At 34.5% G+C, this 72089-nt stretch overlaps 4 protein-coding genes across 8 annotated transcripts; 3 read left to right on the top strand and 1 right to left on the bottom strand.

Annotated features, from left to right (window-relative positions):
- Positions 1-39876: 39876 nt before the first annotated feature.
- On the top strand, positions 39877-60617 carry LOC141672608 (uncharacterized). Of its 5 annotated transcripts, none has more exons than XM_074479256.1 (20): positions 39877-40170; positions 44609-45163; positions 45660-45742; positions 45863-45937; positions 46032-46193; positions 46280-46358; positions 46492-46646; positions 47041-47104; positions 49360-49439; positions 51255-51326; positions 52480-52530; positions 52635-52786; positions 52952-53042; positions 54388-54468; positions 56813-56890; positions 56992-57027; positions 57121-57164; positions 57672-57750; positions 57849-57939; positions 59272-60617. In XM_074479256.1, exons 2-20 carry the CDS (start codon positions 44629-44631, stop codon positions 60384-60386), a joined length of 3123 nt encoding a protein of 1040 aa, XP_074335357.1. In that variant the 5' UTR covers positions 39877-40170; positions 44609-44628; the 3' UTR covers positions 60387-60617. The 5 variants fall into 5 exon arrangements, with proteins under 5 accessions (XP_074335357.1, XP_074335354.1, XP_074335352.1 ...); XM_074479253.1 differs by lacking the exon at positions 39877-40170 and adding an exon at positions 41297-41701 and having other exon boundaries at positions 51258-51326; XM_074479251.1 differs by lacking the exon at positions 39877-40170 and adding an exon at positions 41297-41701.
- Positions 60618-64737: 4120 nt separating this feature from the next.
- Positions 64738-66674, top strand: LOC141674246 (protein FAR1-RELATED SEQUENCE 5-like). Its single transcript, XM_074480964.1, has 2 exons — positions 64738-64949; positions 64997-66674. Exons 1-2 carry the CDS (start codon positions 64738-64740, stop codon positions 66672-66674), a joined length of 1890 nt encoding a protein of 629 aa, XP_074337065.1.
- Positions 66675-66749: 75 nt separating this feature from the next.
- On the top strand, positions 66750-67520 carry LOC141674245 (protein FAR1-RELATED SEQUENCE 3-like). The gene has a single exon (XM_074480963.1). It carries the CDS (start codon positions 66750-66752, stop codon positions 67518-67520), a length of 771 nt encoding a protein of 256 aa, XP_074337064.1.
- Positions 67521-70594: 3074 nt separating this feature from the next.
- Positions 70595-71936, bottom strand: LOC141670904 (uncharacterized). Its single transcript, XM_074476958.1, has 5 exons — positions 71610-71936; positions 71283-71501; positions 71135-71194; positions 70814-70896; positions 70595-70677 (listed from the first exon to the last, which is right to left on the bottom strand). The coding sequence occupies exons 1-2, from the start codon at positions 71931-71933 to the stop codon at positions 71445-71447; spliced, it is 381 nt and encodes a 126-aa protein (XP_074333059.1). The 5' UTR covers positions 71934-71936; the 3' UTR covers positions 70595-70677; positions 70814-70896; positions 71135-71194; positions 71283-71444.
- Between the last annotated feature and the right edge of the window lie 153 nt (positions 71937-72089).

Genomic DNA, 72089 nt, shown 5'->3' with positions numbered 1-72089 from the left:
GTCGGTCATAGCCTTCCAACATGGTAGAAAGTAGTTCTTATTTTTGAATCATTGTCGTTTCGTGCCACAGCCGAGGGCTTTGATTTCGAAATAAGAAATACTTGTCTATTACATAGAGATGTGTACATTGAATAAGAATTTAAAGGTCGTTACGTGCCACAGCCCTGGGCCTTTGGGGACTGATTCAATTGTACGGAATGTTGGGTTAGACTTGACTTAGAATATTGAGTTTGTCGTGCCACAGCCGTGACTCAATTATTCATGAGGCTAAAGTTTGATTAGGAAATAACATTAGATGTAATTGACAAGAGTTGTCTGCCTATTGAACATTACATGGCGTTTCGTGCCACAGCCGGGGTTGTGTAATGGAATATAGGATCCCTATTCCCACTAGCATTATGAATGCTTAATTTTTCATGTAGGGGGTTGAATAAATTAGGAAAACTAGTGGGAGCCACTTATGAATAAAGACCTGATTCATATAGTGTTTTGAAATGAAATCGAATATTTGCTAAGTGTTGTTATGTGTTTATCATTTACAGATTTACTTTGTACGTTATGTCTTCTGCACTATCACTTAGGAGCATACTGGATGCTCACAAATTGACTGGTCCTAATTATGCTGACTGGCTTCGAAACTTGAGAATTGTTCTCAAGATTGAGAAGCTGGAATACGTGATTGACTCACCTAAGCCTACTGAACCTACTAGTGATGCACATAATGATGAACATGTTGTGTATCGTAGGTGGATAGATGATGCAAATGTTGCTCAATGCATCATGCTAGCTTCCATGAACATTGAGCTACAGAAGCAACATGAGCATATGGATGCTCACACTGTCCTCATGCATCTACAAGAGTTGTATGATGTGGCGGGGAGGACAGCTCGATATGAGATATCGAAGGAGTTGTTCGGTTGTAGGATGTCTGAGGGATCATCTGTGAATGACCATGTACTTAAGATGACCAATTTGATTGAACGTCTTGGACAACTTGGTTTTGCCATGGATGGGGAGCTGAGCCAAGACTTGGTCTTGCAATCGCTTCCGAGTTCGTTCTCGCAGTTTGTTATGAACTTTCACATGAATAAGTTGGATGTCAGCCTGGCTGAACTCCACAACATGTTGAAGACTGCGGAATCAAATTTCCCCCCTAAGAAGAGTTCTGTTCTTCTAATTGGTGAAGGTTCCAATCCTAAGAAAAGGAAGAGGAACTCTTCCAAGAAGAAGAAAGTAGGTGAAGAAAAGCCGGTTCCACCAAAAGTTGAAGACCCCAAGAGCAAAGTTGTTTGCTTTCACTGTAACAAGGTGGGGCACTGGAAGAGGAACTGCAAGGTTTACCTTGCAGAATTGAAGAAGAAGAAGGGTAGTGAGACTACCGCTTCTGATTCAGGTATGTTCATGATAGAAGTGAATATGTCATTAAATCAAATTTCTACTTGGGTATTAGATACCGCCTGTGGTTCTCATATCTGCAATTGTTGCAGGGACCAAGGAGAAGTAGGACTCTTGAGGAAGAGGAGGTGGTTCTACTGATGGGAAATGGAGCAAGAGTTGCTGCTGAAGATGTAAAATCATTTCATTTACATAGGCCTACGGGCAAGACTATTGTTTGAAATAATTATTATTTTGTTCCCTCGATTGTGAGGAATATTATTCCCATGTTAGACTTGGCTGGATTTTCATTTATTATTGAGAATAATGAATGTTCTATTCTTAGAGATAATATTCTTTATGGACGTGGTGCTTTAAATAATGGTCTGTATGTATGTGACATAATTTATTTCAGATTGAACAAACTAATAAAAGAAAAGGGATGATGAAAATCTCACTTTATAGTGGCATTGCAGTCTTCATTTAGTAGACATGGAGAGAGGGCTGCAAATTTGCTAGGAATGGTACACACAGATGTATGTGGACCAATGTCTACGCAAGCCATGGGTGGATTTTCATACTTCATTACTTTCATAGATGATAGATCTGGATTCGGATATGTGTTTGATGAAACACAAGTCTGAGGCCTTTGAAAAGTTCAAAGAATATAAGTATGAAGTGGAGAAACAACCAAACATAGTATTATAACTCTTCGATTAGATCGAGGTGGTGAATACTTGAACGGAGAGTTTCTGGATTATCTCAAAGTAAATGGTATAGTCTCCCAGTGGACTCCTCCAGATTAGTATCTGAAAGGAGAAATCGAACTTTGTTAGACATAGTTCGGTCCATGATGAGCTATGCAAATCTTCCAGTATTCCTATGGGGTTATGCATTGGAAACCTCAGCATATTTACTGAATAAGGTGCCTTCCAAATCTGTTCCTCAAACTCCGTATGAGATATTGAAAGAAAGGAAACCGAGTCTTAAACACATTAAGATTTGGGGATGTCCAGCTTATGTCAAGTAAGTTGACCCAGATAAGCTGAAATATTGATCCGTAAAATGTAGTTTTGTGGGATATCCTAAAGAGACTTTAGGGTATTACTTTTGCACCGATCATCGGGTGTTTGTCTCCAGATATGCTACCTTCTTGGAAAAGGAGTTTATCCTTGAAGGAAACAGTGGGAGCAAAATTGAACTTGATGAAGTTCAAGAAGCACAAACTACTACAGATCGAGTGGAAACACCTGTTCTGACTAAACAACCTTTTGTGGAATAGCCCATTCATAGATCAGGGAGAGTGTCTCGCCAACCTGAGAGGTAATATGGCCTTGTCATTGAGAATGACAATGAGTTGTCGATCATTGATGATGACGACCCTGTAACCTATAATGAGGCTATGAGTAGTGTTGACTCAGAGAAATGGCATAGTGCCATGAAATCCAGAATGGAATCTATGTATACGTTATACAAAAGATAGATTATAGCAGATGGCCAGGTGGAGACCTATAAGGCCCGGCTTGTGGCAAAAGGATTCAAACAAAGGCAATGAATTGACTTTGATGAAACCTTTTACCTGTAGCCCTGTTAAAATCAGTTCGGATTTTGCTAGCGATTGCTGCTTACTACGACTATGAGATCTGGCAATTAGCCAGATGGTTTTCTTTCCAAGAGAAATGAAAACCTAGTGTGTAAGCTACTGCGAACCATAAGTGGTTTAAAGCAAGCTTCTCGTTGATGGAACATACGTTTTGATGAGATAATCAAAGAGTTTGATTTTATCAAAAACGAAGATGAACCATGCATCTACAAAAGGGTTAGTGGGAGCGCGATAACATTTCTTGTATTGTATAGAATTAGAGTTGACACACATAACAACATAGCAGACCCACTCATAAAGCTACTTTATGAAAGTCACTTTGATCGTCATAAAGACAAGATGGGTATTAGATACCAGAGTGATTGGCTTTAGTACAAGTGGGAGATTGAAAGGAATATGTCCTAAGTCCAATCATGTATGAGGATTTAGGAATAACTTTTATGTAATCTGTTTTGATTTCATTGATATTAATAAAAGACTTGTTTTGTTTTTATTACGGGCTTTATCTATTTAAGTGTTTAAATAAGATATACCATAGTTTAGAGTAAAGCTTTTTATGGATTACGATGAGATCATAATAGTGAGACCTAAAAGATGATAACTCTAAACTTAAATAGTTCCTGGTCATAGGATTACTAACTGGTAATTAATAATCCGCAGAGATCGGTACATACTATGCTTGCTTCATTATGAAGGATGTCTGTTCTCATAAACATTTGTGTGGTGACACTATAGCTAGTATGTAGGTGCTTATTATGGAATAAGTTCACTGAACATGACTCGCACAGCTGAACAACTGATGGAGTTCACTCACGTGTCAGCAGTTGTTCACATAGTGATAGTTGTACAAGTATCCTTAGACTTGAGGTCATTATAGTCATCTTGTGTACACTGAACTATGCTTTGGTTTAGTTCTTAGTCTCCAGGGACAATTATTATGGCTCTTCTGGGTATAGGAATTTGTACACGAAGATAGTGTATGATCAATAAAGGATCTACCCCTTCTAGTGAAGGAAGCGAATGTTCAAGGCTGATCCACTTATGCTAGTTCAGGAATCTCTGGCCAGAGTAAATGAAATTAGAAAGGAGTTTCTAATTTGCATAGAACTACGCATAGTAAATGGTAAGCAAGTGATTAAATTAGATAGGCTTGACACGAGATCCATGCCTTATATTTAATCGGGACATTGTAGGGTAGAAGGAGTTTATTGTACGGTAACTATTCACTGAATATGTTCTTGGTATTCTAAGCAGTGAATTCATATTATCCGGATAGTCGCGATATGCTGAGAAGTATCCCTCACGATGTAGAATAAATGTGATTGATTAATTAATCATATTTAATAAATTAGAGAATTTATATAAATAATGATAAAATAGTTTTATTATTATTTATTTCTACTACCGGCTTAATATTGAACCTACAGGGTCACACCATAAAAAGAGAATGATTTAATGGTGGAGGAATTAATTAATAATGGCTAATAATTATTTATTTGTGAAATAAATAATTAATTGGCAAATTTAATAATTGATTAAACGAGATTTAATTGATTATAAATTAATTAAGAAAAGTTCTTAATATTATTAATTAAAGGATTTAATTTTTGGAAATTAAATCAAGAGAGAGAATTATTTCTAAAGTGTTTAGAAAAAGGATTAATAATTAAAAGGTGTTTTAATTATTAATAAGAATAATAAATGGGATAATAATAATAATATTTATGGGAAAATTTCAGCTGAAAATTTTGCCTATAAATACACTATTATAGACCCTATTTTATTCTAACCCCATCGAACCCGAAAACCCAAAAAGTTTGGAAAACCCAATTCTCTCCACCTCCTTCCTCCTCCTTAACATCGTTTTCTTGGTGGATACCGGTGGAGTGCTTCACACTTGAGGAGCAACTGCTAAGGATCTCTGATCGTTGTCTCCGAATTATTTTAAAGGTTAGAATCGATCCCTCGAATTTTTATTCACGATTTATATGCTTTTATTTGGATTTTGTATGTGTAAAAGTGTTTTGCCATGCCCCGCTGCGTTTAAAAATCCAACAAGTAGGTTCACTGCATATTATTATTATCTTTATAATTGTTATAAGCAGGTTATAAATAAGGTGTGTGTGTGGACCCCAAACTTCTGACCCGGGTTTTGAGGGCGCCACAGGTTTGGTATCAGAGCTACAGGTTATAAGTCACTGACACAAGCCTAGGTTAACAGGAATGGGTAGAGGGTTAGGATTATAAGTAAGGAATAGAAAGATAGAACGTCGAGAGGTTGAGTGTTTTGGTATAACAGGTATTAGTATAATTCGCGTTATGGTTTAAGATTCTTATATTGCGATATGATTTCAGATGGCAGCGATGGCCGACTCTTTTATTCCCGTATCAGCTGATCACTCAGAGCCTTCAGTTGGAGTGCCGTCTTCGGATCCACGTCCTGTTGTTCCACCAGTGTTGGTTATACTACCTCCACCTGTGTTGCAGCCCGTACCACTACAGGCTATTCCACCTCCAGGCATGAGGCCACCTGTCAGAGGACCCCCACCTGCTGATTCAGGCTTTACTAGTCATTCAGTTACAGGAGTACCTTTCCAGTTCTCTTCCTATCCTGTCCCATATCATCAGTTTGAGGCTTGCCTTATGGAGCAGCGATTCCTGCAGGGTCAGATCCAGGAGTTATTGCATATCATGCGTACCAGAGAGGTTGGGAGTGGTGAGAGGCGACTTAGAGAGAGGCTCCAGGCGTTTCGTAGAGCAGCTGCTGTGAGGATTGTTGAGGCTACACATGAGGACATCACTCCTAATTTCCTAGTGGAGTGGGCTAAGTGGGTTCTAGGGAAGCTTGAGGAGATTGGAGGTCCAGACTTGCCATGAGCCAGAGATTCAGAGATGGAGATACTGAGCAGTGTTATTATGGTTGTTAGTATGTGCAGTAGTGTGTAGTGTGTATCAGTAGACTTTTGAGTTGTATTTATAGACTAGCTATGCTGACTAGTGAGTAGGTTGTTGTACCCTTTTGCTTTTACTTCCGAAGCGTCTTTACGCTTGTACTACCTAAAACTTTTGATCTATATATATCAGTACCTTTTTCCTTTCCAGCACTGTCATTTACTTTATTGCACCTATTTTACCTTACCTTATTTATTGCACCAGTTATACCCCTGTGATACCATGTACCCTATTTTTCATAAATGTTTATATTCTATAAAGAAGCATGCAATTTACTTAGTTATAACTGTTTTCAAAAAGGAGATATTTTTGTTTTACAAAACTTTTCTTTTCTACAAAGAATTTGGTTTAAAAGCTAAATAAGTTGTTTGATTCTTTACAGAAAAATGCCTCCTAGAAGAAATACCCGCACCGACACCTAGAATGAAGAAACCAACAACAATAACAACCAAGATGATACAAATCCAAATGTGAACCCAGGACCCATGGACCCAGCAATAGCCCAGATTCTTCAAATCTTGGCCCAACAAACAGTTCACCTGGCACAACAACAACAAAGACAGACCAATCCCCAGGTAACTTTCAAAACTTTTCAGGCAATAAACCCACCAGAATTCAAGGGATCCCTAGAGCCGATTGAAGCAAATGTTTGGTTAAAGGAAATAGAGAAGGAATTTGCCTTACTGAAAGTAAAGGAAGAACAGAAGGTTGAGTTTGCAAGTTACTATTTGAAGAACAAGGCCACCTATTGGTGGGAGATGGTGAAGACATTGGAAGGTACAGATGTTATTACTTGGGAGAGGTTTAAGGAATTGTTTTTAGAAAAGTATTTTCCTCAGTTTGTCCAAGATCAAATGGAGCTGAAGTTTTTAGAATTAAAGCAAGGGAACATGTCGGTAACGGATTATGAGGGTAAGTTTGAGGAATTGTCAAGGTATGTGCCGTCGTATGTGGATACTGACAGGAAGAAGGCTAAAAGATTCCAGCAAGGTTTGAAACCATGGATCAGAGGGAAGGTAGCCATTTTTGAATTGGATACCTATGTAGGAGTGGTACAGAAGGCTATGATCGCAGAGACAGGGAGTGAGATGTTCCAGAAGGAAAAGGAAAGCAAGAAAAGGAAATTTGAAGGGAATGAGGGCCAGTCACAACCAGGGAAGTTTCCAAATTTTAAGAAGGGCAAGTTTCAGCCAGGGAGGAATTTTAATTTCAGGAGACAAAATACAAGCGACGGAGGCTAGGGCAACCGTCCAGTTAATGCGAATCAGCCGAATCAGTTGAGATTAACTTTTCCAGAATATCAAGTATGTGGGAAGAAGCATGGGGGAGTTTGTAATAAGTTGAATGTAATTTGTTTCAAGTGCAACCAGAAAGGGCACTATTCAAGGGAGTGCCGAAATCAGCCAGCAAGAGAACTAGCAAATAAGGATCAGCCTATCTGGAATCTAGCAGTGAAGGTTCCAGCCATTGGATTTACGTGCTTTAAATGTGGGAAACCAGGACATATAGCCAGGGATTGCAAGACACCAGCCCCGGTCAGTAATGCATTGAGGATTATGGGATCTACCCCAGCAGTGAATGAGACTTCAAGGGCTAGAGTTTTTGACATGTCTGTAAAGGATGCTATCCAGGATACGAATGTCATGGCAGGTACGCTTAATGTGAATTCTTTATATGCCAAAGTGTTAATAGATTCGGGAGCAACTCGATCGTTTGTTCCACAAAATTTTGTTAGTAAGTTAAATTGTCCAGTTGAGTATTTAAATGAAATAATGACTGTGGAATTGGAAAATCAAGAACGAATATCTGTTAATCAAGTTTGTGGGAGTTGTGAGATTGAGATTTCTGGTAGTAAATTTTGCGTAGATTTGATACCATTTAAGTTAGGGGAGTTTGACGTTATATTAGGGATGGATTGGTTATCTAAGCACGATGCCCAGATAGATTGTCGAAATAAGAAGGTAATGGTGAAGACGCCAGATGAAAGAATAGTAACGTTCAAGGGCCAGAAGCAAGTAAAGAAGTTCTTAACAATGATTCAAGCCAAGAAGTTATTACGGCAAGGATGCGAGCATTTCATAGCATATGTGATCGATAGAAGTCAGGAGCCAGCAAAACTTGAAGATATTCCAGTAGTGAATGAATTTCCAGACGTGTTTCCCGATGAGTTACCAGGACTTCCTCCAGATAGAGAAATTGAATTTACAATCGACTTAGCACCTGGAACAGAACCAGTATCCAAGGCCCCGTACAGAATGGCGCCTGTTGAGATGAAAGAGCTAGCGAAGCAATTGCAGGAGTTGTTAGAGAAAGGAGTAATCAGACCCAGCGTATCCCCGTGGGGAGCCCCGGTATTATTTTTCAAGAAGAAAGATGGAAGCATGAGACTGTGCATCGACTATAGAGAACTCAATAAGCTTACAATCAAGAATAAGTATCTGTTACCTAGGATTGACGATTTGTTTGACCAATTGAAGGGAGCCAAGTACTTCTCCAAAATTGATTTAAGATCAGGATATCATCAACTGAAGATCAATCCAGAAGATATACCAAAGTCAGCTTTCAGAACGAGGTATGGACATTATGAATTTCTAGTAATGTCTTTTTGATTGACTAATGCCCCGACAGCGTTTATGGATTTAATGTACAGAATTTTTAAGGAGTATTTGGACAAGTTCCTTATTATGTTTATAGATGATATTTTAATTTATTCAAAGACGGAAGAGGATCACGCGGAACATTTAAGGACAGCTTTGGAGATTTTAAGGAAAAAGAAGTTATATGCTAAATTCTTGAAGTGTGAGTTTTGGTTACAGGAGGTTCAGTTCTTAGGACACATAGTCAGTAACAAAGGGATCAAAGTGGACCCGTCAAAGATCGAAGCAATTACGAATTGGGAGAGACCGAGAACACCCACCGAGGTAAGAAGTTTCTTGGGATTGGCGGGATATTATCGTCGATTCGTCCAGAATTTCTCAAGGATTGCAACACCACTGACAAAGCTTACACGAAAGAATGAAAAGTTTATATGGAATGACAAGTGCGAAGGAAGTTTTCAGGAATTGAAGCAAAGATTAATCACGACACCTATTTTGTCACTTCCAGACGATCAAGGGAATTTCGTAATTTATAGCGATGCTTCTCACAAAGGACTAGGATGTGTTTTAATGCAGCACGAAAAGGTGATTGCATATGCGTCAAGGCAATTGAAACCACACGAACAAAAGTATCCTACTCATGATTTGGAGCTAGCAGCCATAGTTTTCGCTTTGAAGATTTGGAGACATTATCTGTATGGAGAAAAGTGCGAGATTTTCACGGATCACAAAAGCTTAAAGTGCATATTCACACAGAAGGAACTTAATATGAGGCAAAGGAGATGGTTAGAATTGATCAAGGATTACGACTGCTCGATTAATTATCATCCTGGTAAAGCGAACGTTGTAGCAGATGCGTTAAGTCAGAAGGAACGGTTAAATGAGTTATCAGTACCTGAAGAGATATATAAGGAATTTCAGAAATTGGAATTGGAGATTAGAGTTTGCAAGCCTGAGGAAGCGAAAGTGTACAGTATGACTTTCCAACCGGAGTTATTGGAGAAAATAAAGAAATGTCAGGAAGATGTAATGGATCAAGATCTAAATCGTTTGGTAGGTGAAGAATTATGTACGCAAAAGGATGATCAATGTATTCTGAGATTTTCATCTAGAATTTGGATTTCACCAGTGACGAAGTTAAAGAATGAAATTTTACAAGAGGCACATAGTTCAAGATATTCCATCCACCCAGGGAGTACCAAAATGTACAGGGATTTAAAGGAGAATTATTGGTGGCCAGATATGAAGAGGGAAATTGCGGAATGGGTTAGCAAATGTTATACCTGTCAGAGAGTTAAAGCAGAGCATCAGAGACCAAGTGGATTGTTACAGCCATTAGAGATTCCAGAATGGAAGTGGGAACATATTACCATGGATTTCATAGTTGGATTACCAAGGACAATGGCTAATCATGATGCCATTTGGGTTATAGTGGATAGACTTACCAAGTCAGCTCATTTTCTGCCTATAAATGAAAGATTTTTGCTCGACAAGTTAGTCCATATGTACCTGAAGGAAATTGTAGTTCGTCATGGAATTCCAGTGTCTATTGTATCTGATCGAGATCCAAGGTTTAATTCAAGATTTTGGAAGAGTTTTCAAGAATGTTTGGGAACAAGACTGAATATGAGTACGGCCCTTCACCCCCAGACGGATGGCCAAAGTGAAAAAACGATCCAGACAATCGAGGACATGTTGCGTGTTTGTGCTATTGATTTTAAAGGAAGTTGGGACGAGCATTTACCTCTGGTAGAGTTTGCTTATAACAACAGTTATCATGCTAGTATTGGGATGCCACCCTATGAAGCCCTTTATGGACGTAAATGTAGATCTCCAGTGCATTGGGACGAAGTAGGAGAATGCAAAATACTTGGACCTGAATTGGTGTAGCAGACAAAAGAAGTTGTTGAAGTAATCCAGAAAAGATTGATAGCAGCACAAGACCGTCAAAGGAAATATGCAGACCAGTCAAGGAAAGACATGGAATTTGAAGAAGGAAACTTAATACTACTGAAAGTATCACCATGGAAAGGACTAACGAGATTTGGAAAGAAAGGAAAGCTGAGCCCAAGATATATTGGGCCTTTTGAGATTCTAAAGCGCATTGGCAAAGTAGCTTACGAGTTGGCGTTACCTCCGCACATGGAGCACATTCACAATGTTTTTCACGTATCAATGCTTAAGAAATATAATCCAGACTCCAGGCATGTAATAGAATATGAGCCAACAGAGCTTCAGGCAGATTTGTCATATGTAGAGAGTCCGATAGAAATTCTAGAGGAAAGAGAGAAAGTATTGAGGAACAAAGTGGTAAAGCTAGTAAGAGTATTGTGGAGAAACCCAAAGGTTGAAGAGACAACCTGGGAGTTGGAAAGTGATATGAGAGAAAAATATCCTCATTTGTTTTCTTAGGAGATTCTGAGGACAGAATCCTTTTAAGGGGGGAAGGATGTAATATTCGGGATATATCGTGTAATTATGTTGTTAATAAATGATTAATATATGTGTTCAGTATCCATTATGTGAATTAATTTTTAAGTGTTATCTGTGTTTGGATATTTAAAAATAATATTAATTGAGTATTTTAATTTTTATATGTCTAAAATAAAATATAGATAATTGTCATATCTTCCTAATCATTTTTATGTTGATTTATGAATTTATAAGAATCATATGAAATTTATAAAATCTTTTTCCGAGTATTTAAAATCTATTTTATAAAAACGGGAACCAACCGACGTCATCTGTTGTTACGTTTTTGGAACCCGAAACTCTTCCGAGAACTCCTTCCTAACCCAATTGTAATATTCCGAGCATATTCCATGTTTCGACTTTTTCGATCCGGCGTACGGTTTGTTCTGTGCGGGTCCCGGCGCAACATTTTCGATACAATATTCGTTTCGGTAAATCAATAAAACTCGTATTTTCGATAAACGGGAGCTTTTTATTAAACTATCCCAATTATCACCTCGTAGTACGTGTAACCAGACGCTGAGACCAAGACCGCAGTACAAATTGTACTGGTTTGGATAATTATCCCGAAAACCGATACCGTTTGGATCAATTTTTATAAATAAACGTAGCGTTTTATATCCGGAATGATCCAACGGGATACTAATTTTCCGTAATTATAAATAGTCTTTTTTCCGTATTTTATTTCGTATCAAAATCATTTGCAGATAGTTAATTTTTATAATTTTCAGAGAAAAACCCTAATTTCATAAACTGTTCTAAGAATCAAACAGCAAAACGAAGGCGTTACCGATCTCTGTTTTCAAAGCTTGAGTACTCAATCCAAAGGTTTTGAAGTGTTCTACCAGATTCTGAGCTTCGTTTTACTGCAGAAATCAAGGGTATTTTTCTATATTTTTATTTATTTTCGAATTAATTTTATTAAAAATATGAATTTTTGTTCGGATGATTGTTTTATGATTTGATGATTGCATGTTGTAGAGCTTGTTTTCCTGATGATTTTGATATATTATACGTCTGATTTGGAGTTCAATAACATGTTCAAATTTGAGTTTGATTTTCGAATTTTAAATTAGGGTTTATAACCCGTATGAATGTTCTTAATTGAAATTTGGGGGTTTCTTACTTTGGAATAGATTGATGTTGTGGTATAGTGGGTTGTGTTCTCTGTGAAATTTGCAATCCAGTCGTACAAGTTTCATGAATCAACGAGGTCTGTAGAGAAGGGAGTTGTGATTTTAAAGTTACGTCGAGTTTGCCGGAAACCGGCGAACTTCCCGGCCATTTTCCGGCCAACTCAGGGATTATTAGGATGAATTGATTGCATGGTTGTGTTCCTGGTGTTGTGTAGATGTGATCTGGAGGTGGTGGTGGCCTGAGCATCCCTGGATCGTGTTCTCCGGCGAGACAGGGTGTTTTCCGGCGACCCCCCTGGAAAATTACAGTTTGGTACCTGAACTTTTGGGGACGATGCAGTTTGGTCCCTAAAGTTTTCAGAGTTTGCAAATTTAGGATTTCTGTTTACAAATTATTTAAAAATCATATTTCCTATTTATTTTTATTATAAAAATTTGTTTTTAATTTCTGAAAATTCCAAAAATTATTATTTTAATTCCGAAAATTATTTTTAATTCAAAAATAAATCTGAATTAATTAGTTAATTAATTTTAGTTAATTTTTAATTGATTAATTGGTCAATTAATTCGAAATATAATTGATTAATTGATTTAATAAATTATTAATTAATTTTAATTAATTATTTAATTAGATTTAATTATTTAAAAATGATTTAAAAATTCCGAAAAATAGTTTCGAGCTTTAAAATATTATTTTAAATTATTTCCAAGGCTCGATAATTATTATAAAATTGTTTCGGAGCCAGAATTGGCCAACCGAACTCTGTTTATTACCCCGAAATTGATCCAACGACCCGTTTTAATTCCGAAAAATGTTTTAAAAATCATTTTAAATACCTGAAAGCCTGTTTATGACCCGAGACTTATTTATAAATGATATATCATTGATTATATGACGTGTTATGTGTTATATGTGACTTGTTGGTTGACTGTCGGTCTGTATATTCGATGTTTACTAGTTCATTGCGTAACTTTCAATCCGATAATCGGATTTGGGTGAAACGAAGGGTAGATAGAAGTATGTGTTGAATAGAATCCTATGAGTTAAATATTGATAGATGTTTATGATATGTGAGCAGAAGAAGCAAGACGTAGGAAAGGGAAACAGGTAGTTGATGAGTAAGACGATTGTGATTGGAAGCGAGTGCAGTGTAGTAAGCTAATACCAGGCAAGTGTTCTGAACTTTCTCGAGATATTGTCGTGATTGATATTCCTGTTTTATATTGCAAGTGCTTTGAAGCACTGAACCCTAACCATGAATCTAGCCATTGATCTTGAGTCGTAAACCTGATTCTTTCTAGACCATTGATTGTTGTATACTCAGATATGAACCACAGATATACGATACTACTCCACAAATACATACAAACTAAATACCATACACTGAATCGAGTTACCTACATACTCAAACCATTGTATTTTATGCTTTGAAAGACCAAATCCTTGAAACCCTGAAACATTGATTCATTGTTATCCAATTCTTTCATTACCTAGCATCCAAACTTTGAAAATGCTCTTTTGATCCTTATGCAGATTAAAACCATTTCATTATGGAACGTCAAATGTTGTTAATGATTCTGGTTATTGTTTATTATTGCTTATTCTGTTATTATGTTAGAATTGGATTGTTTTTATAAAATTGTGGACCAGATTCGTGGTCAGACCATATAATGGTCAAGTTAGGCCAATGTGTGTCTTGGATCCAGTAGTTAGAGCAGTGTTGTGTGCTTTGCTCGGGGTTAGTGCGTGACTGATCAACAGCCTAACCTTGGTTTTTAACATGAAAATATAATATCCAATTCTAAATCATAATCCATTGTTCACTTGATATCATAACCATGTTCACCTGATGATCATTATTCTCAGTTTTGTCATTGTGACTTGTTGAGCTAGTTAGCTCATTTGTGCGATATTATTTCTGTTCTTTTCCAGTTAAGAAGGAACCGGTTGGTACCGAGGATCCACAGTCCAGCGCGAGAGCTAGGGGTTCTGGTTGATTGAGCTGAGCTAGTAGGCTTCTTTTGGGATAATTTAAGTCTGTAAAAGTTTGTAATAATGTTTAATACTCAGTTTTTAGTTTGGAATAGTTGGGATTTGAACGTTTGTAATATAATAGTGTGTTTGGATTGTGTGCATACTTTAACCTGTTGCGGTCTGTAGTGGTTGGTAAGTAGGGTCACTGCATATTATTATTATCTTTATTATTGTTATAAGCAGGTTATAAATAAGGTGTGTGTGTGGACCCCAAACTTCTGACCAGGGTTTTGAGGGCGCCACATAAAATGACTGATGTGACTCTTCAACGGATGAGGTAAATGGTTATCCGTTGAAGATTAACATAGTTTTATCCGTTGAAGTATAAAACTACCAGAAATGTATTTGTCTTTCAACGGATAATGAACATCCGTTGATAGAACAATTTTGGCTTTCAACGGACAGGGAATATCCATTGATGAAATAAACTATATGCAAAGCCAACTTTGTTCTTGCAACAAATTCATTTCAGGCTACAAAACAGATTATAATGAGGACATGAATTTATGAATAATTAAGCATACCTAGCTCACTTACTAATCTTGTGAATGTTGATTCATCAAGTGGCTTGGTAAATATATCTGCAATCTGCTTTTCACTTGGAACAAAATGAAGTTCCACTGTACCATTCATCACATGTTCCCTTATGAAGTGGTATTTGATGTCAATATGCTTGGTTCTTGAGTGCTGCATTGGATTTTCAGTAATGGCAATGGCGCTTGTGTTTTCATAAAATATAGGAATTTTGTCAACAGTTAGCCCATAGTCATATAGTTGATTCCTCATCCACAATATATGTGCACATCAACTACCAGCAGCAATATACTCAGCTTCAGCTGTTGATGTAGAAACAGAATTTTGCTTCTTGCTGAACCATGACACAAGCTTATTCCCTAGAAATTGACAGGTGCCAGTTGTGCTTTTCCTGTCTATTTTGCAACCTGCATAATCTGCATCTGAGTAGCCAATTAGATTAAAACCAGACTCTCTAGGGTACCAAATTCCTAGATTTAGAGTCCCTTTGAGATATCTGAAAATTCTTTTAATAGCCACTAAGTGAGATTCTTTAGGGTCAGCTTGAAATCTAGCACAGAGACATGTAGAAAACATTATATCAGGTCTACTAGCAGTTAAATATAAAAGTGAGCCAACCATGCCTCTATAACTTGTAATATCCACAGACTTTTCAACCTTGTTTAATTCAAGTTTGGTGGCAGTGGTCATGGGAGTTTTTGCAGATGAACAATCCATTAAGTCAAACTTCTTTAAAAGATCATAAATATATTTAGTTTGACTAATGAAAATTCCACCACTAACTTGTTTAACTTGTAAACCAAGAAAATAAGTTAGCTTTCCCATCATGCTCATTTCATATTTACTTTGCATTAACTTAGCAAACTTTTTACAAAGCTTACCATCTGTAGAACCAAATATAATATCATCTACATAAATTTGAACAAGTATTGTAGAGCCATTAACATTTCTAAAGAAAAGAATTTTGTCAACAGTACCTCTTGTGAAGTAATTATCTAGCAGAAATTTTGACAAAGTCTCATACCAGGCTCTAGGTGCTTGCTTTAGTCCATAGAGTGCTTTCAACAGATAATAAACATGATCTGGAAAATTTGGATCTTCAAATCCAGGAGGTTGGCTTACATAAACTTCTTCCTACAATTCTCCATTCAGAAATGCACTCTTGACATCCATTTGATAGACTTTGAAATTGGCATGGGCTGCATGGGCTGGAAAGATTCTGATGGCTTCAAGTCTGGCAACTGGAGCAAATGTTTCATCAAAATCTATTCCCTCTTATGACAATGCCATTTTCATCCATCTTGTTTCTGAATACCCATTTTGTGTCAATAGAATCTTGTTCTTTGGCTTGGGTACCAGCTTTCATACTTTGTTCCTCTCAAATTGGTTTAGCTCTTCTTGCATTGCTAAAATCCAATCTGGATCCAATAGGGCTTTTTCCACTCTCTTAGGTTCCTCCTGTGATAGAAAACTACTATATAGACATTCATCTTGAGTAGCCCTTCTAGTTTGTACTTTAGATGTAGCATCACCAATGATCAATTCAAAAGGGTGATTCTTGGTCCATTTCCTTTGAGGTGGTAGATTAGCTCTAGATGAGGTTGCCTCGGTATTGTCATGATGTGATATAGAATGTTGATTGGTTGAAACTCCCCCTGAGTTGCTGATCCTTTGAAAGGAATTGGGAGTTCTATTACTTGATGAAGTGAAATGATTATCCGTTGACAGACTGTGATCAACGGATGCTTCATTATGAACTTCAACGGATGATGCACTTTGTCTTTCAACGGATGCTGCATTGCTTCTATCAACGGAAGCTGAATTATGACTTTCAATGGATGCAGCATTCTGTGCATTGTCCAAAGGCAGATTTTGAATTCTTTTCGAGGTGCCTTCTCCATCATTCTCATCTTCACTATCATCACAATATATCGCAATGTTGTCAAATTTGAGTCCTTCATGATGTCCCTCATCTGTTAGTCCATCAATCTTTTTATCATCAAACACAACATGCACAGATTCCATGACAATGTTGGTTCTTAGATTGTAGACCCTATATGATTTTCCAGCAGAATAACCAACAAATATTCCTACATCAGCTTTTGCATCAAACTTTCCTTTGTGATCTGGTTGATTCCTTAGAATGTAGCATTTGCAACCAAAGACATGAAGAAAGTTTAAGGTTGGTTTTCTTCTCTTGAATAATTGATAGGGAGTCATGCCTTTTGCTTGATTGATTAGAGAAATATTCTGAGTGTAACATGCACAGTTAACAACCTCAGCCCAAAAGTATGTTGGGAGTTTTGACTCTTCAAGCATTGTTCTTACAGCTTCAATTAGTGACCTGTTCTTCCTTTCCACCACACCATTCTGTTGTGGAGTCCTTGGAGCTGAGAACTCATTCATGATCCCATTTTCTTCACTGAACAACTTCATGGTTGAATTCTTGAACTCAGTTCCATTGTCACTCCTGATATTCCTTACTTTGAAATCTGGATGATTGTTGACTTGCTTGATATGATTGATAATGATTTCACTAGCTTCATCCTTTGATCCAAGAAAATAAGTCCATGAAAACTTTAAGAAATCATCTACGATCACTAGCCAATGTCTTTTCCTTGAAATTGACAATACATTGACTGGTCCAAAAAGATCCATATGTAGCAGTTGTAATGGTTCATCAATTACTGATTCAAGCTTCTTGCTGAATGATACTTTCTTTTGCTTTCCTTTCTGACAAGCATCACACAGTCCATCCCTTGTGAATTCCACTAGAGGCATTCCTCTAACTAAGTCCTTTTTGACTAGATCATTCATTGTCTTGAAATTCAAATAGGACAGCTTCTTGTGCCATAGCCAACTTTCAACTGGACTTGCTTTGCTGAAAAGACAAGTAATTGATTCTGCATCTGTAGAGTTGAAGTCATCCAAGTACACATTCCCTTTTCTAACTCCAGTTAGAACCACTTTGTTGTCCTTCTTATTTGTGACAACACAGGCTTCAGAATTGAAGGAAACAGTATTCCCTCTGTCACATAGTTGACTGATGCTCAATAGATTGTGTTTGAGACCATCAACTAATGCAACTTCATCAATGATGACATTTTCCTTTAAAATCAAGCCATATCCCATAGTGAACCCTTTGTTGTCATCTCCAAAGGTTATGTTAGGGCCAGCTCTCTCCTTGAACTTTGTGAGCAGGGTGAAATCTCCTGTCATGTGCCTTGAACAACCACTGTCCAAGTACCATAAATTCCTTCTTTTTTCCTGCATACAACAAAATCAATCAAGTTGATTTTGGTACCCAAGTTTCCTTGGGTCCAGCCTTGTTAGTCTTTTTCCTAGACTTCATTCCTCCTGCATCTTTTGACTTAGGCAACTTTGGGTCAACCTTGATCTCAGATGCAGTTGGTTGAAGTGTAGGGTTAGTCACAGAATCATTTAGCACATTTGGTTGAATTTGATAAGGCATAGATTGTGCAAACATATTATTCCACATAGGCATATTGTATGGCATTTGAGGCATACTGAATTCAGTAAAATAGGGATTATTAGCATATGGCATGTTTGCAAAATGTGCATGAGGATTCTGATGAGACATAACAGGCATAGCATGCAGAGATGACATAGACATGTTAGGCATGGAGGGAGTTAAAGGCATGGGAGCATTCTTAACATATTTGAAGTTATCAGATAGATGATTAACACTTTTACAATGCACACATCTTTTTCTAGGAGCATACTTATCAGGTGTGTAATTGTTGTGTTTGTTAATCCCTACCTTCCCATTTCTATTAGATTTTCTTTTAGTTTCCTTTTTATCCTCAACCAACTTAAGCCTATTTTTCAACCGATCTAAGGTCATGTGTCCCATATTCACCTTACTAGCATCTTTGGATGTGCTAGCTTCTTCCTTGACAAAGTTCTTGGAAGTTGAACCAAACTTCTTATTGAGATTTTTCAAATTGTTCTTTTTAAAATCACTTGCCTATTTTAATTTATGAGCCTTCAACAGATGCTCTTTTTCTTCCTTCAATGGATAACTTTCATCATCCGTTGATTCCACATCCGTTGACAATCCATCAATTAATTCAACTTCCTTTTTGGTTTTCTTCCAGGCATTCTCACAGAGTGATTCAATTCCCTGAACCTTGACAATTTGAGCACTAACATCCCTAGATGTTTTCCAGGCCTTGATTACCTCTTGCTCATGTTCGAATTGTTTAGAAAGAATTTCTACTTTCTTAACAGATTCTTCTAGTTCACTCTCAACAGTCAAGCATTTGATTTTAATCTTTTCAAGCTCAATTACCTTACCCTCTAACACAGCATTCCTATCATTTAAAAACATATTATTCTCTTTGATTCTTGTGATTTCTTTAGCTAGTGATTTAAGGGAAACATGCAAATGATATAATTCATTGGACATATCATTTATGGCTTTATTGCATTCAATATTAGAAAGCTGAGAGAGGTCAGTAGTAATTACCTGGTTGCTTGATGAACTAGTTTCATTTTCATCAGAATTAGCCATCAGGGCTAGGTTGAAATATTCCATATCATCATCTTCATTGGCTCCATCTACTGCCCAATCATCTTGAGTCAGAAAAGCTCTTTCCTTTTGTTTGAGAAAATTGAAATATTTCTTTTTGTAATCAACTTGCTCAAATTTCTTCTTATCAGAGGATGGCTTTCTGTACTCATTTGCAAAGTATCCACTTATGCCACAGTTATAACATTTGAACTTAGATTTGTCCACCATGTTCTTGTTTGACTTAGTGAATTTTGCATTTTTCTTGAATTTCATCTTTGCAAACCTCCTGGACAGAAAAGCCAGATGTTCATCAACATCATCAGAGTCATCTTGACTGGAATTGTCTTCAACCTCAGCTACTTGCTCCTTTTCCTTGCTTGATTCTGATTTGCTTGTGCCAATTTTAAGACTTGGCATTGTCTTTTCTTCATTCCTGGCTTCAATCTAGTCATTGTCAGCTACAAGTGCAACTGATCCACCTTTTCTTTTTCCCTTTTTCAACAGCTCATCTTGCTCCATCTCAAGTTCATAGGTCTTCAAAATTCCATATAATCTTTCAAGTGTGAAGTCCTTATAATCTTGAGAATTTCTTAAAGAAACAGTCATAGGCTTCCATTTCTTTGGTAGAGACCTCAGAAATTTTAAATTGGAGTCCTTGACTTGGTACACTCTGCCATACAGCTTCAATCCATTCAATAGTTTCTGAAATCTGTTGAAGGTATCATTCAATGATTCTCCTTCTTCAAAATGAAAATATTCATACTGTTGAATGAGAAGCTGCATTTTATTTTCTCTAACTTGCTCAGTACCTTCACAGATAAGTTGCACAGTATCCCAAATTTCCTTAGCAGTTTGGTTGTTAATGACATTGTCAAACATATCTAGATCAAGGCCATTAAACAAAATATTCATGGCTTTCTTGTCCTTGTGAACCTCTTCAATATCTTCAACAGCCCATTCTACTTTTGGCTTGGGAATAGACTGTCCAACAACAACTGTTGCAGTAGCAGCTGTGGCCACCTTGTGAGGGATGTGAGGACCATTTTCGATGCAGTTGATGTAGCTTTCATCTTGAGAGAGAAGATGTAAATGCATCTTCACTTTCCAGTGATGATAGTTATCTCTTTCCAGGATTGGAATCTTTACACCAATATCCTTCTTACTCATGATGTTAGCAGAATAGATCTTTAGACTCTTTGTATGTTAAGAGCTTGCTCTGATACCAATTGTTATTCCCAGTGGACTAACAATGAGATTTACAGAAGGGGGTTTAATGTAAATCTCAAAACTTTTTCAAGTTTTGAGCAGTTTCTAAGACTAAGTGTTTTGATGAACAAATGTGCGTGAATTGCTTTAAGCTAATACAGACAGATATATATTCAAGCACAAATGTAAAGAACACAAAGAACTTAAAAACTTTTCTGGTGGATATGTTGTTCCACCAGAGATGTGTTATTTCAGAAAATCTGTGAATCAAAGAATTGATCACAGCCGCGTCCTAGTACAAACCAGATGATTTTCTCTCTGGATTTTTCTAAACGGCTCTGGAAAATTCACCATCTAATTACTAGCTGCTACTTGGTTTATATAACACCAAGTTTACAAATGAAGACAAAACTGTAGAATAAAATTAAAAGATTCTTCACATGTTTCTTCTTCATTTCTCTATCCAATGCAATTTAGGTTTAGCTGTGAATCTTTGAATACTTCCTTGTTTGCACCTGAATGGAAATGCTGCTTTTTCTTGATTCCTCCTAGAGGCTGTCACGTTCCAGTTTGTCTCTGTCAACCCATGTGCCTCTGTCAGCTTATGAATTGTCACTATCAACTGCTATTGAACTTAGCATCCGTTGAAGCTTTTATCCGTTGATGGCTTTATCCGTTGAAGCATTAGCAGTTGAAGCTTTATCCGTTGATGCACTCATCCGTTGATGGATGTTATCCGTTGAAGCTTTAGAGACATTCGTTGAAGCTTTGTTTCTCATCCGTTGAAGGCCTTTAATATCAGTTGATACTACTTCACTTATACAAAATTACAAGGCATGAAACATTTACAGTTAGCCCTCCTATTTGCATATCCACTAGTAGTCAACATGACTTATAATTTCCCACAACATCTAAGAATTACAACTTAAATACAGAGAATGAAATGTGCTACAATACTAAACTTATTTCTAAGTAAAGCTACTCCTTCAACGGATAGCCAGAATGGTTTTATCCGTTAAGGCTACAAACACCAGATTTCTACTTAAGTGTTTTGTTGAACTTATCATCAAACTAATACACATATTCCTAACAATACGCATCTCTCTTCTTCTTCTTTTTTCTGTCCGGTTCTGACCCGTACTTTGGATTTTAACGAACCATATTGCACATAAAATAAACTTGGAAAATTAATAAAATAGTCTTAAAATTTTCTAAAAATCCCGAAACTAATCAAATAAAATTTCCATAACTTTTAAAGCATTTTTGAAACGCAACTTGTACCCGCATTTCACAATTAACGAACCGAGTTGCACTTAAAGCAATTTCAGAAAATCATGAGAATAGTTTTAAAATGTTATAAATATCCCAAAGTTAATTGAAACATAAATTTCAAAGTTTTAAAATAATTTTTAAAACACAATTTATACCCGCTTTTTAACAATTAACGAAACAACGCGCGGGTGAAATTAATCCCAAAAATTTCCGAAATAATTTTAAAATTCTCAAAATAATACGAACTTCATAAAATATAAGTTTCATGATTTTTGAAGATTTCCATAATTAAATATGGATTTTACCATTAAACACACTCAGAAAATCATTTATAAATAAATAATTAATGAAATATTGATTTCTCAATTTTATAAAATCCTAAAAATAATTAATGTAATTATAAAATCATAAAAACAATTTTAGAGACACTTCAAATATTTATACAAATAAATTTGCATTAAATTCACTTTAAAAGTGAAACAATTCAATATAATTCCTTAATTAATCACGCGGACAACCCGATACATCATAAATCACACATAGATAATAATCAAACAACACATAGCGGTCAAAACCAATACACATATTTTATTTAATAATTTCCATAATAATCACATATATTAATAATTCAAAAATACACGAGTCGTTATATCCTTCCCCCTTAAAAAGATTCTGTCCTCAGAATCTGGTCTAACTAAACAAGTGAGGATATTTGTCAAGCATATCTGACTCTAATTCCCAAGTAGACTCTTCTACTCGAGGATTTCCAACGTACTTATTATAGATATACACTCATTTCCAATGACTCGCCTTTAACGATCAAGAATTTGGATTGATCACTATATGCAAAACAAACTTGGACAAGAGCCCCATTGGCTTCTGATCAATCACTTAATTCAAATCAAATACTTATCGCATTAACTTTAACAGGCCAAACACATTATATGTACACACTGTTGTGACGGTAACATCAACGCATGAACAACTTTATCTATATTTATCAATACCTCGAATGGTTCACTAATTTTAGGACTTAACCTGTCCCTTCTACTTAGACTTATCCAGTCTCTTTCAAGACGAAACTTGTACTAACACTTTTGGTCCTATTTCTATACTCATATTCTCTCTCGATACAATTTCGCCTTCTTTCTTTGTCTACTCCAAGCTGCTTCAATCAATATCACTACGCTCTTGGTGTGCTGAATTAACTTAGAATTTAACAACTTCCTTTCTCCCACTTTATCTCAATAAAAATGGTGACTTACACTTGCGTTCACATGAAGCTTGATAAAATGGCATTCCAAAGCTGACATCGATGATAAATGATCATTCCAGTGTTTCCTTAAAACGCAACCTCTCAACATCTTACATTTCCTGAATCACTTCCGTACTTTGACTCTCCGTTTAAGGATGAAAGGCGGTGCACATTTTCAACTTGGTTTCTAAATATTTAAACATCTCTTACTCTTTTCCATCAGTTAAGGCTGAAAAGTAATCTCATATATTCATATATTATCACCTTTAAGTATTTGAAATTTCAGATTCCACTCTTTCCAATTCGTTTATTAACTCCTCGGTGGTCTTAATTATATCCATTCCTTTCTGTCGGCATAAGGCATCTGTTACCATACGACTTTGCTCAGGTAGTTGTTAACGGATTAATCAGAGTCTTTTGTTAACCTTAGTCAAAATTTCATTCTTGAAGACTCAACGCATAGTTGCTTTCCTTCTGATCCTTGGAGAAAAATCCATGGGCATTCCACGCAGACTTTCTTATTCTTTGAGTAGCTGAGGATGCTATCAATAAAAACAGTTTGTTTATCTAAGTACTCCTTCTACACCATAATCCTTAATTCCTTATAGTCACCTGATACACTTGTTATTTCACATAATATTACCAGAGCTTGCAATGCTCTTAACTCACTTTAATTATAATCTCTGATATGTTCTCAGGTCGGATCTTAAGTTAATCCCCGAGATATAACATACTTCTTGAATTAGGTCTCGTAAGTAATCAATTCTTTATAGGGTCTCACTTCTCCTTATTCGTTGTTTTGTTAAACTCCCGATAATCCGTACATACTCTTATACTTTCATCCCTTTTTCTCCCTTAACATCACTGGTACACTTCACGATTCGCTTCTTGTAAAACCACTTCCCGGGTCTGCCTTATCTACTAGGCCTCCAATATTTCACCTTAATTCTTTGACATGTCCACACTTCCTAATCCATCTTGAGATTTCCTTCTTATACCTGGTTATCAATATTTTTCTTTAAATTTCCGTATATCTTGGCATTTCTTCAGTAAATTAAATACTTTATATTGTGAATTCCCTGTGGAATCTCATTTCTTAATCCTTCTACTTATAGCATCCAAGTGCTGGAAGAAAATCTAGGAATATCGTGATTGTTCTTCTGGGTGCATAATCTTCCTCTTACTAACTGTTAACATCGTGATCTATTATCTACCCTTGACATCTCCTTATCTTTTCTTAGTAATTCTGACTGAAAGGTCATACCACCCATCCTTATTTCCTTGGAACTATATGTCTGACTTCCAACTCCAACTTCTAAAATTCTATAGATAATTCTTCTGGTACAGTTTCTACGTTCATTCCCTCCTTTTTGCTTATCGCCTGCCTCTACATTTGCTTTTCCTCGTGAGTAAATACTTCAAACTTTTATGGTCCGCATAGATCTTACACTTTTCTCCATACATATCCTGTTTCCCAATCTTTCAAAACAAATATTACTACTGTTAGTCCCAATTGTGAGTAGGATACTTCTGCTCATAAGGTTTCGGTTGTCTGGGTGCATATACAATAACTTCATTGTGCTGCATCAACACACACCCTACTCCCTTATAAGAAGCATCACTATAAATTACCAAATCTCCCTGATACCTTCAAAGTGATAAAGCAGGTGTTGTAACCATTCTTTCATTTATCTTCGTAAAATTTTCTTCACCCTTCTCCATTTCATATAAACTTCTTTCTTTTCCAACGTCCCAATTATCATTAAATGCTTTGCATGGTCCTCCGTTGACTTTAAGTGTTACACTACAGCTTATCCAGATATTCCTTAAGGATTCTGTCCATCAAGTTCAAATATTACTGGTATATTGGTTAATCCAAATGACAATACGAGAACAGTACTTAGTTCTAAAAATTATCTTTGATATATCCATAGGTTTAATCTTCAATTGGTGAAATACCAAGTCTTAAATCAGTCTTATAAAAGTACTTTGCTTCTTTCGTTTGATCAAACAAATCATTGGGTCGAGGTAACAGATACTTGCTCTTGATAGTAAACTTGTTGAGCTTTCGCTAGTCGACGCATAATCTCATACTTCCATCTTTCTTATTAATAATTAATATCGGTGCACCTTATGGGATACACTGGGTCTAATCGCTTCTTCTTCTAACATCTCTTGCATCTGCTTTGCTAACTTCCTCATTTTAACTGGTGCCATTTTGTGTAAGGACTTGGTCCCTGGCTTTGTCTCAGGTGCTAAGTCAATCGCGAGCTTCATTTCCCTATCTGGAGGAAATGTTGATAACTCATCTGGATACATATCTTGAAACTCCTTAATTGCTATAAAATCTTCAAATTTTGTTTGCTTCTGACTTTTATGTATCCCATAATCACCATAATGCTCATATCTTGATCACCATAATCATCATTAGCAAATTCTTTACCTTATTTCATCTTCTGAACCTGATCACCTTCTCATTTGGCGTCCTCGGAATTATCTTTTCATCACAATGGTCTGTTTGGACATCACGCTTTAATAGTTAATCCATTCCTTAGAATAACGTCAAATCCTCTTATCTTCCATGATATCAATTCTTCACAACTTATTGCCAGAAATCTCAATTCCACTATTGGTACTTACTTATTTAACAACTACACGTCCTTGACTTGCTAGTCCTTTAATCATTATCTTATCAATTCAACAGGGTAATTCATCTTATCAACAAAACCTTGGGAGCTAAACAATCAAGTTGCTCTCACATCTTTCAATACTTTAACGCATAAAGTATCCACGATAATCATTCACATCACCACATCTGTATTCTGAATAACATATTTCACAGGAAAATCGCAATTTCTCGTTCTCGGAGATGTATTCCTCATTTGGAGTAGATTCCCTTGACTCTTAGTGCATCCCTGACTGGGGCTAGTGATTTGCAATTCTCGTCATATGCCCTTGTTTGCTTTCCATGCGTGAGAGGTAGATGGAACTTTGCCCGCTTAGTCCATAATATGTTGATTTCTGTTGGAACAACTCTTACAAACAACGACAGTACAACGAAACAACTAGAATAATTCACAATTCAACAAAAATTAGAGTTGAAAAGAAAGAAGAAACAAGAATTTGAATATGAATGAGACAACCACATTGGTACTTAAGATGACCAGTCTTTCATACCATATGGCATACAGCACATGATTAGGTGGCGTCTCACCCGACTCTTCATCATTATGACAAAATGTCTCACCATAACACTGTTTGTCCCAATCAAAAAGCAAAACTTGAGGGAAACAATTAAATTTGAAAGGAATGCAATATCCTCCTTTTCGATGTCATAGCGAAAAGTTTATTTAAGAAAAGAAGTTCATACTTATTTAAGAATCAAAAGGGAATATACGTTGTAATATTGAAGACAAGAACGATACCATTGGTCACCATCCATATTTCATTTGTAATCATCTTTCGAACTTGTTCGATCATATCCCAATTGCGTCATATAACAACTTTAGAAGGTACACTGAAATGCCTTCGCAAATTAAGCATTATGGTAGATTCTTACTTGCTAAGTCTTGCGTTTTTAACATAGCACATATACGTATACTACTTTAACAATTCGATCATAATGGCGTTCCTACCAGATAACTTCGAGTTTCCTCATTTTAATTTAGAATAACCACGGATCATTCAACATAATGATCCTTTTATTAATAATATTCTTCTTTTAGAAAAGTCTGGAAATCTTCCCAATCTCCTTCGATCACGCCCAGGCTCTTTTTAAATCAATGAATTCTTTAAACTTTAATGGTCTCTACAACTAGATGAATAATTACTCCGTACGCGGATTCTGTTATTAGCCTTGTCAAACAACATTTACACCTTACCGTTAGGAATAATCAGCTTCTTCATAATCACGGGTTACTTAGTTCTCTTAATTAACAATACTAAGTTTAAAATAAGTATCCTTCCAGGCAATCCGGGTTTTTTTTTGTTTTTTTTTTAATTTTTAACAAACAAGAAACTCAAGTAGTAACTTGACAACCAAGGTTTAAAACTTATTTTATTCTAAAAGGCTTTTAGAAATTTTGAAAGGAAAAATCTTTTTCGAAAACTTGTTAAAAATTTTGAAAATCACAATTCTGGTTGTCCATACTATATGAGTTGGTTGTTGTCCTTCCGACCTATAACAAGGTACCAAATTAAAGAAACAATCACATAAAGGTCCGTTCACTTCAATCTACCTTTTCTCCTTCATCGTGTCCATTTACCTCCTTAATCGACGAAACTTCAATTGTCGTTGCACGTTATCTTATTCGTAGCTTCACATCAAGGCTCCCATACTGGTAATACTCCCGTTAACAACTTTACAATCGCTAAGTGGAACAGACTATCCAATAGTCAACAAGTCTATTTCATAGAACCAAAATTTGCTCATATCACATCACATCACTGCTTTACATATCGCATTTATCATAGCACCATCATTTAATTCTATAAATATTCCAGATTTATACTTTTCTCTCTAACTTTTTCAAAATTCATCTAATCCATCCCACAACTAATCACGGGTGGCCTGGTCACTAATGGCTTCTTTTAATCTAGTAGAAGCTATCCTCCGGAACACCTGAATCTTCTTTCTAAACTTCTTCTCACCTTTATTAATACCTCATGCATTAACCATTTACTGTAGCTATCGAATCCATCTTCGTAAATACTGTTGCTCCATAAAATAGGTTTTAAACTGAGGGCATAGAATAAGATGTAGGGTAAACTGAAGAGATACACTCACAGCCGAATGTCCAGTAAAACAAGAATTAACAGATTGAGGTTCTTAAATAGGTAGTCTCGTATCAAGAGGTGGTAAAATAGCGTTGAATAACTTGTAAAGGTGCAACTGTCATAACAGAAGATAGTACCTTTAATACTGATGGAGGAACAAAGTGCAAATTAAATCTGGGAGAAGATAACGATCCTTGAACGGAAAGCTCCAAACGATCAGATTATGTAGGGAAATCAGGATCTGCCATTGTCGTTGTCTGGAAATCACGTCGCAATGTTAAGAATCCCAAATCGTAATACGAATCGTGCCGGAGACCTACTATGCAATCGCACTCAACCTCACAACGTCTTATCTTTCTATTTTCTATTCCTAATCCTAATCCTCTACCCAATCCTGACAATCTAGGCTTGTTTTAGTGACTTATAACCTGTAGCTCTGATACCAACCTGTGGCGCCCTCCAAACCCGGATCAGAAGTTTGGGGTCCATAACACATACACAATATATAAACCTGTATACGAAATATTCTTTGCAATGACCCTGTTTTACATATCCACGGATCGCAACAGGTTAAAGTATGAAAATAAGCCACAACCTTAACTTTTATTACAACGTACCAAATCCCAACTAATTTAACTTACAACTGATAATAAAATTATTTTTACAATCTTATTATGTCACTACCATATGAAGCTTCTGCTAGCTCGATCCAACTCAAACTGGAATCCTAGCTCGCACTTTGGACTGAGGAACTTCACTATCATCCATATCCTATTTAACTGTAAAATATATAAAAGATTCGCAAGAGTGAGCTAACTAGCTCAGCAAGTCACAATAACAATAACTGAGGCTAAACAATGATCAAACGAGATGATTCAAAGGAATCAAGTTTCTTGTTAAACAATCAATAGAATTGGATATTCATTTTAAGTTTTTAATACCAAGGTTAGGCTGCTGATCAGTCACACACTAACCCCGAGCAAAGCACACAACACTGCTCTAACTACTGGATCCAAGGCACACATTGGCCTAACTTGACCATTGATATGGTCTAACCATGAATCTGGTCCACATAAAGAAAACTATCCAATTCTAAAGCAGTTCAATATGATAAATAATATAATTCAATAAAACTGGATCATAATCAATAACAATAAAACATTTGTATAAGAGCATGGTGAAAATTTATGAGTACCAAAAGGGTATGTCAAAGTATATAAAAGAAATGGCCTCCAGCCTGTAGGATAATTGGGTATTAGATGAACAATGTTTTTACAAAGTTTTAGTACTTTGATGTCACAGGGTATGGTTGAGTATAAAAGTTTCTGTATGTTTTAACAGTTCTGTTCCAGTGTTGGGTATATGATGGATATATATTTGTGGAGCAGTATCGTGTTTGTGTGGTTTAGTATCTGGTAAATCAACAAGAAATGGTTCACAAAGAATAAGGCTTACGGCTCAAAGGTCAAATGATGTGGCTCAGGTTCAAGGCTGAAGGATTCAAAGTACTTTCAACATAAAACAGAGCTATTTTGAATATTTAACAATATGTCACAAGAGAATTTAGAAATATTTGCATTATATCTCGAAAAAGGTTTAGATGTACTTGCCTTACAGGGCTTTACAACTATTACTGATCAACTCCGAGCCGACTCTGCCGCTCAGGCTTCATTGTCTATCCACTAGATCACTCTGGATTTGACCTCAACACTTAAGTCCTTTGATTAGAACCTTACTGAGCTTTTCGACTGACCACCAACTATCTTTCATCCAATGCCAATTCTCGGGCATTCCGACTAGAACCTACAAGGTCGAAATATCCTAACTTAGACATTCGATTATGCTGGATATATCCTCGCTAACAATCTACCCGTGCTTTAACAACACCGGACTTATAACACATATATTATTGCAATACAGGCATCAGTTAGGGTTCACGTTCTCGAAAATCGATTTGGTGTTCATTTTCAGAAAATATGTATACTCGTCATTGTATGAAATTAGGGTTATTGGTTTTGGCAAAATGTTTCACTACAACATACAATCAGGTTTGGTATAAACATACGTATATATATTTACTTATACTTGCTCGACGTCCCGATAATTACTGGATACACTCCCGTGTTTCCGTAGTTCGATTTCCCGGAAATCGGGCAGCGTCTCCTTTGTTTATCGGACTACCCGTCGAAATACAACGACGTCAAACCAACAACAATCAATCAACATTCACAATTTCCCAAACGCCAATTCACTGCTATTATTAATTATTATTCGCATTTTACATTTATTTATTAAATTAGGACTCAGATAATAATCATCACGGTCCACCGTTGACTCACCGAAGTTCATCGTTAACGGCGGTAAAATCTACGGGTACCCGATAAATTTCGGGTTTCCAACACAAATTCTACCGATTAATTACAATTACTCCAGCACGAAATATAATTTATTTCACAAATTTCTTAATCAAATATTTTTCTGCAAAAATATAAAATAAAATTAAATCAGTAAATTGAAATAAGTATTCGAATGAACACTGCACAATACATACGCTTCACGTGCCCACAACACAGATGAGCTCACAGCCAGAAAAACAATTCGGCGGCACATGTAGCAATTCAGGCAACACCACAATTAACACACACAGACGAAACCACACACACACTCGAACACACACACTTACACCCACGAACACAAACACTTTACACACACTGCACACATATATACGCACACAATATATACGACCACACACAGCAAAAGCCAACAGAAACCGGCAATTACCGGAGACTGACCAGACACAGAATCGCGTCGGCAAAGCCAAAAACAGGAGAAAACAGTCGTGGACAAGAAGGAAACAGGGGAACAGGAAAAGGACGAAGAAGCCCGCGAATAGCAGCGTGAAGGAGAGGCACAAAAGAGATTGATAATTGAGAGATTAATCCCGAAAGATAAGAAAGAGTGAGACTGTGGGATTTTTGTGAGGAAGAGAACAGGGAGATGGGTATGTGTGTGTGTATTTGTATTTATTTTATTTTTACTTAATTAAGCAATAGCAGCACAACACCTGTCCAACAAATTCCTGAGAAATTGACACGTAGCTGATTCAGGATACGCATCTCTCTTCTTCTTCTTTTTTCTGCCCTGTTCTGACCCGTACTTTGGATTTTAACGAACCATATTGCACATAAAATAAACTCGGAAAATTAATAAAATAGTCTTAAAATTTTCTAAAAATCCCGAAACTAATCAAATAAAATTTCCATAACTTTTAAAGCAATTTTGAAACGCAACTTGTACCCGCATTTCACAATTAACGAACCGAGTTGCACTTAAAGCAATTTCAGAAAATCATGAGAATAGTTTTAAAATGTTATAAATATCCCAAAGTTAATTGAAACATAAATTTCAAAGTTTTAAAATAATTTTTAAAACACAATTTATACCCGCTTTTTAACAATTAACGAAACAACGCGCGGGTGAAATTAATCCCAAAAATTTCCGAAATAATTTTAAAATTCTCAAAATAATACGAACTTAATAAAATATAAGTTTCATGATTTTTGAAGATTTCCATAATTAAATATGGATTTTACCATTAAACACACTCAGAAAATCATTTATAAATAAATAATTAATGAAATATTGATTTCTCAATTTTATAAAATCCTAAAAATAATTAATGTAATTATAAAATCATAAAAACAATTTTAGAGACACTTCAAATATTTATACAAATAAATTTGCATTAAATTCACTTTAAAAGTAAAACAATTCAATATAATTCCTTAATTAATCACGCGGACAACCCGATACATCATAAATCACACATAGATAATAATCAAACAACACATAGCGGTCAAAACTAATATACATATTTTATTTAATAATTTCCATAATAATCACATATTTAAATAATTCAAAAATACACGAGTCGTTATACCTGGTGTATCATCATAGTTCTCTTGGGATGTAAATGACCGCAGTAATGACGATAGATCGGATGCTATTCAGGGATTCTTTTCAGTAGTTAAATGCTTCTTCTTCAAACCGTTATCTGACAAAATTTATAATGATGTGCCTATTCTTGTATCATAAACTGAATGAAGTATGTTATTAGGATTATAGAAACTAAATATACCCGCTCTGTTAAATGTCGCAGCCTTGGTATTTAAAGAGGTAGAAAGGGGTATAGAAGTAATCAGCACAGATAGATTGTTATTTGGTTGCTTCTTTGGAATGGAAGAAGATGGATTAAGAATAGAAGAAGTTCCACTAAATGGAGACTGGCAATAGAAATTTTCATTATTTCCGAGAGAAGGTGTATAAATTGGCTTTTCCTTGCGATTTGATACATTCCATTTTTCTGAGACATCTAAAACAGGTGATTCAACGTCCCTACTGTATTCAAGTTGATTGATGGAGTTTAGTGACTTCGGCACTGAATTTTATATAATATACCTGACACATTTAATGAATATATAACCAACAATCAAATAATAACAAATGGAAAGACACTAATAAAATATGACAAATGTCTAACAACATTCAGAAAAGAAAAAATCATGTGCTACAAACAATTAAGAAAATTGCTAGAAACAGTTAATTATGGCAAACGTTTCATAGTAAATTCAAAGCTGTTAATGAAAATACGATAGAAGAGGTACATGTCGTGTGAGTACTTGGATAATTAACACGATTGTTGTTGTCATTGTTAACAGCTAGACCACCAATATTGCGAATTTCACTCGGTGTTTCTCTGAAACTTCTTTTCTATTGTAGTGGACATGTGGAAGTAGATGAATAAAGCTGCGCAGAGCTATGTACTACATCTAAAAAAATAACATTATACAATATGTGGACTATTAAAGATCTAAAAAAGACAAATCTGGACTAACATAGATCTAGCAAAAATAAAGTTCCACTAAATTGGGGCACATGGGCTTACCTCCATTAAAACCAAAATTGAACTCATTCTCTTTGTTACTAACATCGGTCTTCAGCATTTTCTTCCTGCTAGTTCCTTCAAAAAAAATTATTAGAAAATTTAAGGATGTAAGGCTAATTAATTCAGAGAAAAGGAATTTATGAAAATAAGGGTATAAAACTTATCAAGATCGGAAATGAAGGAAGTGAAGTTATCCAGTTTCAAGTGATTATAATTACGCACATCTTTCATAACTTATAATCTGGAGATGAAATTGAAGAATGATGGTTTTCCCAATTACTATGCTTTGAATTTTGAAACTAAAATTTGAATTAAGAGAATACTCAGATGGGTGATATGACATTACCAAATAACAATTCAAGTTTTAAACTTTATGTATATAAAAGTAAAAAGCATCCAGATTTTAAGGCATTAACTTGAAACACGTGTGTGCCTTGTCCAATTTGGTTGAAGGGTACCGGGAAAATTTTAAATATTTATGTATGATAAATTATTTTTTAATGGCATTAACTGTAAATTAGGTAAAAGAGTTGGGGTATGGGGTGTAAAAAATGGGATTTTGGATTCAGGATTTATATTATAGATAGATAATGAAAAATAGTGTCTTTTATTTTATGTAATACGTGAGTACATAAAGTATGACAAAGGAAAAGATGGTATAGAAAGTTAACGAGAGTTAAGTTAGTCAAGTTTCGTAAGTTACGAAACGCGAGGACGCTCGAGTTAGGAAAGTAAAGGTTACCTTATCTTAAGTGACAATTGTAATTTCTTGGTCAGGAAGGAAAGTTTTTTGAGGAAAGTAACTCTGTCATCTCTTATTGTGATCATGATTATGAAATTGGTAGATGTTACGATTTTGATATAAAGAAAATAATGATGTCGATACCATTACCCTAATATCTTGTTACCTTTGCTATTAGCCTAACCTTTCTCAAATATTATTTATTTTGATTGATTTTAATATCCTCTTTCGCTTTGTTAACATCATTGCGTTGATAATAGCTTTGTCTTATATATATTGTTAATACTTATGTTGACTCTTTGATTGCACTTTAACTTACGTTCTTTCCTTATACCTTCGTTCTCCTTACTTGAATTCCTGAAATGAAACTAAGAATGATTTTCGACTTGAAAGAGTTCAAATAATTTTAAAGGTCGGTAATTTTTTTAAAATGGAAATAAGTTTTAGAAATATAATTTATTTTCCAATATAAGGTTTTCACTGAAATCCTAAATATTGGATACTGGCGTAAGAGGCTAGCAGGGTTAGTCCAGCTATATAAGAGGCTAGCGGCGCTACTCCAATATTATAGGCCAATATAGTTCCCCAGGTATCTTATGATCGGAATGGAGGTCAGTACGGGCTGATTACCCGTATTATGTTTGAAGGATGGACAATCCAATCAAACTTAGTGATTGTATAAAAATAAAATTTAAGATTATATTCGTGCCTTAAGCACTATTCATATAAAGTATTACGAGTTGTTTTTTTCATAAGTGGGCGTAAAATTTTACTTTCTTTGACGAAAACTTCCTTATGAATGTCTTATGAAACTAAACCACTTGATCCTTTCAAAATATGATCTTAAACCCTTAAAATCCTATACCAATGATTCAACCTTGTCACTGTTATGTTATTGTCAAGTTTGTTAGATAAAAATTATTAGTATAGTTATTTGCCGAGCCTTTTTGCTCATATTGTTTTGTGTTGATCTAACCTTGGCAGGTAAGTAAGAAGATGGCGAGATTTAGGCGTTTAGCTCCGGTAGAAGCTTTGTGAGAGGATCGGTTGTAATCTTTTGGAGTTTCAGATACATTTGGGTTATTTGGCAATTCCAAGTCAGAATTTTAGCTTAATATTTAAAAAAGGTTGTAATAATTTTATATTACTGGTTGATAGTTGTGTCTTGTTTCATATCTTATCCTATAACGGTCATTGTAGCTTTTCGGGGTGATTATATTATTAATTATGTATAGTTTAATTATTATAAAGCTGTCGTGGGTCCTCATTCTTAACCCTGAGTTTGAGGGCGTCACAGCAACAATCAAAATGGATGTAATCAAGTGTGTTGCTTTAGGAAACTTGTTGTGATGTAGCTTTCCAGAAACAAAATATTCACAAAACTCATGTGACCTTATGATCACAAGTAAGATCAGCTTTTGACAGAATTTGCATCCCCTTTTCATTCATGTGACTGAGCCTCATGTGTCACAATCTGGTCATATTTTCCTTTTTAATCTCAGAGAACATAACATAAATAGAACATGTTAACGTAGAACCTTGAAGAAGATACAAGGTACCATGTTTAATACCTTTCAGAATCACATTAGAACCCTTGCTGGCCAGAATCGAAAGGATATGGTGTTCAAACCCGGAGACAAAGTGTTGATAAAGATATCTCCATGAAAAGGCTTATCTAGATTTGGAAAGAAAGGAAGTTGAGTCACATATATATTGGACCATTCGAAGTGTTAAAACAAGTCGAAAAAGTGGCATACAAGTTAGCGTTACCTCTGTAGATGCAAAATCTTCATAATGTGTTCCATGTATCACTTTTAAAGAAGTATAATGTAGATGCTAGCCACGTAATCGAGTTGGAACCCATGGAAATTCAGCAAGATCTATCCTATGTGGAACAACCCGTTCAAATTTTACATCGTAAGAAAAAACGTTTCGAAATAAGGTTGTACCTTTAGTTAGAGTTTTAAAAAAAATTCTACGGTCGAGGAATCAACTTGGGAATTCGAAAACGAAATGCGAGAAAAGTATCCCCATATGTTTGCTTAGACTAGATTCTGAGGACAGAATCCTTTTAAGGGGGGTAGATTGTAACGACTGGGATTTTTGCGATTTATATGAATAAAATACAGTTTTTTGTTATAATTGTGGATTAGGAGGATTTATGAGTATAAATTTTAAGTTATATAATTTTGTGGCTTATGCGAAATTTCTGTGAAATAGTAATAAGGAAGGGGCAAACCTTCGTTCCAATTTGATGAGTTGGCGAAAAGGTTTAAGTTATGATTTTCGGGCGTCAGGTCAAACGGGACCCCTTATTCAAAGGATGGATTAAATGAGAAGGATTAAGAATAATAAAATTTAGGATTATAATAAGTTATGATAAATGTTGAGTTCTCTGTGTATTTCTGTGGTTTGAATTCGTAACTTGAAAGTTATATCGTTATTTGAATTATCAGGTAATTGTTACTCGCGTACTCGGCTATTAAAAGGGGAATAATGTGTTTAAGTGTACAAATGTGAAATACGTTTGATGTTATTGTGTGAATTTATGTTATTTTAAAGTTACGAGTATGAATTTGTGATTCACGAGTTTTTAAAATATTTTCCAGAAGATTTATTCGATTAAAATAAGGATTAATTGATCCTTATACATTTTTATAAAATTATTAGAATATGATCAAGGGGTAAAACTTATTTTACTATCTCTAGAATAGTCCTAGGGACTTTTCAAAAATGATAGTTGAATTTAATTCGATTTTTTGATATTTTAAAATCATGTTTCAGAGTTTTTCTATTATTGGGGATTTATTCTTTTTGTGAGAATATTACAACAAACCAAAGTGGTTACTAGTGAATCCCTTCCTAAACAGAGTTCGCTCAATAATTATTCTGAAAATACGGGAAGAGAGCTAATTTTATATTCTAGTTATTAAAAATAATATTTGTGGTATTTTCAGAAATTACAAAATAGTTCTATATTATTAAATATTTTTAATTATTTAAAAGCATTAAAAATTAGAAAAAGGAAAAAAATTAAGAAGTTAAATTTGCTAATTACTAATTTTCCCTTGGCAAATATATACTCCCTCCCCTCCCTCCTTCTTTCCCCGTGCTTCTTCTTCTCTCTCTCTCTCTCTGCTCCCTTCTCTCTCTTGTTCTCTCGGTAATTCTCTCTCTCTCTCTCTCTCTCTCTCTCTCTCTCTCTCTCTCTCTCTCTCGGTAACTCTCTCCCTCGGTAACTCTCTCTCTCTCTCTCATTTCTCAACCAACTCTCAATCCGAGACTCGCGTGATACTCATCTTTGCTTCCTGATTGTGTTGTCGTGTATGCATGCCAGTTGTGTTTGGTGTATGTATCGATATGGATTGAAACCCACTTCGAGATTTTGAGATTTAATTCGGATTTAAGCTCAAAATTGAAGTGGATGACTTTAATTGATGCTAGCTTGTTGATTCTCTGATCCTTTTGCTCCCTCTTTTCTTACATGTACGTGTATATGTGATTTGATGAAAGATTTGAAACCCTTCTTCCAATTTCGGTTCGATTCTTTTTAAAATTGAGTTTGATTGATGATTTTTGAATGAATCCTTGATGAAACTGTGATTGAGGTTCGTTTTGTTGATTATTTGGTTGTCCCATGATTGGAAACCCTTGAAGGGCACCTCTGAGATGTGTCATCAGTGAGCCGACGGGGCAATGATGCTCTTAAGTCTGAAATTTATACAAAATAATTCATTTTTAATTTAAACTTGACATGCATGCGTATGTTATTAAATATTTAGGATTTGATTTTCTTGAGTTTTGGATCGAATTAGTGGATTAAGTTCGGTTATGATTTGAATTAGTGATAGAGTTATGTGGGTAACATTATAAGTCGAGTTACATGTTATCATCGTGATTTGGTGTGTTAAATTGTTAAAGATGTTAACCCTGTAAAATAACGATTTCATGTTATATGTTATTAAGTATAAGCGATTAGAGATTTTAGTAGGGTGTCATTGATTGTGACTGTGATTATGATATACGGGTAGGCGTAGTTACAAATACGTCATGCCCGATTTTCAAAAAGAAAGTATAAAGATATGTATAAGAAGCATAGTCGATATGATTTAATAAGATTTGGTGTCGGTTATGAGATTATGTGATTACTTGCAATGTGTGAAGTAACGAGTTATTCGGTGATATAAAGTGTATAAAAGTGTAACCTATTATGTGATACGTGTTATATAAATATATAAGATAAGCAGATATTGTGATTGGGGTAGAAAGTTAGACGTTCTGAGAAACGTCGAGAATCGATCAAGTTTCTAATTAAGATTTTATTTTATATTATAAATTTGGAAAGCTAAGGCATTCAGACTAGGAAGGCAAAAAATGTCTTAGGTGGCAGTAGCTCGAACTCCGTAAAATATGATAGCTTTTGAGGCAAGTAACTATGTCTTCTATTGTGAATTGATTATAGAGAGATTATTGATGCTATGCACTGATAGAGTAAAGAATCTTCGTAATACTGTTATTGATCCTTGTGTTAAACCTGTTATTGATCCTTGTGATAAACCCTGATAGTAACCCCTTGTTTCAACCACTTATATCATGTTTTCATATTTTTCTATCTTTGTGATCATTGACCCTAGCGACGAAATGAACCTTTCATATTGCATACCTTGTTAACTTATATTTTTTTGATATTAAACTTGTGCCTTGTTCATGCGTCGATCTTTGAAACTATCTTGATAACAGCCTTGTTATACCCTGTTTAATGTTTGATCATTTCCTTAACTTACAATCCCTGTTTATTTCCAATTTGATCATTTTCTTTGGATTCTCGAATTGAACCTAAGAATGAATTTTGACTTGAATGAGTCCAAACGATTTCACATATCGGTAAATGTTCAAATGTATTTAGCCAAAGTTCCTTGTATTCCAATATAAAGGTTTTCCAAAATGAATTCCTAAAGGATTGGATAGAGACGTAAGAGGCTAATGAGACTAGTCCAGTCACGTAAGAGACTAGCGGGGCTAGTCCAATATAAGGCTGAAATAATGCCATAGGTACCTTAATGACCGGATGGAGGTTAGTTGGGCTTATCACCCATATTATATTTAAAAGATGGATATTCCAATCTAGGGTTCTTTATTGCTAAAGAATAAAAAGTAAAAGTTTTATAAATATTGCAACAAGCGTTGTGCTTTTCTTTTGATTTGAAGTTGAATAATTTGAATTGAATCTTCTTTAAAGTCCTGAGAATCTTGTCCGAGAATCCTGTCACTTTACTTTTATATTAATGCTCATAGCTTAGAGAGATTTATCTCTCAAAGTATGAAACTCTCTGGGAACCCTATCGATTGATCTTGAGAATCATTGATTATACGAATTTGAATTTTAAAAGCTTTGAAACCTTCTTTTAAAACCCTTTCCCAGAAAGTTAATCGAATGTTGCCACCTAGTTACTGGTTATAGAATTCCTTAGTCATTGTGTTATGCTGATATTTAAAACTGCTTATATAGTTATTTGATGAGCTTTTTTGCTCATTTATTTGTGTGATCTAACAATGGCAGTTAAGCAAGAAGATGGTCTGACTTAGGCGCACCGCTCGCAAGAGCGTTCCTGGTGATCCCTATCGTGTCGTGGGATTCCAGATGCCAGATCAGGTAGCTGCTATGTGTGAGAAAGCGACAAGAGTTGGTGGGAAGTGTAATAGCTGAATTAGATACTTTTAGGTTATCTGTCGATTCCAAGTCGGAATCGAATAATTAGGTTTCATTTATATTATGGGTTGTTATAATAATATTATTCTGGTTGGTAGTTGTAATCTTGTCTCATACTTTATCATGTCCAGATCATGTTAGCTTCAGGGTTTATTATAATTTGTTGTTATTACATTAGTTTATCGGTGTTGTGGGTCCTCATTCATAACCCCAAGTTTGAGGGTATCATATCTTTTTCACTTCATCTTCTTCATGTCTTCTTCCCCAACCCCATTTTCACCATTAACATATATTTGAGAAATTAAAACATGAATATCTTATTCGTTTCTTTAAAAAAATCATGCATTATGGTAATCAAATTGAATTTTAGATCATCCTCTATATATTTATATCATCAAAATCATCGAAGGGTGGTGTTTTAAATTTCTCAATTTCTTATAAATTTTCATCAAATTTGGGGGGTTTATTTTCAATCGTTTTTTATGAAAGATGATGTTATGAATAGTTTTATCTCGTTGTTTACTATCCATTTATGTATATATATGTGTTGTTGGGTTGCGGAATCGATAATCGAGGTCGAAAATTTTCTTCGAGATATGTTTTGATTTTTTTAATCGATTGGTTTGACCTATGTTACTAATAATGGGTTTAATAGATTGGTAAGAATTATAGCTTTATTTTATGACATGAATCATAAATATTTTGTTGTATTTTGATTAATTCATGTTTTGACCGGAAAATTGTTTGGTTTTAATCGGGGATTGAACATGATTGATTTAACGTTCATTCATAGTTATCGTAGTGGTTTCATCTAAATTGTAAAGTGTATTTTGATTATGTGTGGTGTGAAAAACGTGATGAACCATACTATTTTGGTTGGATTGAAGGTCGTTGGTGGTGGCCGGAATCTGGGCTTCTCATATTCCAGTGAACCTGTTCTTCAAATGAAGAAGATGAAGTGCAAATGTCTGTTTTACCCCTGCAAATATTAACAGAGTTTGACGGAAGGGACGGGAAGCCACACTTTGTAAGTAAACGATAAGTATAGTATAACAAGTGCTAGTTTATGAATTGTAGTATCCCAATTGGTCTGACACGTAAAGTTTACGTACACAAAATGCTTTTTACTTATAATTATATACTTTCTTTCACTTTTAATAATAGTGGGTGACAAATACCAGATGTATAGCAAGCAAGGTATTGTTATTAATAGTTAAAAAAAATGAACTTATCAGAATTAGTGATTCCCCCTCTATTTATGGCTCTCCGATATCATTAATTATTATCCCCACTCAATGAAAATATATCATGAAGAAATATATAACGTGGATTAGAATATTCCCACTAAGGAAAACAATAAAAGTTCACTCCAACACAACTCTATTCATATAAATTTATAGTTGGTGTAGATGAAAGTATGTTGGACATTATTTGCTTACAATCTTACATATTATGCACACAATTTACAATTTCTTAAACTATCAAATAAGTATACTCTACACTCCATTTTCCTAACTCACAATAAAACACATAAACTAATATACTTTACAATTTTACTATGGTACAATATCTTTCAATGACTAAACCCAGTCACTTTACACAGACATTACTAAAAAGAAATCCAATCTACAGAACAACTAATTTCTTTGCTAATTACCTAACGAAAACCTTTTTATAATAAAAATAATAAAATAGTACAACCAACATTACTTCATTACTCTTTAAACTTGCACATACATCAAAATTTATTGTCCAACCTTTTCGTGCATATCAAAATCACAAAAAGATGGAGATTAATTGTGTTTTTACTAAATTGACTTTAAATTAAAGCTTACAAACTAAGAAAGGAAAATAACAACTTTCGCACAAATTAATTACTCACTAAATTCAACTAAAATAAATACACCTCCTTCATATTAAATTTTTCTAGATCAACAAATATCAAAAGATGGGGTATTACTATTATTTCACAAATACAACCATAAATGCAACTAATAATATTATTATTCATTCATACTACTACTTGGAAACCATTTATGATTATTTACCAAATTACAATACTTGTCACCCAGAAATATAGAGCGGGCAAATAAACACTAGTGTTTTATAGAATTAAAAATATTATTATAACTTTAAATTAATATATCTATAAATGATAAAGTGTGTCATCAGAAATATATTTGAAAATTAAAACGGAAATCCGTTGCAAAAAATAAAAGAAATTAGTGGGGCCCAATCCTTCAACGTCAAAACCCGTTGTCGTATATGGGCGCGTACAATCACTATAGATAACCCCCTGCCTCAAAAGTCATACCAACTCTCAATCGGGGCACGCCTCATTTTACACCTAACACTCTTTAAACGACGTCGTTCTAAAGTTCAGTACATTAAGGAGATGAAGAGGGGCTTCCTGTTAATCAAATTAGGGTGTGTCCCTATACATTTTCCCCAAACAGTCTGCAACACATTTTACACACACACATAAACAACAATTATACATATACCCATGCAAGGACACCCGCCACAGACCAGCTTATTAACTGATAGTTCATCGAAAGGTAAATTTCTCTCTGTTGATTATTATTGTTGATCTTCTGAGTTTCTGTGTGTGTATGTATGTATGTAAAATGCATGTGATTATGGCTGTTGAGCCTGATAGATGAATGTGAATTTGGTTTATATGTATTTAGTATTTACTTATTACTATGTGCAGAGAGAGTCTCGGGGAGAGGGGGAGAGAGGGAATTTGGCTTATTTATATTATTTACTATATGCATAGGGAGGGAGGGAGGGAGGGAGGGAGAGAGAGAGAGAGAGAGAGAGAGAGAGAGAGAGGAGAGGGAGAGCGAGGGAGAGAAGGAGAGAGAGGGGGAGAGAGAGAGGGAGAGAGATTATGCATACACATATATGCAGAGGGAGGGAGGGAGAGGGGGGGGAGATTATGCATACACATATATACACATACCAGAGGACTCGCTAGACAGTGGATTACTGTTAATTTATTAAAAGGTAGATTTCTCTGTCGTTTATGATTGTTAATTGTCTAGTGTTCTGTATATATTTGTGTATTATATGTCTATATGAGATGAATGTGAATTTAGCTGATATGTATATGAATTGAATATGAAATTAGCTGATACGTGTACGAATGAGATGAAAATGAAATTAGCTGGTATCTATATGAGTTGGATTTGAATGTAGGCATTTAATTAGCCGAAAAAGTGATATTTTCATTTACGTATATGAGTTGAATAGAAAGCTAGCTGATAAGACTATGTACAGTTGTACACTACACATATATGCATTATGTATATAATGTAGCAGTACACTCGCCATAGAGCTGATTAACTAACTTTAATTCTTTAAATAAAATAGACTTTTCAATTGTTTTGTGGATGTTCTCAGTCTGTACATGTATATAGTGAGATGAATGTGAATTTAGCTGATATGTTTAAGTTTCCGCAAGGTAATGCTAATCAGTTTCTTATAAAAGTAGCGCTAACGGATGAATTTAGATATGTTCTTTTTATTTGGTTTGTTGACCCTGATTGGTTGATTGGTTATGCTGAAACAGTACATCCGTACAGGTTAAAATTACAAAAATCGTAATATGTATTGAAGAGACGAAAGCTGATAACTTAAATTAATTTATTATTTTACAATGTGAAGTCAGAATCAATCCAGACATTGTTTTTGTAATTTTGTTTCTTACCACGAAGACATCTGTATGTATATATATGTAAAGTAATTTTTTGTATGTTTTCGATGTTGTCATGTCTAATTTGTTATCAACATTCTTAAATGATACTTAATTTTTCTTCCTGTTGTAGCTTAGAGCTGATTTTATTCTTTTCCTTTTGATATGGATATTCCCCTCTCTTTTTTTTTTTGCTAAATAGATATTCCCCTTTAATGTGCTTACATTACAGTCCATGGTTGTTAGAATTCCAATCTTTTTTACCATGTTCTCTTTTTTACATCATTAAACCGTTAGCTGACAAGGTCTTAGATTTTCCAACCCCCCCCCTTCAAAATCTAAGTTTGCAATTCAATATTATAAATGTCTTATACCGGTTTTAAGTTATCTGCATTACTTGGGATCTAAAATGCTTGAAAGTTTGTTAAGTTATTGCAAATTAGAACCAAAATATATACTGGAGCGGTAGATTTTGTAGGTCTTGTCGTCACTATATCTGTTCTTCACGCACTTAAAAATTACATTTTCGATAATCTGATACGTTATTATTTCAATGACCTAATTTGTTCTCTTATTAAATTTACAATGGATTCTAATCACCATATGGTTTTAGGAAGTCTGAGGATCTTAATCTTTATATATTTTAGTTCTTTAATTTTTTTCAATCTCTGGGGGCTTCTGGATAGAGAGTTGTTCTGAATTTTCTTGACATAGTTGCATTTGAATCTACTGCAGGAGAAGCTTCTTTTTGCTAGTTGAATTTTTCATCTTGTTGAGCTTCATGTGGGTTTTATATGTGATTTTAATCTACTTGCAAGATATTTTGTCTTCTGGTATTTACAGTGTCTCCTATATATAAAAATAAATTATCCTTTGTTAAAAATAAGACATTAAACAGGAGCTGTCAGTACAGCTTGGATATTACCAGGTTTATTAAACTGCTGATTAAGCTGGTACATGTGAAGGAGGAAAGATGTGAAAAAGTTCGGGGTATAATTCCTCCATGTTTGTAACTTGTAAGTAGATAAAGAAGTGATTGCAAGAAATGAACATTAGAAAACCAAGGTTAATGATATACATGGTGTAAATGATTAACCAGCAACTGGATATTCACTTTTACAGCCTGAGATATTTTGGATGATTGGCAATTTGAGTAAAGGGTTGGAAACCTTATTATATTTAGTAGGAGTTTATTGTTGAGGTATTTCAAATACATACTAAACAAGACTAATCAGGTTTATCTAGAAAATGAATTATTCTATCAGTTCCTAAAAACTTTAAGTAGCCCAGAAAGAAAAACTTTTACTTTGCTTGACATGCTTGTTGATCGACCTGGAAATTTACTTGGGTACCTTTTATCACTAAAAATGTTTATTTACTTATAAACTACTTGAGAAATATATTTGTGACTGATGGGAATCAAGTGACGAGATAAGGCAGCATAACTACAAATAAATTAGCCAACTCAGGAATCAAGCATGGATGAGTTGAGCTCATCTCCTTGTTCCAACCATTGCAATCTATACTTATCTCACTAGTGCAGGAAGTGGAGAGAGGCCTACCTCTATGATTTCACCATTATCACGTTAATCCAGTGATTTATTTTGTGGTACTATTCTCTAATTAGTGATACATATATTACACTGTTTTGAAATTTTCTGAACCTATTCATGTCTCTGTGTGTCTATGATTTTGAAAAACATGTAAACTATTTGCAAGATTGTTTACAGGTAATGAATTTGTTCTATTTGAATTTTTCTTACTTTAGGTTTGAAAGTGCCGATTTTAATGGAAACGGAGAATTTTACCGAGGAGGCCGCGGATAAATTAATGCTTCCACCAACACCAGGAACATTTGGAAATCGTGACGAACTTATTTCCTATGTTCGTGAATTCGGTGCCAGCCAAGGATATGTGGTAACTATTAAAAAGTCTAAGAGAGACAGAAGAGTTATACTTGGTTGTGATAGAGGAGGTGTTTATCGCAACAGGCATAAGGTTGAGGAGAAGAAGCGTAAACGAAAAGCATCTTCTCGTCTTATCAATTGCCCTTTTGAAGCTATAGGAAAAAAAGATGACGACTTGTGGGTGCTAACAGTAAAACATGGTGAGCATAACCATGAAGCATTGAGGGACATGTCCGAGCATCCTTATAGTCGTCGTTTTACTGAGGAAGAGGTCACACAAATTAAGTTAATGACTGAAGCTGGTATAAAACCAAGACAGGTTCTCAAGGCTCTTAAGCAAAACAATCCTGAGCTACAGTCAACGCCAAGGCATCTGTACAATGTAAAGGCTAAAATTCGTCAGGGAAATTTTACAGGTCAGAAATTTCAAATTCCAATACATAAAGTTGCTCATTGACTGGTCCAGACTAATAACTCTAGAATGTCTTTGTTTTAGTTGGATATGTTAGTGCAATATTTTCCTGATGGGAAGTATGTCTCATGCATTGACTGTCATCTACATCCAGATAAGGAGTATAACATTCGTTTCATGTACCAAAACACGTCATGTCACAAAACCAGAAATTTAATCAGAGTTTTTTGTTTCATGTACAATATTATGAAATTGATGGGTCTATATCGTCATTTTTTCTTGCAAGTAATTAAGATGTTCTTATAGCTCTGATGAGAGTAATAAGAAGTTAGGAGCTGATTTAAGTGCATCATCTTATTCACAAGTAAATTAAGTCATGTTTCTGTGTTAGGATGTCAAAAGCTGCCAAGGGCTTTTTTTTTAATACAATTAACTCCGGTGACTATGAAGATACTATTAGCTTTATAGAGCATGAAACAACTGTTTTTTTTCCTTTGCAGCAAAAACCTTTAAACCATGGAGATCAAATAATTCTGCTGCTGTCTTAATGCCCAATGAATCGTCTATACAACACAATCATCCTGTATGTTTTAGTTCATGTGTTGGTTCCATATTACCCTCTGCCTCGCCCCCTAATACATATACATGATTTGTAGCTTGTTACTGTTTTCTTATGTGTTCTTTCTCTATAATTATATTATAGCCAAAGGTTCCGAACCTGATCGGTGGAAAATTTCTGGAGTCAAAAGCTTCTGAATTTGTTGATGTTGTGAATCCAGTAAGCATGTTATGGCAGCAAACTCTCTATTCTATATAATTTTTCACCATTTCGTGTATGTGTAAAATTAAGAATACTTGGAACAATTTATCAGGCAACACAAGAGCTTGTTTCTCAAGTTCCTTTGACTACCTATGATGAGTTCAAAGCTGCAGTAAGTGCAGCCAAACAGGCTTTTCCTAAATGGAAAAATGCTCCATCTACTGTCCGTCAGCGGATCATGTTCAAGTTTCAAGAGCTCATTCACAGGAATATTGTAAGTATGCATAATGGTTCTCAGTCAATGTATGTTCCTGGCTAACTTACTGTCACATGCTTATAAGATGCTTTACATCGAATCAGGACAAGCTTGCAGTAAGTCTCAGTACAGAGCAGGGTAAGACATTGAAAGGTGCTAAAGGTGACGTGCTTCGTGGTTTAGGTTAGTGTTCTTTGTGCCTAGATTTCTACATAATTAAAAAAAACATCAAAAATGCAGATAATCATATTTCTGAAGTTATGCTGAATTTTGAATTAAAGTTGAAAATATGTATCCACATTTTGAAATTTTACAGAGGTTGTTGAGCATGCCTGTGGAATGGCAACTTTGCAAATGGGGGAATTTGCTCCCAATGCATCTAAAGAAATCGACACATACTGCAGTAGAGAACCACTTGGTGTTTGTGCTGGAATTTGTCCCTTTGATTTTCCTGCAACGATTTCCTTGTGGGTATGTTGTTTGCACTTCTCATTATTAGTATTTCTTGTCTAATATCCTCTCAATTGGATTTAATTTCTTTACAGTGTTTTACTGTAATAGTACTTTCAATAATGTTAATTCCTTAGCCTAAGAGTAGGTACTTGCATCTATGTCAGTGTCACTGTTCGCAATTTTGTGCTACTGGTGTTAAATCTAGCAATTAAATTCCTTATGAATGGCATAGCATAACTTTGTGATTTTTTACATAGGTGCTACTTGTTTCTCTTGTATAATATAAAGTGTAAATTATATTTCATTGCAACTGTTGTTGCTGCTATATTCGGTATTGGAAATTATTTACACATCAAGCATAAGAAGGGATCTGATTCTTTTTTCGGTTTCTTGTATTTTCAACTATTGGCAGATGTTTCCCTTAGCAGTCACATGTGGCAATACATTTATACTGAAGCCATCTGAGCTGAATCCAGGTATAATATATTTCAGCTCATATTGTTTTCATGTTTACTTTCTAAAAACAGTACTGCTGATAAAAAAAATTAACATTATTGACTAATGAACCATTTTGATATATCTTTTGGACTGTAAGTAGCGGTGATTCATTTTGCACACGGTTCATCTTTAAAATCTGTAAACTAGGTGCAGTAGTTGTTTCTATTTTCTCTGAAATATAATCAGACCCACTAAAATTGTCTCTTTGTCCATTTTGAAGTAAAATTACAGCATGGAAAAGTTGACAACACTTTGCCGCTGCTATTTTATACTAGGGACCTTTTCACTCATCCCTGCTCAATTAAACTAAACTATGCCCAGATGCATGGTGATCATTTTGAAATAGTACAAGGCACTTCCTCAATCACCAAGTTGACAGTCAAACCAACCAAAAACAATTTAACACATGAAAGTTAAAAGCATGTACTGCACCAACTCCCACATCAGCAACATGGGGAAAGTCTCGATGTACACAGCCTTAACCTTATATTTTATAAAGAGGCTGTTAGCAAGTTATGAAAGTATTTTTATATTAAGTCACCATCTCAAACAAGATTCTTCTAAAAAAGTGTAAATATGTTCTATATCGCTCTCTCTAAATGTTAGTGGACCTCAAAAGATGGAGTTTTCTCCTCTCCAACATCATTTTGAACATTTTATATGATTTTATCAAAAATTGTGAACTTAAGCGTCTCTCTCTCTCTCTCTCTCTCTCTCTCTCTCTCTCTCTCTCTTTCTCTCTCTCTCTCTCTCTCTAAAAATGACTGGGCCATAAAAATTTTGACCATTGTCCTTCCTCTAACAAATTAGTCAAAGTACTGACAAGTCAGCAACACTTAGGATCACTACTTAGAGGCATTCTTGTGATCATTTATCTGTCTATGGCGAAATTAATTTTCTTTAATGACTGACACTACATTATGAATTGCTCAATTCGAAATAGCCGATAATTATTGAGGAATAAAAACTGAGTGATTATCAGCTTGTCTCTCCACCTTTTTAAGTCATTGAACATTCTTATTTCTTACAATTTCACTTGTACAAAGTTAAAATGGCAGACACTAAAAGTCAGTTATTGAATATTTGCTTTTAATTGAGAACTGATATAATTTCTGCCCAGCTTTAAAAATGATTTTATAGGTCACTGATGCTATTATACGGTGCTTTATGTAATCCGCTGGGGGTAGGATGTGGTTCTGCATTGACACTGGGATTCCTACTTGTTTTGTCTGCATGATTCAATTTTCTAAGTCTTTGCATTACATCCTCTTGGTGAATAACTTTTTTTTGGGAAAAGTGATTGTTCATTGCTTGACACTAGGAAGTGAAACTGAGTTTTTTTGGGAGTCCTTAAACAAATTGAATTACATCTCTCATTAAATTCATTAAACTTTTATGTCAGTCTAAAATCTGGGAAATAATACATTTTTCCTTTCTCTTTATTATTCTTTCAGGAACCTGTTTCTTATGCTTGCAAGTAAATAGTTGTTAAGTCTATCGATTTAATATTCATTTTACTTTTACAATATATATAGAAAAAATCTTCTTAGTATGAATTTAGATGGCACCATATCATATCGCGTAATCTTTAGGATGTATTCATATTTTCACATACATTCTAAAAGATTTGCAATGCATGGATCATTGTATTCAGGTCATTCAGATCCATGTCAAGGAACTGCACCAATACAGGCCAGTATAATTAATTATTTTTTATATGTGTACATACTTGAGGGTATGGATGTGAGTGTCTCTTTGGGTGCAGCATGTATTTGCACCTACTAAAGGAAAATAATACATGAAAAATCTTCTCTTGATTAGGAAAGATAAATTCATGAGAAAAAAAATTATTTTAGATAAAAAAAAATTATTTTACGGTGCTGATCTATGCTGCTGATGGCAAAATCAACAGAGTCCCATTTTCTCAAAAAGTTATTATGTTATTGCTACATGCTGTATTGCTATTTCTTATGGACATTTAGGTCAGAAAGGCACCAGGCTAGTTGCCAGATAGTACAAGTCAACCTGCTATGCAAAAAAGGCAGTGAGATAGCAATTTGCATATGTGTAATCTTAATTTTTGGTATCTTCCACTTTGGATGCTACAGCATTTTGCTGAAGCGAAACAGAGTCATGAGTTATCTTAAATAAGTATAACTATTTTTGTGCACCCATTTGAATATTATATAAGATTATAAGTAATGCTTCTCAATTGGTCATTGTGTTGTTTCAGGGGCTTCAATGATTATTGCAGAATTGGCAATGGAGGCAGGCTTACCTGATGGCGTCTTAAATATTGTTCATGGTTCCCATGTACGCTAACTTGCCTTAAAATCCTTAATATTTCATTATTTATGTAACATGCCTTATTCAGGTACTGGTTTTCTTTGGCCAGTTACTCGAAGTTGGCCTGAACTTTTGTACTGTGAAATTATTACACAGACCTCTTTCTTTCTATTAAATATGCAAATCTCCTAGGATTTAGTCATAGGCAACTTATCTCAAGTACTTTAAAGATGAAAATGATAAGTGAATTTCTCTTAGATGTAGCATGATTCAAATTATTGCTAAAAATGTAAGTTGTATGTCTTTCCTCAAAACAGATAGTAACCATCTGAACACGGTACATCTGTTGATAAGCATTTGCAATTGAGTTTTTTAATTTCTTTTATAATATAATTTGCATTTCGACAAACATCAGGTAGAGAAAAGTGAGTTTTTCTATCATTATAAGAAAAGCAACAATTTACATATTGCACTCACCAAGAGCTTTCAGGGGAAAAAAGGTTTCCCATTTTCCACCTGCCTCGTTTTTCTTGTTAGGAAACTAAAAAGTGAACGTTGAAAACAAAACCGAATGCACACAGTGATTGGATTTTTATGCAGGTTTATATTCTATCATGCTAAGGTTGATTCAGATTTAATAAAATCGAATATCATGTTTCAAATACTATTGGATGGATATATAAAATCAACGTGTGAAGCCTTATGGATTTATAACCTTAAAGTGTCAATTCTTTAGAAGTCAGAGGTCAAGGAGTTTGGTGGGCCTTGGAAGCCAAAAATAGGACCAGAATCCTCATTGATAATTTGTTGTAAGGCGTGGGTGCAATCTCTGTAGGGAATTATAAAAGGATTTGACTTTTAGTATGATTCTTCCATGGTTTTATTTTATTACCTTTTAGGAAAGAAACAATCATCTATCCTAGTAGCTCCTTTCCTATAAAAGAACTTAAAATTCTGCAATAAATTTTATAGTACCACCGTTTTTTTTTATCATGTACAACCCTATGTGGTCATAATTACTGTATATGTAAAGAAACTTGAGAAGCCGCTAAAATATAGAAGTCATATATTTCCTTCAATACAATTCAAACCACATCAACAAGAAAAAGTAATCACACAGCACACACACATCTGCATCTATACTATCTATTGAAGACGATCTTGAGATAATCCATGGTTGTTTGGAAGTTGGTAGTACATATTTTGGGACAGATAACAACATTTAAATTGGGCTTAATTTCCAGTCTTTTATATTGCATTATTAGACTTAAATTCTGTACTATCCTCTTAAAGCTATATTGGACATTTTTGTAGTCGGTGAGTCATTCGGGCCTAGGGCCTTAAAATAACTGAAATATACTATTTTTTAAAAATCTATGCAATATCATTAACACAGCCAAATTTTGTGTATAATATAATTTTTATTGTCCAGGCCCGTGCGTAGTACGTAATCTGGGTCGAATAATTATATTAAATTTGATTTGAACTTTAGTCTTTGTGTTAAAACATTAAAATCATTACCATGCTATTAAAGCCATAATGGACATCCTTTATAGTCGGTCGGTCATTAAGGCTTATGAATAATTGTAATTGCTCTAAATTGGTTTTTCGAAAATCTATGCTATATCATCAACATTTTCAATGTTTTATATAAAAATGTAAATTTTTTAAGGTACACAGGTGCGGGCTCTTCGGTTACTTGTAGATTATGCATTCTCAGTTAATCTGACAAATTTCCGCAGTTTGAGGGTCTAATATGTGCAATTGATATTTAAACCTATTTATTATTTATTTTTTGTTACTGTTTATAGCAGAATTTTTTGGCTTACATCAATTTTATAGCAGGATATTGTCAATCAGATATGTGATGATGATGATGTCAAAGCAATATCATTAATTAGCTCAAACAATAATGTAAGTTGATTTTTTTTTCTGGTTATCTTATGTCGAGCTTTGAGTTGGACTTCGATTTTTATTAACATGCACAGTGCAATCACATTAGTCTTGTTTGGCCTGCTCTTTTGTGTTCAGATTTACACAGAATATATTCACAATCCAAGTTATTAAAAAAAGGACCTTCTTTACTGTTGCTGTTAAATATCATATATATAATTGGGAAAAGATATTACCTCAGAGATTTTTTTAGTAGCGAAGACCTAGGGGTAAATATGGTTATGAATAGGGGACCTCTAATTTGAGAAAATACTAAATACTAAAATTATACTAATATGTCGGCACATCGTAATATTGGATCCCACTCGAACTGTAGCATATATATCTGGGATGGAGAATATGCAAGAGAATATCCAGAGAATATCCAGAGAGAACTAAGAGAGCTTCGTCATATCACCATATATAACATACACCTAAAATCAAATCAATACTTGTGAATATAACAAATGAAAAAACAATATATAGTGTATGCATCGACAAACCACCACAAACGGACAGGTCAGATGTGGATGACAGAGCAGGGATGAATAATGCATCTGTTGTCCGCATGACACCTTGCATGGGTGCGATGCATGCCTACTCGGACGATGTAATTGACTTTTGGGTTTGTGGATCATGATTAGGCTAGGCTGATAGTAGTGACTGATGGTGTCATATGACAAGGACCACATATAGTGATCTTGCAGGATACATGGAAGTTTGTGTTTGTACGTGCACCGATATAGAAAAGATAAATTAATCTCATAGTAGCTTGATACCAAGAATAAGATATTTAATATTATTTGAGGATGTTACCTTATAAGAATCTTACATATAATAGGCAAAGACCTAAACCAAAATAATAATAAAAAAGGATTAGTAGTGTGTACTATCGCAGTACTATTATGGTAATATTTTGGAATTAAAAATTTGTATGGAATCTTATGAGGGCAACATCTTGCCTATCCGTTTTCTATTAACTATTAAACTTCTGAGGGCCAATATTATTGAATGGAAGTCATGTAAAGTAGTATCTTACTGCAGATATGCTTAATCAAATTTCTAAATCAGATTCATTTACTGAGGTGAATATGTTTTAGCTTATTTTTGTTTTCTTTCTCATTGCATTCTCAAGGATGGAATGTATACATATGCAAGGGCAGTGGCCAGAGGCAAACGGGTTCAGGTTAACAAATTTTCTTTTCCTTACAAATAGGTATTGTTGTTGGTATATATATTAGATTATTAAATTAGCTATTATTGTAATATGATTCTTTGTTGAGTCCTCAGCCTACTCTGGGAGTGAAGAATCATGCAATTGTTATGCCTGATGCGAGCTTTGATGCAACTTTGGATGCATTGGTCTCTGCTGGCTTTGGTACTGCAGGTCAAAGAAGCATGGCTCTTAATACAGTTATCTTTGTTGGTGGCTCAGGGTCTTGGTATGATATCTCTAAAACCCATGATATCTCTGAAACCCGTGTTAGTTTCTCTTTGTTACATCTTATCTATGAATGACAATCTAATTATTATGGCGCAAATACTGTATGTTCCTGATATTTTATTATGTTTGAGTATCTTTCTCAATTATGAATGGCTTAGTTCAGGGAAGAAGAACTTGTAAGGCGTGCAAGGGCACTTAAAGTAACTTCAGGAAAAGAACCCGGGGCTGATCTTGGACCCGTTATAAGTAAAGAGGTAAAACCGTAAATTTTAAATAGACTTTCAGAATATAAATATAAATACATGTTTTTTTTATCGTTGTGTGTGTTTAAAAATAATTTCAAAATATAATACATAAACACGACATTTTGCATATTCAATTCTAACCCTAATTAATACTACAAATAAGGCAAAGTTCTACACCTGAACTCTACGTAAATAGTATATTAATACTAAAGAATAAATCAAATTTTGCTACAAAATGTTATGTTCGACACCTGAACTCTACGTAATAGCACATTAATACTACACAATAAAGCGAATTTTTCTATAGAGCCCTAATTAATACTACAAATAAGGCAACTATTGTTGCAGAACCTAAAATTTTGAATAGACTATCTGAATTCAATTGTTAAAATATCTCATGATTTCAATACAAAATACAAAATTCAGCTGAAGAATACAAAACTACAAAATAAGGCAAGCTCTGCCGGAGAATCTTAGTTAACTTACATAAGAGGTATAATTTCTAAGAGTTCTTAGGCTAAGAGTACTAGAGGAACATGACCCTTATATTATATTACATTTAAGTTTACGATGATATATAATTTTTTAATGAGTCAATCTTAAATATATTTATATTTCAGTTTCGTTTTTATAAACTATATATTGTCATATTACAACTATAATATCTTTATTTGTAGTTGTTTATTCCTTTTTTCTGGTGCAAAATAAGTAATTATTTTTCATTTTATGCCTTTTAATTAATGAAAATATTTGTTTCCATAATAAGTTGAAAATTGATTTTATAATCTTGAAAAGGGTCTAAATATTACGAAATAACAAGTAGAGGTATATTATATGCTTTTGAGACGAAGCTTGTGGGACTATACATGCATTTAGCCTGTACAAATTATGAAGTTACTTATAGAAAATTTTTAATAAAAAAATATATTGTCAAGGAACCAGTTCTCCTAAAACCTCAAGGTATTAAAGGAAGGCTCTAACACTTTTCCTCACTCGAAACCCCATGGATCACGGGAGCCCATCTTTTGGACATTAATTTGCCTTTCGTGCCACGATAAATTGTGAGAATATTTGGGGGTGGCAGGGATCGAACCATGTCAAGGAACCAGTTGCTAGAGGAAGACCCTTCCATGATCTTATATTATTATTCTAACATATATTGTAAGAGTATATTGTATAAGAAAATCAATGGTTTATAAGATGAATTCTAATTACTCCAAATGTCATCTGAAGCTAAATATGGTTGAGTATGTCGAGGGAGTATGGACCTATAACTATAATCATCTAGTTACAGTAAGTCCTGTGAGTCTTGTTCTTTTCTTCTTGGGTTGACTTTTTTTTAAAAAAATTACAGGCAAAGGATCACATATGCAGACAAGTTGAAAGTGGAGTTGAAAGTGGAGCTAGACTTATACTTGATGGGAGACACATCATGGTAACCTTTTCCTGCTTATATGGCCAATGAGTGTTAATGGTGCATTAAACAGCATACTTTCTGTTAGATTCACTCTTTCTGTTACTTTATCATGTTTCAGCCAAGACAAGGATATTGTTGTTTATTTTTATGCGAACTGTATAAATATGACTATAAGCATGCCTTGTCTATACAATTTGCATTCGATAGATCTTGGAATGTTGTAGAATTGGATTGAGTGGCGTGTGGTACATGGTAATTTTTATGGGATTTCAGCGAAATTTTGTGATCTGAAACCAATGTCTACGATTGGATACAGTCAGCACTCAGCAGCATAGGCATGCATAATGTATTCCGGTGATTTAATTAATATATTGTGCTTACATGTGATTGTTAGAGAGTTAATCTGTTTGATTTGCATAATATTCTGAGTACGCAATTCTCTTTTTAGGAGTTCTCATTTTCACTCTGATAAGAATCAAACTAAATCAGATGGACAACACAAAATGGTACTGAGATTTACTAAGTTGCAAGAAATTAATACGAGATAGATTACTAATATGTTAAACAGATAAGTTTAGACACCAGGTATTACAATCCACCACAATTCGAGGAGTGGTTCTACCTCCACAGAGACTCCACTTCTTCACACTAGTTTCATCCTTCCCCTAATATCCACTCAGACCTTTTATTCCTTCCCTCCCCCCAGATTACCCAAACTACCCTTTTAATTAATTACCCACTCCCTTTTCTTTTTTTTAACTGCTCCATAATTTTTTTCTTTTTACTGTTTCTCCTTGTGTGTGTGCGTAACTTGGATGGACCACCTTGATTTTCCTGCACACTCTTTTGTATTCTATATTTTGGTTACTACTGTCTTAGGGTGACAATGATACACGACATGAGAAATGGTTTAACCATACTTGTATCTAGTACAGTCATGAGTTGCAACTAGAACGCTGACAACCAATTAATGGTTGTATGTATGATATGCTTACAGTTTGTTACTGGATGAAAACCTAGGTTTAGTAACACCAAATCCAGATAAACAGTTTGTTTGTGCAAGGCGATGGTAAAGAAGTTGATCATAGTTGGCAACGGCTAGTCAGAGATCCCCCACTTTCCTGATGGTATTGCCTGGAAAAAGACAGTCCCAATTTTCACTTGGCTAGTAAATTTTGGAAGTTGATTTTTTTTTGTGCTTGTGTCGAATTTCAGAAAACGGAAAAATATAATTCTATAAATACATTTTGTGACAGAAAGAGTATTTACAAACAAGCTGCTATTGTTGAGCAGGAAGATTATTTCCAGGTTCATTTTACTGTATATGTGCAGTTGGAAGTAATGGCAATATAGTTTTTACTTTCCTAACATAGTTTTTAGTAGATGATATTATGATACTGGTTATTGACTGTATAAATTCTTTTAAACCCAACTAAAGTCCAGACAGACCTTTTCTAGCAAAATGATGTGGAGCGACTTTTAAAAGATTAATATGTATTATATAATATTAATATATATGAATTAAGTTATCATTAATCTTTAATGAGGTTTAGTTAAATAAGGTGCAAATAATTCTAGGAGCATTCTGACTTATAGTAGTTTGTTTGATTCATTTGATCACGGTAGTAGATTAGTATAAATAGTAAATATTGATTAGAATTATTTTCCTTATTAGGGTTTTACTTGGTAGAGTTTAAGATCCTTTTATAGAAATTACAAGGAGATTCAATCTTACTAATATTTTAGAGCTGAATGTAATTTAATTCGAATGTTTAATAATAAGTCTGCTGATTTATTCTGGTTTCCACCTATTCTCTGTGTAAATAAAATATATATCCTCCTTATTCTAAATACTGTCCTAAATCACCACATTTAAAAAAAAATCAACAGTAGGCATCTCTATGATATTCTCTGAACCAACATCTGTGCCTTATTGTAAGAAAGTTTTATTAGAAAAGGATGAAATGTTGCACAATAGTATATTTGTCAATTCTGTACTTCTTTGTTTTCATGTCAAATAAAGACATCAAGATTTCTGATTGTATAAACCCATATGGGTTGTACCTTTAGTGAAATTTATTGCATAATTGCACCATAACCGATCACATTATTCTCTTCAATGTTGGGATTCTGCATGATATAGGTGAATGTGTTTGATTCACAATGGAGCGTTGCAAACTCCATTCAAAATAAAGTCAAACATCAATTAACCAAAGATATTACAGTATAAAATTGTAAAGTAGAAACTGAAAGATGTCTTGAGTTGAACTCGGAATCTAGGCCGATGTTCTCATTTTTTACTCTTTATGCTGAATTTGAAATTTTTAACTTGTGGAATTCATTATTTGTCAATCAATTGTAGGTTCCAAGATATGAGCGTGGAAATTTTGTTGGTCCAACCATCCTGTGTGATGTCACATCTAGCATGAATTGCTACAAGGTACATTTGTCATGCTTCTAGTGTCACATATGTGGTGCGCTAAAGATGATACTTCATACCTGAAATGAAAATTTGAACAAAAAACCTATTGTTGGTTGCAGGAAGAGATGTCTGGACCTGTTCTTCTTTGTATGCAGGTATTTTATAAGTCAGTTATTATTCTTCTTGTGATCATATAAACTGTGTAGGCCAGAGATACCTAAAAACATTCATATATTTATGTCTTGCAGGTTGACAAACTAGAAGAGGCCGTGACCATTGTCAACCGAGAGAAGTATTTCTTTTCTATTCCAACTCATCTTGAATTTCCTTTCAAATTATTTAGTTCTTAACTGTCATCTCTTCAGCCTAGATGGTATGTATAATTTTAAATCTTCTTACATAATATATAATTTCCATTAAAGACTTTAATTTGGAGCTTAATTAAGTTCTTTTTAGGTGGACTTAAACCCTAATGTAAACTACAAAATTGGGCTCCAGAACCTATGGCTTGAGTATATCCAATTCAGTAAAATAATAATAATTATAGCATAAAAAAGAAAAAATTCAAAGAAAGAATTAATTGACGAAAAGAATCATGTCTCCCATCTAAGAAAATTAAGAAATGTGTATTTGTTAACATTCCTGCAATGGAAAATGTCAGATAGAGCTATATAAAAATATTATCTTCGATTTTCACTGAATTCCGTATAAAATTATAATTTTGTTTGTTGTTGTTGGACTAAGCTGGACTTGTCAGAATTACTGTACCATAATTTACTCGCAAGCTCTGTGTTTATAGGAATGGAAATGGAGCTTCCATATTCACTACATGTGGTGTTGCTGCTAGGAAGTTCCAGATTGAAGTCGATGCTGAGCTGGTGAGCGAGTTTGTACTTTTAAGTTTAAAAATTCCAAACCAGTTCTTCTCAAAATTTGTAACATTGGTATTATCTAACAAGTCGTAGAATTGCTTTAGGTTGGTGTCAATGTACCTGTTCCGATTCCATTGACAGTTTCCTCATTAGATGGTTCAGAGGCTTCTATATCTGGTGATCTGAATTTTCATGGTACAAGTTTCTTACTGTCTCTCTCTTGCTCTATATTATGTGTGTATATTGTTTTCTGTTAGAGAGAATGATAGAGACTTGGGTATCCAAATAATTTATATGCTCTTTGCACCAAGGCACCATCGTCTTTAATGTAGTGAAATCCCAGAAAGTAAAGTAGTAAGTACACACTACGGTACAACATTTTGGTACAAGTATTTTTTTTATTTTATGTGAATGGATATCACATAGTTATTATTACTACTTAAGCTGGAAAGTTTACTTGCAAATAATATGGTAGAAATTGTCCTGTACAGACCCTTGAGATGTTACCTAACTGGTCAGCGCGTCACATGCTAATAATGCTGTATTAATTTTTTCACTCGTAAATCTGTCATCTGGTGACCTGGACAAAACAAAGACAGTTATCACGTACATTTGGTTTGATGCAAAACAAAGTTGACATTTTTCTAGCATCAAGGCGTTTGGTTGAATGTATGTCATGTTAGCTCTGAGAACTTTTTAGTAGCAAAGAGCTTGCTGACTGGAAAATATCCTCCCAGCGTTCAACAAAATATCATGCTGCTGTAGTGAGAAATTTAGAACCTCTTCAATGATGTTAGTCTTGATAGGATCATATTCTACGGACAACACTGCTAAGTATTTATTTACCTGATCCTCTTCCTCTTCCAGATATATTTACAGTTAATGCCTTGCATTCGTGGCACACTTCCCTACAATATATTTGAGATCTAATTCTGCCAAAGTGACACATTCTTTGTAACATTGTGCCACTATCTTGCACACTATAGTAGTTTCCTGTCTCCCCCACATTCTCATGTTGAATTCCTACCTCTTGGACTTGGTATGATAGACTCGAGTCTTGGTGCACCAGACTTCATGTTTGTTTTGCTTTATCCAGTAACCAAAAAGCAATTTACAATGATAAGACACTAGAAGTCATGTGGAAAGGTTTCCTCGGTTCACTTGCCTCTCCTCTTTTAAGAAACCAATACCTGATTTTCTCTGGTTTGATTCATCTGGTTTTATATACTCAAAAAAGAAAAGAAAAAAGGGATACGTTATTAGATGAGTACTGTTTCTGGTTGAGATCTATACGTGGAATTTGGTTTTTAATTTCATTTTTTAGGTACCTTCTCCATTTCTAGAGATAATTAGGCAAGTTTCAATGTTTTGTGTTTTTATGTCACCAACATTTTGAGATCTTGAAATGGATAAATATTTCTAACATATAATTGATTGTATGTAATGGATTACGTATTTGACATACAATGATTAATCACATACATATCAACTTAGATTCCAATTTCTTTGTCTTGTTTATAATGTCAGGTAAGGCGGGTGTTCAGTTTTACACTAAAATAAAAAGAGTCGCACGAAACTGGAGGAACTTTCCAGCCAGAAGTCTTTTATTGCCTTCCCCTCTTATACCTCTGACTGAAAGACATCAAGCTCCACACGAAGTGCAACCTCCAACATATGGAAGTGATATGGTACCCAACCTCGAAGTTGTACCAGCTACACCTTCAGCATCTGAGAGAGATATAGCTAGCCAAAATTCTCTACTATCTTTGCCTCGATCATCTGAAGTTGGTTCACCAAACCTGATACCACATTTTTCCACATCTCAAACCATTGTTAGAGAGCTATTGAGTGAGGGGAGGTCAGCTCAAATGTCTTCTGGATCGGAGATGGCTTCAATAAACAGGGAAATATCACTGGCCATGCCTTCTTCTAGTGAGGAGCATAATTTAAATGTTCACAGGACATCTTTATCCACTCTACAAACATCCGAGAGAATGCATATACCTCTAAAATTTCAGTCTGGTGATTCTTTTTCCCTGAGATCACCAAGGACTGGATCAGATCTGTTTCCTAGCAGGACTTATGTGCCACCAGCTTCTCTCAGAACTGCAAACACTGGTTCAACATCTCTAAGGATGGACATTTCCATCGATCATGACTCAGAAATTTCAGTTCCTACATTGCATGGGAAAGACATGTTGAATCTAATGTCCAGCGAAGACGACTATATGGGTTTAAATCTTCATATGACACACATTAATACTCAGCCTACCTTTGGAAGTAAATATGCTCCTACAGCATCTCAAACGGGCAACTCTGCAGGCCTGCCAAATTCTGGAGGTGTCTACATGCTGCCACCTCAAGCAGAAATTGGGCTGATGCCTACAAGGGAAATTCCGGTTATGCATCCAGCTTCTGAGAGGGAATATTTGTATTCATCTTACAGGAATGACATGGTCCAATCCCAGATGACAGGTTCTATGCCTTTAACTACTGAAAAGATGTACATACCTTCAGTTCAGGGGAATGATGAGTTGCCAACAGCATCTGAGAGGTTTAGTCAGAGAATGCTTGATCCAGCAACAGTGTATATGAGCCAATATTCTGGTCATGGGTCACCATCAACATCTCAGAGGCGGTAGGTGTTGTCCTTTTAATCATCTAGTAAACATTAAACAACACATAGACGGGTAGTCCATTGCAAAAAAACTGTAAGGTTTCCTAGCTTGTAATGGTGAAAACAGTTTTGTTGAATTTTGAATTTTCTTTTACCAACTAAACTCCAACCAAGTTGGTATGACCATGCAAAATGGCAAATGAAGTTTCATACATTGCCTCCTGAATCATGATGCCCCTTCAGGCTTTAACTGTTATCAATGGTCCGTTTCTCTGTTTTGTTCAATCTTTAGCTTGTAATATTGGATGAGTAAGGTCTGACATTATAACTCGGCAAGTCTCTCACAATATACATCAAGAACACTCCAATTTTGCTGCACATTTTTTGAACCTTTAGCATTACTGTAAAAAATTAGGTGTCTGCAAAATAAAAAGTATATCTAAATTTATATTTTTTTAATATTCTGTTTTTATTTGATCAAATTATACGTAGAGGTGATCAACTCCATTAAATTGAACTAACCTCAACCTTTTGTAGGCTGATTAAATAGATAAAAAAAATATACATCCGTAGTTTCGGGGCCTAAATATATTAATATTTTAATTAAATAACTTCTTAAACCATTACTTGAAGACATATGTTAATGCTATCAGTGTTAACATTATTAAATTATATTTCATTTTGGTTAACAATGTTTAAAATTCGTATGAATGGCGACTAATTATTTTAAATTATTTAATATAACTAGGTCTATAACCCGTGATAGACACGGATATACTCTAAACTCACATATTGTAAAATTTGTATACATGTTATTTATACTAAAAAATTAAGAGAATAAAAAGGGTGGTGACCTAAATGTCACTTTGAGTTGAAAAATAGTTAAAAATATCACTTTTTAAAATTATGGCCCTAAATGTCATTTCAAAATACTACATCATATATAAAGTTTAGGCAAGAAACCCAAAATGCTACGTAGCGTTTTGCTTATTATTTTTTTCCTACAAGTACAAAACGTGTAGTTAAGTTTTTTTTGTTTTTTCTTGAAAGTACAAAACGTGAATTTAAATAGTATTTTTGTTCCAAACGTTACATCATGTATTGTTTCGGCCCCAAAACACTACTTTATGTGACGTTTTGCACATATCAATTTTATAAAAAAATATTTTTGACATCAAATAAAAAATTTTAATTTCCAAAATACTAAACAATTATTTAAATTGTTTTTAAAAAAAGGGGATTGATAAATCATAAAATGTTACAAATTATTAAATTAAGTTATATTTTTAAATTTAAAATTATTTAATTTAAAATTTACATTTTTTGTTCATATGGTTTACGGCTAAAAGTAGGCCCTAAACCTTAAATTAGGTTTAGCTCTAGGGTTTAGGGCCTAAATCTTAAATCAATGTAACATTTGTTAATTTCTTTTTTTTTATTTCTAAAATCCAAAACAGAATTGGTGAACTTTAAATGTTAAAAATTGTTAAATTATGGTATAATGTATAAATTTTAAAAATATTAAATAAAAAGAAATATAAAAAATATAATATTAAGTGATGTTTCTGGGCCCATAAACAATACAAAAAAAGCTAAAAAAATAATAAAAAAATATAAAACATGACGTGGCGTTACGTTACGTTGCCACTGAAATGTTTAAAAAAAATAAACAAAACGCTACATCGTGTAGCATTTTTGGTGATTTTCCAAACGATACACAATGTAACGTGATGAAGTAATAATTTGGGTGTTAATTTTTTGAAATGATATTTTGAACCATTTTATACCCAAAATGACATTTTGGTCTATTACTCAATAAAACGTGAAGTGTATTTCTTAAAGTTTTTTTTACATACTCAGGGGAGAACTATCAATAACTCTTTTATCTTCTGTTCATGTAACTTTTCATTAAAATCCTTTTTTTATAGTTACCTTTTATATATATACAAATTAAACACACCCATTATATTTATATCGCCTATAATTATGTCGTGAGAGGGTAAAATATACACAAATCATGCCCCTAATCTGGAAAGACAAAAAGGTTGTTTCCGTAAAAACCTCCGACTTCGTACAATATATATAGGAAGGGAGACAGGTTTTGGTCCACAACCCGGAGTGGTTGAAGTAACCACCTTCCGCATTAAGGCATTGCGGCAGTACTACCAGCAATGTTTCATTGCACCATACGCAATGAAACAATGCTGCAAATACTGCCGCATTGTTTCATTGCAACAATACTGCCGCATTGTTTCATTGCAACCGCGCAATGAAACAATGAAGCACTTATTTAATTTCTTAAATAACAAAAAATTATATTTGAATGATTTAATTTGTTTCCGATAATAACGGAGTTAAAAAGTATATAATTAATTTTAACAACCACTTGTTTCTATATTTACTAATTTTATTACTACTTCCCATTTATATTATCAATTGTATAATGAGTTAAGAATTTAAAATTTAATTAGATATATAATCGGAAAAATAATTAAAATATTAGTTTTAATGAAAAACATAAAAAACCGCAGATGATAACTGAAATGTATGAATGTAGTATTGCTATGATTGTTTATTGATCGAAAGGTGTCGTCTCAATAAACAATCATACTTGTTTGCCTTAAACTTTTTTGAGTGAATTTTAATTAAACTATTTTAATTTAAATTTTAAATATTTCAAATTTATGTATAATAACACATTTGTACTGTATAATGAAGTTATACTGAATTAAAAAAAATTCTATACAATTTATCCATTTTAAAAAAATAAGAATAAAATAATATAAAAATCCCCCCTCCCGCAATGTGTCAATACGGGAGGTGTAAACCACAGCCACAACATATTTAAAACACGTCGGCGGGTGGTTGAAGAGCCACCTGCCGCATTGTTTCATTGAGGGAGCCGCAATGACACAATACGACAGGTGGCCGAGTTATTTTTATATAGTTTGTTACCAAGAAATTTTTAACATTTTAGGGGCTAAGTTTTTTATATTTTTTTATAGGTAAAGAAAATTCGATAAATTTTATTTTTTTAGTTTTTCACATTTTCAATTTTTAGCATTATATTTGTTTACTATAAATAAAAAATTGATAAATTAAATTCGACAAGTACAAGGAAGATAAAACATTAAATAATTTATTTCATTCAAAAATAAATGGAGTACATTTAAATATTTTCTTAAACAAAATACATAATAACTTAAATATTTTATTCCAACGAGAATGATTAGTATTTAACGGTGTTGGAAGAACCGCCTTTATCACCCTTATCGTCGTCCTTCTTTCTCTTCAACTTTTCCGCCTTCACCTCATTTTCCTTTTTTTTCTTGCACTCAAGCGCCATTTGAATACGGTAGAGAGCTATTGTGATGTCTTCTTCTCCTTCGAGATCGTCGTAAACCACACCATCGATAATTATCTTGTTATTGTCCTAATCATAGTAGAAAACTATTTTTCGGAAAATAGAGAAAGAATGTTGAAGAGAAAATGTAGAATGAAATAGAGAAGAGAATGTTGAAAAGAAATGAGATTACAAGAGCTATTTATAGGCTGAGAAATCTGAATTTTAAAATCCAAAAATTAAATTTAGGCACAAAAAAAAATATTGCGGAAGCTGAGGGGGGGACTGTTGACTAGTCTGTCACAATGACACAATGCGGCAAGTACAACTGCAGCAATGAGGCAATGCGGTAGGTCGGTCAAACTTTTGACCAGTCAATCTTTATTAATATTGGCACAAAAATTGATATTAATTTAATATTTGCACAAAAATTAAGTATGATTTCACAAAAAAGTATTAAATTAATAATATAAATTTTAAAAACAAAAATTAAGTATGAATTCACAAAAATTGATATTGATTTAATATTTGCACAAAAATTAAGTATGAATTCACAAAAAAGTGTAAAATTAATAATATAAATTTTATTATTAAAATTGATAATTTGATTTTTTAACTAAAATGACTCATATGATAATTTTTAAAAACATAAAACTCCCAAAAATTCGTAATAATAAAAATTCAAAAATACTATTCTAAAAAATAATTAAAATTAACTGCATCATTGCTTCAAAGCGGCAAGCCTTACTGCAGCAATGAGCCAATGTAGTGGGTCGGTCAAACATTTGACTAGTCAATTTTTATTAATATTGGCACAAAAATTGATATTGATTTTATTATTAAAATTGATAATTTGATTTTTTAACTAAAATAACTCATATGACAATTTTTAAAAACATAAAACTTACAAAATTTTGTAATCATAAAAATTCAGAATTACTATTTGAAAAAATAATTAAAATTCAGAAATACTCTAATTAAAATTCATTTTTAATTAGAGTACTCCCGCATTGATTCATTGCTGGAAGCCGCAATGCGTGACTGCGGGATGAACTCTGCCATAATGGCTCCAAAATCTGGTTGGTGGTTATATTTAATGGGTCACTCCAGCAATGTTTCATTGCTGGAGACAGTTTATTTGATTCAACATTTACTTTCTTATTACTCATTTTACAATTTACAATATACTTTCAACAATTTCAAATTTACTTTCAATTTACTCATTCTTGAAGGTGATCTCAAAAGGTTAGTTTTCGATTGTTGATGACTTCTTTTTTATTTAAAGCTTGTAGTTCCTCTTCTAGTGAAAATGATAATTACGATTATTATACCCCCGTTAGACGAAACCCCGTAGCTCGTAATAAGTTATTTGTTGATGAAGATATTGTAAATCTTGATAGTGATGATAATATGAATAATGTTGGTGGTGATAATATTGATGTTGATAATGTTAGTGTTCATAATGTTGATAATAACTTTGGTGGTGATAATGTTGGCGGTCATAATGTTGATGATAACGTTGGTGGTGATAATGTTGGCGGTCATAATCTTGATGATAACGTTGGTGGTGATAATTTTGACGGTGAAAATATTGATGACGTAAAAGATGAGAAAAATGTTGAGAAAAAGAATCATGGATTTAAGAATAGTAACGATGTTGTGCCTTATGTAGGCAAGATTTTCGATACATTGGATGATGCGGAAGCATTTTATAGGAATTATGGTCGAAAAAAGGGATTCGAGATAATAATTAGGAATACTCATAAGCGAACAAACACAAATGAACCATCATACCGTTTATTTATTTGTCGAAAAGGTGGAAGGGTAGGAGCGACGCTGTTGGATTTTGGTAAAGGAAAACGAGTTAGAGAGGTAATTCCACGAACGAATTGTGGTGCTCGAATGTGTGTCGTTCACAAAGTGAAGATGGATAAATGGAAAATTAGTTCGGTGGATTTAGAACACAATCATAAATTGGTGTCGCCGGAAAAAGTTCAATTTTTTCAAAGATCACTCAACATAGATCCTATGACGCGATCATTGATTGAGTTGTTTAACAAATCGGGAATTGAGACGAGCAAAGTAATGAAGTTTCTTAGCGAGACAAATGAGGGGGTTGAAAATCTTGGTTTTTCTAATCAAGACGTACGTAATGTCATACGTGATATTCGGCGCCGAGTGTTTGATTCGGGTGATGCGGAGTGTGGATTACTTTTTCTACGAGAACTACAAGAAAATAGTTTTGGTAATTTCTTTTATCGGGTGGATGTAGATGATGAGAATCGTGTACGGGGTTTGGTGTGGGTTGATCCTCGGTCCATGAACGCGTACAAGAATTTTGGTGATGTGGTTACATTTGATTCAACTTACCGGACGAATAGGTATTGTATGCCTTTCATACCTATTACGGGCGTAAACCACCATTATCAAAATATACTATTTGGATTTGCACTTGTAAGGGATGAGACTGAGACATCGTATAAGTGGGTTTTGAGGACATGGTTGGAAGCCGTCGACAATAAACCACCTCAAAAAATTATTATTGATCAAGACATTGCATTGGGAAATGCCATTGCCGAGGTCATGCTTATGCCACAAACAAAGCATACATATTGTACATGGCATATAAGTAGTAAGTTTTCTGAGAAGTTGTCTTATTTGTACACAAATTATCTGGAGTTCAAGACAGAGTTTAATGCATGTGTGTACAAGTCGTTGACACCTACAGAATTTGAAGGTAGATGGGAGAAATTAGTCGAGAAGTACGATCTTGAGGATCATGCTTGGTTAAATGACATGTATGCTATTAGAACTCAATGGATTGGTGCTTACACGAAGCAACATTTTTCCGCCGGCATGACTACAACTTCAAGAAGCGAGTCTACAAATTCTTTTTTTGATGAATATGTGCAATCATCTACCGGTTTGAAGGAATTTATTGAGAACTCCCAAAAGGCTTTGAAGACATAACATCTGAAGGAGGTTAAAGCCGATTATGACAGCAAACAATTAGAAAAGAGATTAGTTTTGCACTCATCCTTGGAAATGCATGCATCCGAAATCTACACGAAAGAAATGTTCAAATGGTTTCAAAAGATGCTTATAAAAGGTACATGTTACATCGTGAACAGTGTCAAAAACAATGGAACTTATATGTCGAAACTGTATTTGGTTGAGAAGGCTACCCTGCCGAAGAATTGCAGAAGAAAATATCGAGTGACGGCTTTCATGTACGAAAAAATTGAATGCTCGTGTAAGAAGTTTGAACATTCCGGGATGATTTGCAAACACATAATCCGTTATCTTGACAAAAAACAAAAAATCAAGATACCGGAAAGTCTCATCATGGGTAGGTGGACAATGAACGACAACAAAATTGTGGGGCCTCTTCCATATGATCCTCCCGGTATTGGTAATGATGGTGCGTCACAACCATTAAGGTATGGTGCATTGTGTAAATCTTTTCAAGATTTAGCTGCTTCAGGTAGTTGTTCTGTTTCACGGTATAAATACTTAATGGGTGTGATTGATAGAGAGAAGAGATACTTGAAAGATGCTTTTGCGGATGAAGAGCGTAGAGAAAGAACCCATGAGGCGAAAACTCAAGAGGACTACCAACCTGATCCAATATTCGATCCTCCAAGGTCGAAAACTAAAGGAAGGAAAAAAACAAAAAGATATAAAAGTGGAATTGAGACGGCAATTTCAAAGATCAAGATCAAGCCTCACAAGTGCAATTATTGTGGGGCAATCGGAGGAGAACATGATGCAAGAAACTGTCCCCTAAGGGAGGAGCATGATCGAAGAAATTTTTAGGTTTTAACCTAACAATTGTTGAAAAGTAGTACATTAGTTCTTTTAACTTTTCTATTTAAGTTACATAATGTTAACGTTATTTAAATTTACACATAATGTTGCATATTAATGTTATTTTTTAACAAAACCAAGTTTAGTAATATTAATATTGTTTAAAATATTTTCAACACCAAAATTCTTATTATCCAACTTAAAATATTGTAAGAGAATAGTGACAAAGCACCCAGCACTGAGACATTGCTCGAGGTCACACTACAGCAATGACTCATTACGGGGTACTCTGCTCCACCCAAAATTCACTGCCTCTTTTTGTTAACAAAAGTGAGTTTAGTAATATTAATATTTTAAAAATATTTTTCAACACCAAAACTCTTAAAATTTTTAAAATATGCAGTATTAATGTAAAAATTTGAAAAAAGTGATTTAATCAACAAAGTCAACTAGACATTAAAATAGTCAATGCGAACTAGTGACAGAGTACCTAGCAATGAGACATTGCTGGAGGTACTTACTGCAACAATGAGTCATTGCTGGGATCTCTGTTTCACCCAAAACTCACTATCTCTTTTTATTAACAAAACTGGGTTTTTAGTAATATTAATATTTTTTAAATATTTTTCAACACCAAAACTCTTAAAATAACTACAAAATGCAGTATTAGTGGTAAAATTTGAAAAAATTGATTTAATAAACAAAGTCAACTAGACCTTAAAATAGTCAAAAGGACCTAGTGCAATGCCTCATTACGGGGTATGGTCACTGCAGCAATGATTCATTGTCGGGTGACTAAACTGTAAAATGTGTAAAATATGATATCTCCCGCAATGATTCAATGCTGAGGTCTGTGACCAGTTTTCTGGAAAGCTGCTAACATCAACATTGCGGCTGATTTACATAGTTTAAAAAAAAACGGCATGGTTCCGTTTATTTTTATAACTTACCAACCTGTTTCAACTAAATCTAAATCAACCAACCAACAACCAATCAACATTACGGGTGATTTACATAGTTTAAGAAAAAAAATGGCATGGTTCTGTTTATTTTTATAACTTGCCAACCTGTTTCAACTAAATCTAAATCAACCAACCAACAACCAATCAACATTGCGGGTGATTTACATAGTTTAAGAAAAAAAAACGGCATGGTTCCGTTTATTTTTATAACTTACCAACATGTTTCAACTAAATCTAAATCAACCAACTAACAACCAATCAAAGCAACCACAATCATGATCTAAATTAAACTCAACCAATCAACATCAAATCTAAACACAACATCAATCCAATAAAAAACAATCATAATCAATAACAAAGAAAACATCGAAATAAATCCAAAATATAAACTATAGTCCCCTGTTCCTCTGCTGGATCCCATAGTCACTTATCCGTCTAGCGAGCCCTTTTGAAAGCTCCCAAGCTATGCGATACCGGAATGTCCAAATACCCAATACAGGCTCCCAAACAGCATCTCTCAACGATATTCTATTAAGTATAACATCCATGTACTTGCACACGTACACGCCACAATCATGGGTATTGGACTGCATCGGTCGTTCCTGTACAAAATGAACCTTCAACTTATGTCCATCAAATCTGGACAAATAATGCAACATAGCTGGCACTATGCACTCCTAGAAAGGTTTGGTTTCATATAATTAGTAACCAACAATGACAAGTGTATGTAAATTGACTAGTAAAGTAATTACGAAGAACATAGAATACCATGGCATATATATATCGAGAGTAAATACTCTTAAGACTATCCCCCCATTCAGCTAGAGGATCAATTAAAAGGAGCTTATGTTGTTTAATATCCAGAATGAACAAAAACCAATGAGCATCATTGCAGCAAGGGTAGAAAGCAAAGTCACAATCCAATAATGATGGCCCAATGCGTTGGACTGCATATGAATCATATAAACTATGCAGACCGACCAACTGCACATCTGAGAGTTCAGCTTCGGGATGGGCCTGCAACATTGAAACAATTATAAAAGATCAAATGAACTACAAAATCAAAGAGTTATCAATTATCATTAACTTAGTAACGCATGAACTAAAAAGTACTTTTTGTTTTACCTTCAAGTTCTTGCAATAATCTTTTAACAACAGTTGCACGAAAAAACTGAAGTTAAAGAAGAACTTCTTAGCCGTGGGCTCCAGACCCGAGATGGACTCCCTAACCTTCAACAACTCTATATAGGCATCCACGACATTATTGTCTAAATCACATTCCGGCTTTAAGGTATGGACATAATCCCAAGTAAGCTCAGCAGTGCCTCTATGATCTCTCCAAATAAAATCATTCTTGTTACCCCACCAGTGCTTGTATAGCCAAAAAATCTTCCTGTTTTTCAATGGTCTCGTCATATCAGCACGCCGCCCAGGACCACCCTGCCTCAGTTTATCCTTCAACTTGTCTTCATCAGTGTCCATCTGCAAATACATTTTAAGAGCATCAAATCAAACACATATTCATGACAAAAAAAATTAAGCATATAGAAATGCATCAAAATACGTACTGCAAGAATCAAACATAAAAAATGGAATGATTCAACATATGTACATCAAGAATCATCCTCAAACTATCAGGAATAACACCACTACGACTACCGAATTTCACCATGCCACCTGCAAGTGGAGTCAACTCAGTAGCAGGAGTAACAGGAAAACTTCTAAAAGTGTGCTTGGTAGTAGGAGTAACAGGTGTAGCAGTAGCAGCAACCTACAAATGCATTGAGTATCAAATATTATATACACCTCTAAAACTAAAGAGTTAGACTACTCGAATAACATACTTGAATATGTATAAGACACACAATAGTAAAAAAAGTAAAGTTCTAAAACTAAAGAGTAGTACCTCAGACTGAACAACATCAGACTGAACAACAGGGGGCGGATAGGGGGTCGACTGTGGAACAGGGGGAGCAGTAGCAGCAACCTACAAATGCATTGAGTATCAAACATTATATACACCTCTAAAACTAAAGAGTTAGACTACTCGAATAACATACTCGAATATGTATAAGACACACAATAGTAAAAAAAAGTAAAGTTCTAAAACAAAAGAGTAGTACCTCAGACTGAACAACATCAGACTGAACAATAGGGGGGCGGATAGGGGGTCGACTGTGGAATGGGGGAGCAGTAGCATCAACCTACAAATGCACTGAGTATCAAACATTATATACACCTCTAAAACTAAAGAGTTAGACTACTCGAATAACATACTCGAATATGTATAAGACACAGAATAGTAAAAAAAAGTAAAGTTCTAAAACTAAAGAGTAGTACCTCAGACTGAACAAAATGAGACTGAACAACAGGGGGGCAGATAGGGGGTTCGACTATGAAGCAGGGGGAGCAGTAGCAGCAACCTACAAATGCATTGAGTATCAAACATTATATACATCTTAAAACTAAAGAGTTATACTACGCAAATAACATGCTCGAATATGAATAAGTATTTCAATCTGAACAGGATGAGAGACATGTACAGGGATAGCCGCAGTGTTAGGGACTACAGTCTCATCCTATATTAGATGTCAATAACTCGATCAAACTATATATAATTCAGTGTAGTAGACTACTCGAATAACTTACTCGAGTAAGTACCTGACGAGGACGTTTACTGGCTGCCCGTGTAGGTGAATCATGAGAATCAGAAGCAAATTCCTTTAATAACACGATAAGATAACAATCATACACACATTCACATTCAATATAGTAGACTGGATTTTGGAATGACATAAATGAAACGCACCTCACATGTACGTTTATGCGGTGAAGGAGGATCACTTGGATCAATATACATATCCTGTGCACGTGAGGGTCTATCAAAACTGGGTCTACTGAATGCAGGACCCCTCCACTCAGTGTTGACTCGATCATAACGAATCAGAAACTCAGGAATGCACTCATAGAACTAGTCTGGGGGATCATGGGTGTGAATAGCATGCAATGTCCTCATCCCACAGTCAAGCTACACAAATCATTAACTATTAATCATCTACCTAAACACCCTATAAAAATGCAACAATGAAATAAATGAATATAGGATTCAAATATTAAACTAAACTCTAAAACCTACCGCATCAACCATGTCTTGCTGAGAGTACCAGTCACGCGGCACTATCTTGCGTGGATCAACACCCACAAAATGAGCAATCCTCAGCTTACTATAGGTCCTATACCAGTACATATACTGGTCAATGCTCACGTATTGCCCCTCTCCAACGGGCTCTATCTGGCCATCAAGATAAGCATACCACTCATCCCGATACTGTCTCAGAGTAGTCATATGCTGGTCCCTCTGCCAACGAGATAACCTGTCCCTCCGTAGAGCAGATATATCAATAGGATCATCTGGAATATGCTGCAGCATACCGAACTGTCTCAAGACTCTGCCCGGCATGACATACTCGACAATCTCGAAGCAAATAAGTGGAATACGGATGAGACTCATATACGAAACATCCATCAGCTCGACATCATATTGCTCCTCAGAATAGTCCACCGCATCAAAGAATAACCGATAAGGCTTCCATGTCAGCCAACTCATCTTAAATCG

This window comes from Apium graveolens, chromosome 7 (genome assembly GCF_009905375.1).
Source record: "Apium graveolens cultivar Ventura chromosome 7, ASM990537v1, whole genome shotgun sequence".
NCBI classification, from domain to species: Eukaryota; Viridiplantae; Streptophyta; class Magnoliopsida; order Apiales; family Apiaceae; genus Apium; species Apium graveolens.
This window is presented reverse-complemented; position numbering and strand designations above follow the sequence as displayed.

Excerpts from the sequence above, each read along its gene's own strand:
- LOC141672608 (XM_074479251.1), top strand. The coding sequence starts at position 41,650 with ATGCAAGGACACCCGCCACAGACCAGCTTATTAACTGATAGTTCATCG. Across the intron at positions 41,702-44,608 it reads AACTGATAGTTCATCGAAAG|GTTTGAAAGTGCCGATTTTA; the intron begins GTAAATTTCTCT and ends TTCTTACTTTAG. Across the intron at positions 52,787-52,951 it reads GTTGGTGGCTCAGGGTCTTG|GGAAGAAGAACTTGTAAGGC; the intron begins GTATGATATCTC and ends GGCTTAGTTCAG.
- LOC141674246 (XM_074480964.1), top strand. The coding sequence starts at position 64,738 with ATGCGTGACTGCGGGATGAACTCTGCCATAATGGCTCCAAAATCTGGT. Across the intron at positions 64,950-64,996 it reads CTTGAAGGTGATCTCAAAAG|TTCCTCTTCTAGTGAAAATG; the intron begins GTTAGTTTTCGA and ends TAAAGCTTGTAG.
- LOC141674245 (XM_074480963.1), top strand. The coding sequence starts at position 66,750 with ATGCATGCATCCGAAATCTACACGAAAGAAATGTTCAAATGGTTTCAA.
- LOC141670904 (XM_074476958.1), bottom strand. The coding sequence starts at position 71,933 with ATGCCGGGCAGAGTCTTGAGACAGTTCGGTATGCTGCAGCATATTCCA. Across the intron at positions 71,502-71,609 it reads AGCAAGACATGGTTGATGCG|CTTGACTGTGGGATGAGGAC; the intron begins GTAGGTTTTAGA and ends TGATTTGTGTAG.